This window comes from Lactuca sativa, chromosome 5 (assembly GCF_002870075.4).
Source record: "Lactuca sativa cultivar Salinas chromosome 5, Lsat_Salinas_v11, whole genome shotgun sequence".
Taxonomy (NCBI): domain Eukaryota; kingdom Viridiplantae; phylum Streptophyta; class Magnoliopsida; order Asterales; family Asteraceae; genus Lactuca; species Lactuca sativa.
The window spans coordinates 327,080,198-327,152,286 of NC_056627.2; the positions used below are offsets into that span (position 1 = coordinate 327,080,198).

The following is a 72,089-nucleotide window of genomic DNA, read 5'->3' on the forward strand; positions in this document are numbered from 1 at the left end:
CAACCAAGCATTTCTATAGCTGAGAGATGTGGAACGTGCTATGAATTTGACTTAGCTTGTTGGGTAACTATAAACGGTACACAACCTCGTCCACCCGGGCAACAACCCTAAAACGAACTAATATATATGGGGCCCAGCTTGCCCCGATTCCGAAATCGGATGACACTTTTCCAAGGTGACACCTTCAGAAGTACTATAACACCAACCTGAAACTCAAGATCGAAACGTCACCGATTTGCATAGCTCTTCTGTAGACTCTGTGCAATATGCAATCTCCAACGCACCTGTTGTTTCAACTTGGTAGTATGGAGCAGCACTTATGTACTACCTATGACTCACTAACTGACCTCTCCCCAACAAATCAAGGCTCGACACTTCCTCCCATAGAGCATCTAGAAAGGATTCCGATCAATACTGGTCTGGTAGTTGTTGTTGTACGAGAACTCTTCCAATGGGAGGTACGAATTCAAACTACCACCAAAGTCCAAAAAACATGCCCGAAGCAAATCCTCTAGGGTCTGAATAGTTTGCTCGCTCCGACCATCTATTTGCGGGTGGAAAGTCATGCTGAATTGTAATCGAGTACCTAACTCCTCGTGAAACCTCTTCCAAAATCTGGAAGTAAAACGCACATCCCGGTCCGGAACCACTAATACCAGGACTCCATGTCGTGTAACTACCTCACGGATCTAAATGTATGCTAACTTATCTTTTGAGATGCTCTTTTGAATAGGGATAAAATGTGCACTCTTGGTCAATCAATCCACGATGACCCAAATCGAGTCCACCCCTCGTGCTATCCGCGGTAACTTTGTAATGAAATCCATCGTGATCTCTTCCCATTTCCAAACATGAATACCCAATGACTCCATTTTGTCATAAGGTTGTTAATGTTTGGCCTTGAATTTCCTGCAAGTCAAGCACTTCTCCACGTACTAGGCCACATCTCGTTTCATATAGGGACACTAATAATTGGGTCGAAAGTCTCTATACATTTTTTTCGCACCCGAATGAATATAGAATATCTACTTGTATGCCTCCTCCATCATAATATGATGAGTACCTCCTAAATACAGAACCCAAACTCTCCAATGTAAGGTCAAAAATCCCTTACTATCATAATCAAAAGAAGACACCTGACCCACTATGCACTCACTCTTTCGATTCTCCTATTTCATAGTCTCAACCTGAGCCCCACGAATCTACTCCAAGAGTAGGGTAATCACTATATCCTCAAACACAAATATCAGATACGAGTACTAGCCGTTTTGCGGCTAAGAGGATTGACCATTACATTGGCCTTTCCTGGGTGATAAAGGATCTCACAATCATAATCCTTCACCACGTTGAGCCACCGATGCTTCCTCATGTTTAGATTCAACTGATCCATCAGATATCTCAACTCTTGTGTTCTGTGTAAATGATACAATGAACCCCATACAAATAGTGACGCAAAATCTTGAGGGAAAAAACTATAACCTCCAGCTCCAAATCACGAGTATGATAATTTGCCGCATGAGGCTTCAACTGCCTCGAAGCATAAGCAATCACATAGCCCCTCTACATAAGTACTGCACCCAACCCTATGATCGAATCATCATGATAAACTATGAAATCCTCCATACCATTGGGTAGGGCTAGAAACAGAGCCTTACACAACTTCTATCTCAAAGTATCAAATGTCGCCTGCTGCTCAGGCCCCCAATAGAAACTGTTAGTTTTCTTCGTCAATTTGGTCAATGGAACCACGATTCTGGAAAAGTTCTCAATGAACCTCCGATAATACCCTGATAACCCAAGGAAACTCTGAATCTCATATGGAAACCTCAAAACCTCCCACGGCATCACGACCGCAATTTTGGTTGAGTCGACTAATATCCCCCTCTGATTGACAAGATGCCCCTGAAAACCACCTCCCACAACCATAACTCTCACTTGGAGAATTTAACATAATGCTTCTCTTTCCTCAGAGTTTCTAGAACCTCTCACAGATGATCCTCATTCTGCTCCTTGGTCATAGAAAATACCAGAATGTCGTTAATAAATACAATGACAGACCAATCCAATATCGGTCTACACACGCGGTTCATGAGATCCATTAACACGGCCGGAGCATTGGTGAGCCCGAAAGGAATCACCACAAACTTGTAATGACCATAATGAGTTCTAAAAGCAGTATTCTACATGTCTTCCTCTCTGACCCTCATCTGGTAATATCCCGACCATAGATCTATCTTGGAGAACCAATATGCGCCCTGTAACTAATCAAACAAATCATCGATCCTCGGGAGTGGGTAATGATTCTTCACCGTTAACTTGTTTAACTCCGGTAATTGACGCACATCTTATAGGAACCATCCTTCTTCATCATAAATAGTATCGGTGCTCCCTAAGGTGAACTACTCAGTCTGATAAACCCCCTGTCTAACAGCTCCTGTAGATGTATAGACAATTCCTACATCTCCGGAGGTGATAATTGGTAACGTCCCTTGGCTATTGGATCTGCAGCTGGAACCATATCTATACGAAACTCGACTTGCCTCTCCTTAGGCACTCCGGATAAATCCTCTAGGAACACATCAGGATATTCCTGAATGATAAACATATCATCAACCGTGTTCTTTCCCTCCTCTTAGGTATCCAATACGTAGGCCACAAAACCAGAACAACCTTGCTGAAGAAATTTAATAGCTCTCGCAGTTGAACATGGATCTTATCTATGCTGAGCATTCTCACCATGAATAACTAGCTCTCCCTCACTTAGGGTTTGAACCCGAACTAACTGGTGCTCGCAATAGATCATAGCCCCATTAGGGCTCAACCAATCCATCCCCATGATAACCTTGCTCTCACGTAAATGAATAGAAACCAAGTCAATCAAATATCTCTCTCAAAATAACTCCAGAGTACAACCTCGATGAACCCTCGATGCTCTCATTGAAATATTGTCAACGGTCTCTGCCTAAAACAGATAATAAAGCTCCCCAGGAGTGTCACAAAATCTCTTGATGAGCACAAGAGATATGAACTATCGGGTGGTGCCCAAATCGAAATGAACCAAGGCCAAAACTTCGATCACTAAGAACGTCCCTATACAACAACATACACATTAAGGAAAATACATAAAAATAAAATAAGATAGAGGGAGTTTTGGATTAGGTGTCTAAGTCCATAACTATAATTGGTATGTACTTGACCCGATAACATGATCCATTTCGGGTTGCCTTCACCAGAACAATTTGATAGATGGATATTTGAGAAAGATGTTATTTGTGATTTATTAATATATTATAAGTATAATATATTAATTGAGAAATCATATTATATAATTAGTATTGATCAATAATTAATTTGAGATTAATTTAGTGATCAAAAGAGACTAATTAAATAAACAGGGACTGATTATGTCAATCAGTGAAACATATGATTTGGGCTAATGATCCATGATTGGTTTATGTTGGACTAAGCTTATGTGAAAGTCCACTAAGTGATAATCCAAATCATTTTGTTGGATCATAAGCTTAAGTGTAAGAATTAGGGTTAACACATGACTCTTGGAATTCTACACTATAAATATGTACCTAAGCCCTAAAATCGGTTACCCCTAAAATTGGTGTTTATGACTTGTTTGAGGAATCACACTTGAGGTGCTAAGCTCTCTAAAGGTCAAGATTCTACATGCTACTACACAAGCTAATCTTCTAACTAGTTTTTATGATTCACATATCACCTTTTCATGCTAGTTACACTTTCTGCTTTGGAAAATGAATATTGCATGTATAATTAGAGAAAACTTAGATCCAAAGCATTAGGGTTGTATGTGAACCATAGGAATGTTATAGTACATAACACCCAATAGGGAGAAGATACATACCAGTAACCGCATCTAGTGCAACATAAGCCTCCTCGACTGTAAGCTGGAAAGCTCGAATCCTCACGAGTGGTGCCTCCGCCTTGCCGTGGTGGCCGCCAGTGATCCTTAATGATGATGGAATGGGTGCTGCAACCTATCCAACTACCAAAATCAAACAATAGGCCTTCTTGTGTCCCCTCTGATTGCAATGAAAGTAAATCAGACTCGATACCTGGATGGTGGTAGTACAATAACTGCTGAAGTGACCAGTCTTGTCACACCTATAGCAACCCAAACCACCCACCCTGTAAATCCCATGATGCTACTTGATGCACTTGCCATATCGGCTCCGACTCTTTTGCCCCCTCGATCTAGAATAAAAAATATTTGGCTTCTTCGCTGAACCCTATGCTATCTACACCTGTGCTGCCTTCCTCTTTCTGCAACATCCATAAAATTCATTAAAAATTTTAAACATTTAAAATTTTTACACATACCATCATTGTTTAAAAACTAGTTTTCAAAACATATTTATTATCTGAGTTTTCCCATAATCATAAAACAAAACAAGCGGAAGTGTACGATCACACATTTTCCTTCCCGCAATTATCTGAGGTACCTAAAAGATAATCCAAAATTGTAAGCCCAAAGCTTAGTGAGTCTCCCCCAAATTACCAAAACACAACAAATAACACATATACAATAACAACATACTATGAGTCCAATCAACCATCGGGTAGGAATACCCCATGACCCTCAACCATCGGGTTAGAATGCCTACATATTATGGGTCCAACCAACCATGGGGTTGAAATACCCCACACTACTAGAAAAATAGCCTTTTACGACGCTCATTGTGTAACACCCGGGTTTCGGGGCTAAGCATTTTTAGACAATGTAATAGTCTAGGTCAACTATTGTAACTCTTTTTGAAATAATAAAAATGAAATATTTGAGTATTATGTGAATTATGTGTATTTATGTGCTTATTACTCATTTATAAATGTATAATAAATAAAGGATAAAAATAAGCGTCAAAATTAAAATGTTATATAAACCCGATATCTTTACATAAAGTTGTAGTGGTCGAAACAAGGATTTCGGAGATATAAAGAACGCCGAAATCCGAGTTGTAACGAAGAAGTTATGACCCGTCGAAGTTTCGCTAGGGAACCAACACGATACCAGGAAGCGTAAATAGTGAATTTACGATAGAGCGAGTTTTCGCCTTAACGATCTAAACAAAAGTTGTAGAATACGTTAAACCAAGAGCGTCCATAAAAAGAACACCCAAATCTGACTTCGTATGAGGAAGTTATGATTTTTCGAAGTTTCGGCTTAGCAATGTACAACCCGAAACTCGAATTTTAGATCGAGCGGTTTTTGGCCTACGCGACCTAAATGAGAATTGATCTCATTAATAGGAACTCAACAGTAAAAAGATAGACGAAAACAGAGTCCGTATGTAGAAGTTATGAATTTTACGCGAACATTTAACAGTATAATCACCTCGTACTGTTAAATTTAAGATCGGTCGAGAATTAGCCAACGGAGTCAAAATGAAAGTTGTAGATCTTATTTTTACCTACGCGTGGATATAAATAACATTAGAAACGGAGCTTGTATATGAAAGTTACGGATTTTAGAAGTCGGAAGTGTACTGTACGAAAATGGGTGACGTGGCACAATCTTGGCCATTACTTTCTCCCCAATGCTTGCCACCAGATGGTGACATGTGGCACAAAGTTCAGCCACATTTCACCCTATAAATACCACCTCTCGCACCCTCATTTTCTTCACCTTTCCCATTCTTTCTTCTCTTTACTCTTTCTCTAGAACCTCTCTCTAGCCCCGACATCTCCCGAAAAGCCTAGGGAACCTCCCTAGCACGAGGTGGAAGCCCCGGAGTGCTCGACGGCTCCGAGAAGAAGAGCTTTTTGGCTCAGGAACGCTGCTCCAATCAAAGCCTGGTTTTCTATAAAACCCGCTGTAAGTGAGCTATGCCTACACTATTTTTAATATAGCTTTTATTTAATTATAGTAACGTTATTAGGAACTTATAATAAATACTTGGGCTATTATTATGGGTTATATATGTATTTTTTTTAACACTTATATAATAGTAATAATAGCTAGACTATTAATTAGTCTCGGCGAATAATAGACTAAACTCTAGTGGTAATAATACTAGGTTTCGTCGAAGGAAATTATTTTTAAGAAGCGAAGCGCTGTCTGAGTTCGGAATCACCACCTTTTCAAGTGAGTGCATGGTCCCTTTCATCTTACACATATATATGAATTATTTTATATAAACTACATGCTATGTGTGTATATTATTTTTATACTTGCTATCTATGCTGGATGAACAATTTTATACAAGTTTTATATTATTTAAATTGTATATGTATTTTATATCTACAAAAATGTTGGGGTAAAAGAAGGGTAGATGTAATAGGTGATGTGTGATAAAATGATGAGAGGCCTCGATGTTGTTGTTGTTGATCCAGTCATCTAGCGGAGTATAGATGACGACCACAGACTCTTCTAGACAGTCCAGTGGAACGCTGGTAGGCTCGCAACCTGTAGGTGTTGTGAACGATGTGTTCATCGGTGTACTCCATCCCCCTCATGGTTGCCTTTAGGACATTTATTGCTGAGGAACCCCCTTAGCAGTAGTGTCCATCCCGATGATGATCCTTAGGATAAGTACCTTATGATAAGTGTTTAGGGACGTAATGTGAGGATAACGGGAACCGGTAATCAGGTTATTGTTGGTCGATGAAATTAATAAACTTATTTATTGTGGGTCGAAAACCATATGTGCTCACCAGGTTCCCAAGCCTGATCCACTCAGTTTTATGTATTACAGGTAGTGGCGCTCGAGCATAGTTGTGATGTGTTGGGATGAGGGATTACGGATATAGGCCTGTAGATATGAAATAATGTAGTAAGGCTTATATTGTATTGTTTATACTTATGTATTGTATCGAACATGACATCCCGAGTCTTTTAATGAAATACATTTCTAAGGAAATGCTTTTGATAACTCTTTATCATATTATTGTTTTGGGACAAATTCCGCAAATCTTTTATTAAAAGGTTACTCTGATTTTGAAATAAAGTATAAACAAAAACTGGTCTTTTCTGGTCGTGATTTCGGGGATGTCACACATTGCGCGTCGTAAAACGCTCAGACGACGCGCAAATGCGCGTCAAGGAAGGCCCTGTCATAACGAGAGACGACGCGTTTTTGCGCGTCGTCTAGAGACAAAGCGCATTTATGACACACAATACGTATCATTAAAGTCGTTGTCAAGAAAGGTCATGCCATAAATGAAGATGACACACATTTTTGCGTATCGTAATTTAAAATTAAAAAAAAATGATTTATAGATTTACTAGTTTTCAAATTAAATTTACATTTCATGTCTCATAATAGAAAATAAAATATCATATACAAAAAATACAATCCATTGCACAAAAGTTAATGTCATACAAATAATCATTCCAATAATAGATAAAAATGTAATATATCAAATGTGAAAGAGATGAAAATCATCAACAAATAATAGTTGAACTAGTTCATTATTGGCCATATAGGTTAACTGCAATCTCCAATCCTTCTAGCAGACCCTAGAGATCATTATTGGTCATGTAGCAGGATCAACCTACAAAATAATACACCAAATTAATAAGAAGCTGAGATGCTACCTATAGGACAATCCAAAAACACATTATAAGCATAACAATCACTCCATGGACTTACTATGGATCAATAATTGCTTCAATTTGCATATGTTAAGAAGATACAACTAAAGGTAGAATAATAATAAAAATAATATCTTGCTCATTAAAATAACACACAAACATCTATCTGTATATTTCTCTTTTCCTCATTTAGATTCCGAAACTGTAGGGACTATCTATAATCACTTGTTGCTATTATAGTTCACAGAACACGGTAATATATGAGAAAGTACATTTTAAATATCATAACCACTGGAAAAATAAAAACACCTGCCTCAGCTGTCACAAAAATAACCAAAAGTACAGCAAAGGTGATGCTTCCTCCATCATACCACCGTTCTTTAGTACCCTACACACGGAAACCTCAAGCCTTTTAAGAAAACTGAAACAAATAGGAGTCATAATATGATCACAAACTCCTGAATGGCTAAATATATGAGAAAGTATGATTTAAAACTTGCCTCTGTCTTTATTCCTAGCACCAGTGATGCTGCAGCAGCTATGATCAATATAATAAGTGTCAAATCTTGCTAAGCTTCCCAAAGGAACATATGTGGTCAGCATAATTAAAATACCCATGGTCAGCTGCAGTTGTAAATAAAAGCGAAGAAGAAATAGTTGCTGTAGAGATATAACATACAAAGAAGATTCTTCCTTTTTTCACAGGATAAGTGTTAGATCCAAAGGCATTTCTCTTGTTTCTTAATTCATCTTCATGTCTTTGTACTCCTCTATCCAGATTGGTTTTCAACATCTCAAATAACCCTTGCACCTAAATATATATATATATATATATATATATATATATATATATATATAGGTATAGATGTATATAAAAAGAGGTTTTGAGTTTTGATAGTGAAGGAAAAATATGTTTGATAAGCTAAGTAATTGATGAAGAGAAGTTAGATTATGGTCCCTGGTCATGGAAACTAGTTGATCGAGTGAAATACCATAACCAAAACTAGGAGATGCAGGAATCGCAGTGGGCCCAAGCACTATATATATGAAGGATAAATAGAAGGGAATTAATTATATGTAGAATGTAGGTAGCTCAACATAAGAAAATATTATATTTATATCATAAGGGAACTTGGAGAACCAAATACCAACTGCATGTTCTCCAGCCAATTTGAATAGCAATGCAGCCTAATAGAAGGCGATCAGATGTTAACTAATATATAACCAAACTTGGGATTGGGAAGCTATATATACAAATTTATGGACAAAATTACCCTTATGAGTTGAGCATGTGACCTGATCATCCTTCTCCTTTTTTCCTGCTCTTCATTCTTTCTCAAGTCCAATGTGTATTGGAAGCGACGTGAAGCATTAAGCACAAGGGCAGCTTGCTATATATATATATATATATATATATATATATATATATATATATATATATATATATATATATATATATATATATATATATATATAGGACAATAAATTACAATGAGTTCAATTACTAAAGCTACATCCAGTAGTAGTAATCTCAGTATTTCAACATATCACTTTCAGATCCAAAAAGGATTAACGATAACTAGATTAGACGTGTTATTCATTTACTATGAGTAATAATTTTTTTTGACCTTTCAAGTTGTAAATAAACTCAAATCGCAACACAGTAGTAGGAGTGATTAAGATATGTATACGTTAGGTAAACAATTTGTCAGTTTGTCCAGATCCTATAGGATTCCGAGTATCTACTACTTTCCAGAAAATTATCTTATCTAGCACGACAAATTTACAATCACCTATCTCATCATGTTTAGAAACTAGTTTTACTCATGTATCAGGTAGGTAGGTATGTATTATCTAAGAGCTAGCCAAACTGTTAATATACCTAACCAACCCTTATGTAGTTATGTGTATTTAATGATTTAATCCTTTGAGATATGGAAAACTGAAATGCTGAAAGATGCTTACATTTTTCAAGAACTGACAGCACTAAACGTTGGCATCATTGCAGTCAGTCCCAATAAGATTGTTTAGTATATATGTTATTATTTATAAAACGAAGGGCAAAAAAGGAAAAGAGTATAATCTTTTTACCTTCATCTCTTCTATTTATGAATAACAAGATATCATCAACACACACACACACACGCTCATGATCCTCTTCAACTTTAACATTTTCAAGCATACCTTAAATGCAGGAACCGGATAACTGATTACATCAAATGTCTCAGATTATAAAATATATAAAAAAAATAAATGGAAAATTTTACCAATCATTGAATATTTTTGTAACAGGCTCCTCATATGCTGAATGATAATAAAGGTGAAATGAAAAGAAATATATAAATATATAATGTTAGTTTTATATAAAAGGATTAAAAAGTTATAAGTGGTTTAATAATTCAGCATGTTGGTTATCTATCAACTGTGTGCATAAACAGGGGTAAAAAGGTCATTTGATCATGAAAAGAGAATGGGAATGACTTACATCTTTAGGTCTTGATTTTCTTGAAGGTGGGCTGTGAGTGTGAGGAGCACGTGACACCCTACCTTTGCATTCCTCCTATCAAAATGATCAAACTCATGTCTTGCAACATCTAAAGACTTTAACAGCCTCATGCAACTTTTTTTTATCAGCCTGGAATGGAATAAATTAATATTGGAAGTTAGAAGGAAAGAAAGAAATGTAAAGTCTAATTCAAAGATCAAAGTGACACCCTACCTTTGCATTCCTCCTATCAAAATGATCCAAAGCATCATACAATTAAGTTCTTGGTTCTGTGCTCCCAATCTTGAAGATAGATTCAGTAGAAGCTGGGACCCGTTGAAGAAACTCCATGTTTAAGTTAGACAATATACTAGCTCCACTTTCGGATAAGGATAATGGGTTCATTATAAAGATAGCGAACCAGATCTCCATAAGGGCCCACCATTAGAAGCATATCATCCCAATACATCAATACACTGTCCATTCCACACCAAACAAGTTGCTCTGGAGCTAGGGTAGAATGTAGAAGAAACAAAAACAAGAAATCGTTATATAAGGAGAAGATAATGAAACCTGATTGAAGCCTTGAAGTTGCAGGGACGTCAAACTGAAGACAGAAAGAAGAAACAATTTTTTGTGAGAGAAGACACATGAAGAATGTACCTTTTGGGAGTGAACCAAGGAGTGGGATCAGATGGGTCTCCTTGACGGCCAGCGCGTAGGTCAGCGACGGTGGTGGAGAGGAGATATGGGTTGGAGGAGAAGGCAGAAGTGTGTGCTTAGGTTGATGGCGAGCTTCGACTTTGATTTTGTTCTAGACCCAGTCACATTCGTTTTCTCAGCCATTGACGGCGGTTTGTGGAGATGATTATGGCATCGTGGACTATGACATGACGTTCTGATCTTGAACCGGTATCTTAAGATGGCGGAAGTGTGTGCTTAGGTTTCTTGATGCACTCCAAACTCTTAAAGCTTATCGGGTTCGATGTTGGTGGTGGCAACTTTGGGCTTGCACAGAGAGAGAGAGAGAGAGAGAGAGAGAGAGAGAGAGAGCAGAGGTAAATGAAGACAAGCCAATTCAAAAGGATGTGTTGACTCAAAAGGATTATTAGGGTTCTATTGGAGGATTCTAGTGTGTATTGAGTTTTTAAGGTTCAATGGCGGTGGCAGTGGCGATGGCTTAGGGTTTACAGAGAGAAGGAAGGAGTGAATGAAAAGGGAGATACTGACGAGAGAGCGTAGAAGTGGGGTTCTTCAAAATTTTAGAATTTTAGACGATTTTGTTTTCCCCCTTTAAAAACGCACGTTTAAGCAAAAAAAATATAAAGCGACACATTTAGAGGACGCACATTTTATGAAAGGCACCATCCGCATTTCTTTTTTTCTTTTCTGACACTAATTTTAGGGCACGCACAAATGCGTGTCCACTATCCTTCAAATTTTGCAAAAGTGACATTATTTTTAGGGCACACACCAATCCGCGTCCTCTATCAACGAGTGTCATTGTATACGCGTCATTAAAGGGCTGTTTTCTAGTAGTGCCAGGCCCTCAACTCTCGTGTTGGAATGAGAACATACTATGGGTCTAATCATCCTTAGGATGGAATACCCTAGGCCCTCAACCATAGGGTTGGAGTGCCCTGGCATGTTGGCTTATGCACAAAGCAATGAAGCCTCAGCCTCTGACCAAACATATGCACATATAAAAAATAAGCATACAATAACCAAATAGTAAACAAACTGATAGATCTTACATATCACTAAGCATAATATCATCCTATCTACCATGATGCGGATCTAATAGATCACTATAGTACACAATCATACAATAAACGAGGATAACAATCCAAAGGGACGGCCTTGGTGCCTTTGACCCGTAAGTAAAATGATGAAAAGTCACCTCGCAACCGGATAGAGCTGATGAGGTCCAACTTTGAATCTCAACTTACAACATAATACAATTCCATCAAAATCCCAAAATGCCCTCATAGTCCAACTTGGTCAAAGTCAACAGTCAAGGTCAACAATCCATGTTGACCCAACACGTCGTGTTCCCTCTAGCCACGCCGTGTTCAATGAGCATGTGAACAGACGGGAAAACTTCAGCCAACATGCTGTGTTGACTTGCAAACACACCGTGTTCTCCAGAGTTCCAACATCTTAGTACATCCAGCTGCCCTTTTCAACCCTAAGAGCTCCAAAGCTTAGATCTAGATAAAAATGTGATTAGGAAGGATAAAGTTTCCAGCTTTATCCATTGGGACTACCAAAAGGTCCAAGAAGCCAAATCACAAGCTTGACAATGTAAAGGCTTAACCACAATCCCCTTAATCCTTAAGATCTGAAGTCTATCCCTTCTAGAAGTGGTTCAAACACCTAAACCATCCCAAAGGTTGGTGTTTTTTAGACATGCATGTCCAATGCATGTCTTGAAACCATATTAGATCAAAAGGAGGATTTATGACCTAATCTCTATGCATGGAATCAAAACTTGGTTATAGACCAGATCCAACCCACTACTAGGTTACCTTGCCTTGGAGATTCATAAAGTTGCAAACAGATTGGATCTTCTCGAGGAGCTCAACCAGATTCATAAAATTGCAAACATCTAAGAACTTTATGAAAAGGGGGAACTTTTCTTCGATACTTTCTCAAAATCATGCATCTCTCCAGAAACAACTGAGGCTTCGATATACTCGCAAGTATAATGTTTTGAATGATCACCTTTGTTTAGACTAGGAGGATCATTAGCTCTGTGTCGAAGGATACTTTGAATTTGTATCTGATTCTCCATCTCTTTTTTCAAGTGTTGCTTTCTTCTCTTCAGCAGTGGGCTCAGTAAAAATTCCGTTCCCCTTATTTTGCATTTGCTTTGTGGAAGGAGGTGGTTTCGAAGAAGTGGATCCTCAACCAGTAGAACCAATTACAATCCTTTTGGTTATTGGTTTTGTTGTTGTTGTTGTTGTTGTAGAAGATGATACTGTAGACACCTTTGAAAAAGAAGTTGGAATTTGAGTAGACAAAACCTTCACAACAACCGTCACATCATCATTTGTTTTATTCGATGCACTTCCCGCAATACCAACTCTCGATCCAATGCCAACACCTCCTTTTTCTCCCCCTTGCACCCCTGTGGAAATAGGTGGGGGCATCAGTTGGCATCATGTTAATGATCTTCTCAAGCGGTGCAAGCTCCTTTTGAATTGTAGACTCCAACAATTTAAACTTCTCAGAAAGAAGCTCTGGAGTAATCAACGAAGATGAGACAAAACTGGATTTCAAAACCAAGCCCTTCAATTCAAGCAACAAGTTATCAATATTACCAAAACTCTTGACATCTTCTTCAACCTTTTTAGCAACCTTCGGAAGTAGATTCTCATACAAAGTAACATACTTGGTTACAACATCAGCAATAATATCCACTTTCTTGTAAAGACAGGAATAATTGTGTTCTAATGTTGTAATTTCCTTTGTCATATCTTCACGAAACTTCTTAACATCTTGAACAAACAATACATGTCTTTCCCTTGCAAAAACCTTTAATTCTTTCAAGTCAGAATTACATGAAGTAGACTATGCTTTAACCCTCTTCTGATTATTTTGATCAAGCAAATCAGTTGCCTTATGAAGTCAATGCTCTTGACCCTTTAACATCACATCCACTTCGATTCCGGACACATAATATTTTCCCCTGCATCGGCTTAAAGTTGTAACAATGAATTTAGCTTTCTGTTGAGGATTTTGAATTGTTTCCAAGACATCAACATATTATCAGGAATATTCTCTTCTTCTAGATCAAATTCAATTTCAACAAAAGTGCCCTCAAACTCATTATCTTTAGTTTGATCATCTTCATGAACAGTTTTGTAATCAGTTGATTGAGACGAAAATGGAGAAGTAATGGGTTGATTGATGATATTTTCGAAAGTGGGTGAGTGAGTAGAAGTAGAGATGATTGAGTGAAATGGTGGTAGAGAAGTTGAAGTATCAACTGTAGAAGTTTCGAAAGAGGATGAGAGAATAGGATTTGGATTACCTTGATCTTGATTAAGTTGGGCTTCATTATTCGACACTCCATCACCCATGTTGACATTTGTGTCTATATTAGAGATGTTCACAAGGATGCCTAAAGTTCGAACTTCCTCATTAACTGATTTGGTATGCAAAACTTTGGGTGGTATGACGGTAGTCTGCTTAGGAGTGGATACCTTCGAAGGATCACCGTGATTAGTGGTTGTGTCCACATTAGATGTTTTCATAGAGCCACCAAAATTTCCAATCTGCTTGAAATCCGAAATAATTGGAGAATCCCTCATTGGTGATGAAATACCCATATCAGTATCGCGAAGTGGAAATTCCGAAACAACATCTTCCAACGAACCGTCAACCACCATCCTTCTCCTATTTTTAGAAATCTTCTTTGCCAAACCGTTTACTATTCGATTTTTCAAAATAGGAGACACGGGAATTGGTATATCGTGAAGAACAATTACTTGTCGAGTTACGTAATGTTTGCGAGTGAACTTTGGTGAAAAACTACTAGACTTTTCTGCTGAATGAGGCGGTCTATGAGTCATTCTCTTCTGTCTTTTCAAAACCCTGGTTTTTGAAGGTAAAACGTCTGTGTTAGGTTGAGAAGATTTGACATGAACTAGCTTAGGAACAAATTTCGGAGGTGGATCAGTTGGCACCACTATCTTTTGAGTAGACTTTATAGGTTTTTCAACTTTCTTAAGAGGCGGTTTCGATGGAATTCCCTTTGGCTCCTTCTTTGACTCCTTCTTCTTCTTAGATAGACCAGTGCTTTTAGGTAATAAAACACCAGTTACATTAGCAGGATTGATAGATTGCAAATAACTCACCAACACTGGATTAAAAGGAACAACCTTGCGAAGCATGGTATCCAGAATTCGAGCAACTGTGGGAAACACCTCCTCATCACTTTCAACAGTCTTCAAAAATTGATATAAGGAAAATTCAGCTATCTGTTCATCAGGAGGAACTAGAATACCTTCCTTGACATATGCAAACTGAAGGATCAAACTCCAGTAGCGAGCACATGAAATTCCATTGACGACATTTGTATTACTTATGAATTTCACAAAATCTACCCATAACTGAGTTGTGTAATCAGCAGGAATATCATAATAAATTCCTGCAACTAAAGCATAGATCTCCAACTTGGCTTTACCTAACCCCACACTTCGACCCATCAAACATCGAAGGTAAATTCCAAACAAGAAATTCCATAAACAGGGTAGACTTGATTTCTTGAGCTCACTAATTTTTGTAAGAACTGGTTGATATACCATCTCATTTAACATATGAATGACTTGTTCATTGGTTATTTGATAGTATGAACCAGATGTAGGAAGCTTCAAGATTTGACCAAACAATTTCTTTGTGATCGTAAACTTCTTATAGTTGGTAATTTGGAAAGTAATCACATACATTGCTTCGCTATACACACAGTAGACCCAACAAGAGATAACCAGGACATCGGCACAACAAAAGAAGAAAACATTGCCATTAATTGAATTGAGTATATATTAAGAAATCAGAGTAGGAACAGATTTAGAACACAAGATCTAAATAATATCTGGTTGGCTCAATATATTGCTTTTCAGAGAGTACATGAGGTAAGCAAAGAGTACAATGAGAGTAAAGTTCTTAGCCTATAAACATGTATCCATCCCATATATATATATATATATATATATATATATATATATATATATATATATATTGGGATTCTAAAAGCACACAAAAAATATAAGGGACTTTCGACATTACAGCTTCAAAACAAAAATGCCCTTATAATAATATTACGAACTGACATTCGGCACTCAAAATAGCCTAGACATATTCGACATCTCACAAAAATCTTCGAACCCAACAAGCATCACAGAATACCACAAAATCCTCAACTCCCTCTGGGAGGGTCAGTACCGGGGCCTTACACAACCTTTGTCGAAGGGTCTGAAATACCGACTACTGCTCAGGGCCCCACCGGAAATCCACCCCTTCCTCGTCAGATGAGTGGGGGGGGGGGTACTGTAATTTTGGATAAATCCTTAATGAATCTTCGATAGTACCTGCCAAACACAAGAAACTCCTGATATCCGAGGGGGATTTTGGAACCACTGCATCACAACCTCGATCTTGGTCGGATTGACCAATATCTCATCCTAGTTAACGAGATTTCCGAGGAACTAAACCTATCGTAACCAAGACTCGCACTTCGAGAACTTATCATAAAGTCATTCTCGCCTTAAAACCCCTACAAGCTCGCAAAGATGCTCCTAATGTTGCTCTCTGGTCTTAGAATACACCAAGATATCATCAATGAACATAATAACAGAACGATCAAGCATCAACCTACATACCTGATTCATCAAATCCATCAATACTACATGCGCATTGGTGAGCCAAAATGGCATCACCACGAACTCGTAATGCCAATAACGAGTCTGGAACGCGGTCTTCTCCACGTCCTCCTCCCTCACTCTAACATGATAATACCCAGACCTCAGATCTATCTTGGAGAACCAAGCTGCACCTTGCAACTGATCAAAGAGGTCATTAATCCATGGGAGGGGATAACGGTTCTTCATCGTTAGCTTGTTCAACTCCCGGTAATCAATACACATTTGGTGTGAACCATCCTTCTTCTTGATGAACAAAATCAGGGCTCCCCTCAGAAAACTGCTCGGTCTGATGAATTGCTTGCCTAGCAGCTCGTGCAGTTGAGATGATAACTCTTGCATCTCAGGCAGTGCCAAGCGGTACGATGCCTTGGCAATAAGGGCCGCACCTGGCACAAGGTCGTTCCTGAACTTGAGCTGCCTCTCGAGAGGCATACCGGGTAACTCCTCCGGAAATAGATCGGCGTACTCCATCACAACCGTGACCTCTGAAACTGAATTCTAATCCCTAACACGTGTATCCACCACATAAGCCGAGTAGCCTGCACACCCATGCTGAATATACTGCCGAGCCCCGACTGCAGAACAAAACCCCGAACCCATCATGGTGCCCTCTCTTTAGATAACTAGTTCTCCCCCACTTAGTGTTAGAACTACCACACGATGGCTCTCACAATCAATCATAGCATCGAATCGGTTCGGCCAATCCATACCCACAATCATGCAAATGTCCCCCATGAAGATAGGGATCAAATCGATCGGATAAGGCACCCAGAAGATCTTTATAACACAATCATGATACACTGATGATGCAGAAACCCCATGTTCGTTAGCGATAGAAACTTGAAACAGACACTCCAACTCCTTAATGGGAATATCAAACTCCTTACTAAACGATAGAGATACAAAGGACCGACTCGCACCCGAGTCAAACAACACTAAAGCAGGCAAAAAGTTCACTAGGAATGTACCTGACATAGGAACATAAATAAGCATAACATAAAACATTATAAATAGAGAAATAGATAGAAACATACCATTCACAACATCTGAAGCTGCTCTGGCATCCTCAACGGTGACTTAGAAAGCGTGACCTCGACCCCTTGGGGGCTCCACCCTTCCATGACTCCCATTAGTGATCCTCAAAGTAGCCGGTGTTGGAGCCTGTGCGGGCCTGGCAACAAGCGAGGGACATTGGGCCTTTATATGGCCCACCTGATCATAATGATAACAAAGTCTGATACCCAGAGCTGGAGTCTGCTGTGGGCAGTCCCTTGAGATATGACCATGCTTTCCACATTTGTGGCACCCCAAAGAAGATCGACAAGATCCATCATGCACCTTACCACACTTTCCACAAGTGCGGCCCCTCTGACTCCCCGAACTAGAATTAGTGGCCCTAATTTGCTTCGACGTAGGCTGTGACTGCACTGGGGCCAGTCTCTACTCCTTCGTCTGTAGCTCAATCTCAATTTCATGCCGCCTAGCGGTCTACTGCAACTCCAACAAAGAACCATAGAGCCGGGTGGATACAAATTGACAAATCTCTCTCTTGAGCATGCTCATGTAATTGGTCATCTGATCCTACTCAGATGCAATAAACTCAGGACAAAACATGACCCTCTCGGTAAACATCTTGGTGATCTCTGTCACCAACTCCGTCCCCTGTCTCAAATCCAGATACTACTAGGCCAACCTATCACGCTCCAACAGTGGAACATATCTAGAGTGGAACATCTCAAAGAACTGCTCTAAAGACACAACAGCTCTTTGCTCAGTAGAAAATGAACTAGTAGCAAGTCTCTACCAATCCTTCGTTCCAGACCTCAGAAGGTTCAGGGTGTACCTGACCTTCTGGTCAGCTGGGCATGAGCAGGTGAAACTGCATCCCTCAACATCAAACAACCACCTCATTGCTATAACCGGGTCCTGCACTCCATCAAAATTTGAGGGATCATATTGTCAAACTCCTGATACTGAAAAACCTGACCGGAACCAACATCTGCAGCTACAATGACTGTGGAGGCTGTAGCAGCAGCCGTCTTAGCAATGCCTACATATCTGTCATCAAAGAACTCCATTATCGCGGCCTTATTAGACCCAAACAACTCCAGTATCTGATCCCGGACAATAGCCACAACCTCCTCATGGAGAATCTCTCTAATCTTATCATCCAACATAGCTGACCAACCCTGACTGCTAGCTCCCGATCCCGATCCAAACCTAGTCTCAACTCGCCTCGTCATCGCCATACTGAAAATAAACCAGGGGAATATCAGATAACACACAAACGATATCATGGAAACCAACTCCCAACAAATCCCTAGGGGTTGTGACTTCCCTATTACGTGTACGGGTCCTATGCTTTCAGTAGTACGGGCCCATACTACTTCCACACCTACCCATATTTGTCTCAAAGGATAATCAAAACAACCTTAACAATACACACTATCATAATCATACCTTCAACCCTCATACCCTAGAGGAAATACTAATCATAGCCGAACTGGCCGGTTGACCCCACACAACTCATCCATGAAACTTCCACCAACCCTGCAGCACTCATGTATGCTAATCATACATAACGTTGGAACCTATAGACATTCGAATATCTGACCCTACCCTAATACCTTCATCAAATAAGACATGAAATAAGGCCAAACCAAACATTCTCGGGCTATAAAATCCTAATTATGTACAACTATGATGCATACATTAAGTAACTACAGTAATGATGTCAATCCCGTATAAGAAGAGCCCTAGGCTATCAGACATTATATAATCAGACAATTCTATCATGCAAATTCCAGAACCAATCCTATCACTAGCATGTTTTTTTAACATATCCCAATATCAAATAATAGTTTAGTACTTTGGGGTCTACTTACTGGCTCCGGCTGATCGTACACATCACATCCTCCTTGATTAATTTGAAAACATTTTAAAAATTGTTTTTAAAATCTTCTTCCTTAGTTTGAGACTTGATTCATACGAGTGTTCCTCCAATCCACTCAAACCAAGGCTCTGATACCAACTTGTAACATCCATAAAATTCATGAAAATTTTTAAACTTTTCAAACATTTCAATAAACCATCAATGTTTACAAACTAGTTTTCAAATCATGTTTATTATCTGAGATTCCCATAATCATAAAACAAAACATGAGGAAGTGTACGATCACACCTTTGCCTTCCCGTGATCGTCTGAGGTACCTGAAACATAACTCAAAACTATAAGCCCAAAGCTTAGCGAGTCTCCCCAATTACCAATACACAACAAATATCACATATACAATAACAACTTACTATGGGCCCAATCAACCATCTGGTTGGAATACCCTAGCCCCTCAACCATCGGGTTGGAATGCCAACATACTATAGGTCCAATCAACCATCTGGTTGGAATACCCTAAGCCCTCCACCCTCGAGTTGGAAGGCCAATATACTATGGGTCCAATCATGCTCGGGATGGAATACCCTAGGCCATTTAACCATCGGGATGGAATGCCTCGGCCTGCTGGCTTACGCACAAAGCAGTGAAGCCTCAGCCTCTAACCAAACATGTGCACATATAACAGATAAGAATACAATAACCAACCAGTTAACAAACAGACAAATCTTGTAGATCACTAAGCATATCATCATCCTATATACCAGGATGTAGATCTAACAGATCACTATAGTACATAATCCTATGATAAATCAGGATAACAATGCAAAGTTTCAGCGTTGGTGCCTTCGACCCATAAGTACAGTGAGGAAAACTCACCTCGCAACTGGATAGAATTTATGAGGCCCGACTCCGAATCTCAGCTTACAACACAATACATAAATCCACCAAGTGAACAATTCCATCAAAATCCCAAAATACCCTAAATTCCCTCAAAGTCCAACTTGGTCAAAGTCAATGGTCAAGGTCAATAGTCCATGTTGACCCAACATGTCATGTTCCCTTTGGCCGTGCCGTGTTCCACGAGCATGCAAACACGCAGGAAAACTTAAGCTAACACGCCATGTTGACTTGCAATCACGCCGTGTTCGCCAAAGTTCCAACAACTTAATACATCCAATTGCCCTTTTCATCCCAAAGAGCTCCAAAGCTCAGATTTAGACAAAAAATGTGATTAAGAAGGATTAAGTTTCCAACTTTATCCATCGGGACTACCAAAAGGTCCAGGAACCTAAATCACAAGTTTGACAATGTATGGGCTTAACCACAATCCCCTTAATACTTAATATCCGAAGTCCATCCCTTCCAGAAGTGGTTCAAATACCTAAACCATCCCAAAGGTTGGTGCTTTTTAAACATGCATGTCCAATTCATGCCTTGAACCCATATTAGGTCAAAAGGTGGATTTATGACCCAGTCTTTATGCATGGCATCAAAAATTTGTTATAAACCAGATCCAACCCACTACTAGGTCACCTTGACTTGGAGTGTCATAAAGTTGCAAACTTTATGAGATCCATCAAATGCAACATCCAAGAACAAGGACAAAAAGGGACAAAACTCAAGATATGAAAACTTTAAAGGATAAAAATCGGGTTTTGCACACATATAAAGGTCTAAGAGAGTGCCAAATTGAAGAATGACGCTTGCTTGCTGGATCTTTTCTTCCTTCTTACACCTTCTTCCTTCCGAACACCAACTAGGTTCACAAATGGGAGAGGAAATGATTAGGGTTTCTTTTAGAGTTTGAGGGCTGATGGAGGCTGAGGATGAAGAAAACCTAGCCTTCACATTCCTTTAAATAGGGAGAAAAACCCATAATATTAGGGTTTCATTCTCAACGGTCAACACGACATGCTACAAGAAGAAAGAAACCGTGTTGCCCAAATAAAACTCGTACCTTTTAATATTCAGACACGCCGTGTTGGTACCTCTAACATGCCATGTCCAAATCTCAATTATGCCTAAGAATTCCACCACTTGACCAATTGACATGAAATGGAAATGTAGGGGTGAATTTAGAAGTACCTGAACATCGGGTTATTATACTTTCTGAGGTGCTCCAAATCGATCTCCCGTTCCCGGGCTCTGGCTATCATATCCTCCAATGTATGACAAGTCGAAAAGCTAACAAAATCCCTAATATATATGGTCTTAGCATGTTGTGGTACCATGTATTCTTAATCTCCTCGTCTGTGGAATACTGAGGTACCGATAAAGCTCTCTTGGAACTTGGCGACGAACTCTTCCACAATCTCATTCGTCTGGCGTAGGTCCTGGAATTCCGTTGCCCGCTATTTCACCTCGACAGCTGGTGCAAACTCCACTCGAAATCAGAAAAAAAGTCTCTCTAGGTCATGGCCTAAATATTTGGTGATCCTGGAGCATATCCAACCACTTCCTACCAATTTCGGGCTCGCTCCCTTAGACACCCCTCAATGAACCTCTCCTTCAACCCCTTGGGTTAGAAGCTCATAATCTGGGCACACTCCATGTCTGCTATCTATCTCATGGTTGCAGTTGGGTCTTTCACTCCAAAAAATATGGTGCCCCACATCCCCGAAAATCCTTGAATGTGAGGGTACGAGCTCCATACTACCCTGCAGACATCGTTGCTTGAAAGGCCCAAAAGCGCTCCTACATCATCTCTATGATCCCTTCCTTGACCGTCCTGAACATCACCGGGCTTGCATCAAGGATACCTTGCGTAATGTCAGATGCGATGAACTCGTATAGCCCCTCGTCAATCGGTTTAGTGCCATTTCTTGAACCGGACCCATATCTTGAACCTCCTGCTCCACCGCATGTCATCACCATACCGAAACACAATACGAAAATAATCAGTTTACCTACGAATAGGTTAACACTCCAGAAGTTCCTCAAAATCATCTTGACTTTCCTTGACTTGGGTACAAATCTTGTGCTTTCAGTAGTATGGTCCCAATACTACCTTTGACACCTATCCATACCTTCCTCAAGCATAGCCTCAAATCCTCCGAGTCACCTTTCTACTATCAATTACTTCACTTGCACTATAGAGCGCCCTATGCACTAATACATTCTCTAGGCTTCCTAAGGTTCCCTTCCCACTACTCTCCTCCATCAGTTACAGAAAAGAGTCACTCCAATATCTTCTACCTACCTCACAAATACAATTACATGACATCGATACTAGATAATTCTTCAATTGCTAGGCCCCAATGTACAATGATTGGACTCAAACAAGAGCTACATAAATGGGGTGAACCAAACCTTCTAAAATTATTTAGTTCCCATAAAAATGTAACTTAACGTATTTGATTAATAGCTATATGACATCATTGGGGTCTTTAAAAGCACAATGCAAGACACATTCGAGCACCGAGTAGTCCAAAACAGTGCATCACCTAAACATGCCATTCTATCTAATGCCCAATACCTATGCTAGCATGCAGTTCTACAGGCTTAATCAACATGCATATAATGGCATCTCTCATAGCATCCTATCATGCAATCCTAAGCAGATCATTAACCCTAATCTAGCATGCAATTCTAATATAATCATATCATAACACATGTGTGGGTATTTTGGCAAATACTTACTTGACCTCAACCGATTTCATGCATCACACACCTTTTCTTTTTAGAAATATTTATAGAAAAGTTGTTTTATTTCTAAATATTTATTAATTCCTCAGTTTGAGTTCAGAAACACCCGAGAGCATACCCGAATCCCTCAAACCAAGATTATGTTACCAACTTCTAACGTCCCAAAAACTATAAGTGAAAATTTCTCTTTCAATTAGTCAAACAACCATTAATTCATTAATAAAATCCCATCATAATATAAAACATGTTTTACCTTTTGAACCAAAAGTAGCTGAAGATAAACATAAAACTATAAGCACAAATCTTAGTGAGTTTCCCTAATATACCCCATACTAAACATACATAACAGCTCAAAGCTAAACTAATTCTATTTCACCCCCCGAGTCTATATCGACTCCTTCAGTATCCTTCAACCAGTACGAGACTATTTCACCCCTGAGTCTATTTTAACTCCTTCTGTATGTTTCAACCGGTATGGGTCTATTTCACCTCGAGTCTATTTCAACTGGTACAATATGTCACCCCAACATCTAAGCATAAAATCATACCAGAAAGAGTCAAAAAGACAAAAAGCACATACAATCATATCAACAAGTGTCATAAAGAAAACAATCATCCTAAAAACATAATATAAAGGATCAACATTGGTGCTTTCGGATCACGCTTACAGTCAAGAGACCCACCTCTCAATCGACACTCAGCTTCTACAACTCTTGCTACCAAAAACACCGATGCTACACACCTCTTATATAATTATACCAAGAAAGCCCTTAGCTCTTCTTTTAAAACTAGGAGTTTGTCTAAAAGGTAACTCGAGGAAAACGTTAACGGTCAAAGGTCAAGGTCAACAGTCAAACTTCTCCATTTAGCGAATCGCCACGGCGCAACACCGAGTGAAGACAATAATCGAGCCATCCCTAGTCGCCATGACATGGCGCCCTAATGCCATGTCGTAGGAACTGGGTTCAAAATAGCTTAATGGATTAAGTTGTTTCCTCCAACCTCAAGAGCTTCAAAGCTCATATTTGGTCTGAAACATGGTCTAGAAAGATAAAGTTTCCAACTTTATTCATTAAGACCACCCAAAAGGGTCAAAATCTCAAACCCTAGGTTCCAAAAAGGCTAAGAAAGACATCAATTCATCAAATAAGCATTTATTCGAAAAAGTCCTTAGCTCATCGACTTCAAAAGGGTTTTTAGCACGAAAATGAGCATAAAAGTTGGTGCTTTATAGACATGTATGTCCAATGCATGTCTTGAAGCCATAATGAGTCAAAATAAGGGTTTTTGATAAAAGTCTCATGCATGACACAAAAACTCAACTATACTTCAGATCCAAACCAACAATCACACCCAATGTCCCAGAATTTCATATAGTTTCAAGCTTTATGATATTTCACCACTCCAACCAATAAGAACAAGAAGTTTATGGGATAAATTTCAAGATCTAGCAACCCAACATGATAAAGATCGAATCTTGGACATTTACATGGTTCCAGAAGAGTGCTAGGGTGAAGAAAGGAGGGTTGATTGCTGAATCTAATCTCACTTCCTCTTCCTTTTTCCTTCTAGAATTTCCAAGAACACCAAAAAGAGCTCCAACAATGGAGGAAAGAGGTTAGGGTTTCTTCAGAGATTTAGGAGGCTGATGATGAGCAAACCCAGAAAAATATGGTTTTCCATTGGACAGCTCCCATGTCGTGGCCATATATTGCCATGTCATTGTGGCTTAAATGAAACACACAATCCAGGCTTGCCTTGCCACGTCGTGGTGGTGCCTCCACAACATCGTGGCAACATTAAAATGTCAGAAAATTAAAACATAAAGTACCTCAAGATCTGGGTGTTACATTATATGTCCAGCCATTCAAGTACAATATCATCTTTATAAACAAGCTCACATCGTAATTACAAAGTTTTGTTTTGTTTTGTTTACTGATGGGAGATGTCTCATGCAGGACCCATCGTTGAAGAATAGTATTATACTTGGTATTCTTGGAAGAGAATAAATTCTTTGTACATGATGATCTCAAACAAAGTCTTTTATACCATTTTTAAGTATTTTCTCCTTTATCATTTTCTCATGTATTCAATTCTACTTCAAATATTATGTTGTGGCATGAACTTTTTAGCTATGCTTCTTTATATATATATATATATATATATATATATATATATATATATATATATATATATATATATATATATATATATATGTATATATATATATATATATGTATATATATATATATATATATATATATATATATATATATATATATATATATATATATATATATATATATATATACTCTAAAAAATCTATTGAATCTTTCTTCTAGTTTCGATAATCATGAAATTGATACATGCTTAACTTATGCTAAAGCTAAACAATCAAGTTTGTCTTTTCCTCATAGCACTTCTAATTCCAAATCTCCATTTGATCTTGTTCATATTAACGTTTGGGCCCTTATAAACATCCTATCTATGATGGTTACAAATATTTTATAACCATCATTGATGATTTCACAAGACACACCACGATCCATCTTTTGAACCATTAAAGTTATGTTTTTCCCTAATTCAAGCCTTTGTATCTCTCATCAAAACTCAATTTCAAGTTACCAACAAATGCATTCGCACCGATAATACTAAAGTGCTTGGTTCTTGGCATTTCCTTTTTTCAAAAGAATGACATCATTCATCAAAAGTCGACCTCTACGCCTCAACAAAATGGCTTAGTTGAACGTAAGCACATACACATTTTGGAGGTTGCTAGAGCTTTGTTTTTTCAACATGGTATTAGTGCAACTTATTGGGGTGAATGCACTAAAACTGTTGTACATATAATCAAGATAACTTCCTCAAAATTTCTCACAAGTCTTTCACCTTTTGACATTATATACAATACAACTCCTGACCTCACATCCCTCAAAGCATTTATTTGTCTTTGTTTTGTTTCTTCTTTACGATTGGCATGTGATGAATTTATGGAAAGAGCCCATCCTTACATTTTGTTGGATATCCATATGGTTAAAAAAGCCAACAAAGTGTGGTATCTTATCACACATAAAATCTTCAATTCACATGAAGTTAGAATTTTTTAAGACATTTCTCACTTCATGCCATAACACATCATGTTAGCTCATCTTCTATACCTTCTTATATCCTAAATGTATCTTCTGATGTGGTCAATATTCATGATATCACATGCAGACAACCTTCTATTTCTCCAACTTTGAATAGGATTCCTAATTCTCCTACCAACTTTACATCCTTTCCATATGAAGAGTTATGAAGAACCAAATGAAATGGTGTTTGACCAGTTCATCTACAAGATTATATATATATATATATATATATATATATATATATATATATATATATATATATATATATATATATATATATATATATATATATATATATATATATCGTAATTTTCAAATATGATTGTTCTAGCAGCTCAATTTCAGAATAAACTAATAGAAAAATAAAACGAACTAGCCTTGATTTGATGCGATGAAATCAGGATCAGATCGTCATATATTTGTATGTCTTTGATTTTATTGGATGGTGCTTGAAGGAGATGCCAATGATGGGTTGAAGAGAGTTTCGATGGTTGCTTGAAATGCGTTAAACAAACGAGTTTTAATTTTTCTTTGACTATTGCGTTGCAGGATATATTATCATAAAATATAGTAGCAAAATTATACGAATATAGAAGAAACAAAAGTTATCTCTCTAAATAGTGATTAACGTAAATGAGTTTAAAAATGGTATCTATATTTAAATTTGCTTATTTTATGGAATTACATATAAATCAAATGAAAGATGTAACCTTCTGTCCATTTACAAGTTACATATTAATACTAAAAGTTTTAGGAATCACATAAATGGTCATTTTTATATCAACCATCAATCTGAAAATTTAAACGTTTGTGATATGCTCTCATGTTCTTTTTTAGTGTTCTGGATTTAAGTTCTCTCTCTCTCTCTCTCTCTCTCTCTATATATATATATATATATATATATATATATATATATATATATATATATATATATATATATATATATATATATATATATATATATATATATATATATATATATATATAAACGTTTGTGATATGCTCTCATGTTCTTTTTTAGTGTTCTGGATTTAAGTTCTCTCTCTCTCTCTCTCTCTCTCTCTCTCTCTCTCTCTCTATATATATATATATATATATATATATATATATATATATATATATATATATATATATATATATATATATAGGGTTTAATTGAGAAAAAAAAAGGTTGAGAATGGGGGCCATTCTCAGCCAATCATTTATTTTTGCCGCAAAAGCTTCCATCGTACCGGCGGGAATGGGAAAGGAATGCACATGTGTTTTCCAACAAAACATGTTTCCTTAAACTATGCTAAACATTACCTTAATATATACAAAAACATAGTTTTTTCGTTTTTTTTTTTTTGAATTTTTAAGAAGCTATTTTTATCGAAAAATGATTTTAAATATACCAAAATTTATGATTTTTTTTCTCTACAAATAGACATCCATATTGATATAGTTTTAAGATAATTTTTTTATATATATTTTCAGCTATCGTTATTCATAATTGAATAAAAATGAATCTGGTTTTTACTACAGTACGTTCGTTATTCACTTATGAATAAAAACTATGATTATTTTTTATTTACAATTTAAGTATCATTCATATATGAATATAACATGTACTAAACATAGTATATTCATATTTAAATATTAGACGATGCATTTACTTGTGAATATTACATAGTATATTCACTTGTGAGTGTTACATGGTATATTCACTTATGAATATTAGATGATATTTTCATATGTGAATATTATATACTATTACATAGTATATCACATTAGAATAACACATAATATATTCATTTGTGAATATTAAATCATATATTCACTTATGAATAATAGTTGGTATATTCATATGTGAATATTACACAGTATATTCATATATGAATATTACAATCTGTTTTCAGATATATATATAATTTTTATATGTTATTCACATATAAATAACATACAGACTTGCATATTTGTTTCGTGTTTTAAAAATCACATATTAATTCAGGTGAGAAAACATATTTATATGTAAATATAACGTGGTAATTTAGTTTATCCATTTCATCAAACAGTTGGAGTGCATACAAGTTAACTTTTTTCAAAATGTGATAAATATGATACTTTGACTATTTAAATCTTACAAAATAGTAGATTAGTAGAGAAATATATGAAAATTTCAAACAAAAAATGATTTGATCTTTTTCTAACCTTAATTTCGATATTTTATTTGATAAACGATGTTAAATGAATGATACGAATTGAATATTTTGTTGATTATCGATGATGTTGTTCTAATAATGCTGGGAGTATAATTAATCGTAGATGTTGAAGATATGTTTATATTCAAGCAGAATTGAAGGTTGGATTGAAAGAGCAAAAAAAAAACGAATGAATTTCAACTGTTATCTAATTCTCTACACTTGCGTATTTGTGATTGAAGGCTATTATATCATATTTACAAGTTTGCAACCGTGTCCTTTATGTTTATAGGCTAATTAAACGAGTGACTGACAATGATTCCCCCATTCTCAATCTTTTTTATTCTCTCAATTATATATATATATATATATATATATATATATATATATATATATATATATATATATATATATATATATATATATATGCCATAATAGTATATCAATATTAATTTATCAGTAAGAAACTATATATACTTATATATGTTTGTTATGCCATCAATAAGTACTTAAAATAACGTGAAACTTATTATAATACCTTTAACCTTTCTTTTCCAGAAAGTTAAAGATGTAATATAAGTAATTGAAATTATATTATCATTAACCTCTCTTTTCCAGAAAGTTAAAGATGCAATATAAGTAATTTGATTTTGTCTGTGTGGATTCCATTTGTGATAGCCTGATAGGAAGCACATGCATGCTTATAACTTATAGGAAAACAAGTAAATTAATAACATATCATTAATTCGTAATAGTTACCTTTTTTTTAACAGCAAGAAAGATTTCAATCCAAGTTATAACAAAACAGTAAACTGATAACATAACATTTGTAAATACTAAATAATTACTTTGCTTTGATCTCCTAATTAACCAACCCATGTATATTTGTAGAAATGCAAGAAACGATGAAAGATATTGAGAGGGGTGTCCGCGACAAGCTCACTGGGGAACGAAAGGAAATATACATGTAGGGTGCTATCGATGTGGTAATTGCATGTCGTAAAATGTCTGTCAAATTATTTTTAAAAAGTTAAAAATAATGATATACAAAACCGTCGTAAATTATGACAGTCAAATGTAAACCTGACAAAACATGACACGACACGAAAACCCGACACGAAATTAGCGGGTTGGGATCAGAGATTTCGATACGTTTATATAAACGGGTTGACACGATACGATACGATACGATAATTAAACGGGTAGGGTTAGGGTCAAGACTTTCAACTCGAAGATGACTCAAATATGACCCGTTTAATTATATATTATTTATTATAAATTTCATACTTTTATAAATATATTATATGTTAAAGACTTTTAGTAGGTCAAACTCAATAATTAGAAGTAATATTCAAATTTTCAAAGTTACTAATTTTAGTCATCATCACGACCTATCCTTTTTGCTCATCAATTTTAACTTTTTCCATTTTTTATTCTAAAATTACTATAAATTTTGTCATTCCATCTCATAACTCCAGTGTTTCACTTTTTCATTTTTGCATCTGCAACTCCTACTTTTTAACCTTTACAATATTTCAACTCGACATGACACAACATATGTACAAGGTTTAAACCTTAACTCGAAACCTGACACAAAATCAACACGAAAATAAACGGGTTGATACGGCATGACACGATAATTAAACGGGTCGTGTTAGGGTCAAACCCTTTCAACCCATTTTAATGTCTTGACAAGACACGAACCCGACACGGTTGCCAGAACTCAAATGTATATCGTTCCTCTATGATAGGGTTTTCAATGATATACATTAGTCAGTAAACTATATCTTTTTTACGACAAACGTTGCATGTGATTAAATAATTTATAGTCTTTCCCTTTAAATAATGAATACGAAAGAGATGTACATATATGGAAAATTTTAACTAAATTAAAACAAGATATAACATATTCAGCTAAATATATAAACAAAAATAATTATTAGGTTGAGTTTGGTGACATGCACTACAAGAAGATTGGGCAATAGCGGCGACGTCTATCGTCGCTCAAGGGTCAAGAAGTCGCCGCTAATACCTTTAGCAGTGACACGACGCTGCAAATGTGTCGTCGGTATTGCTTCGTCATTAATACACCGGTAGTCGCCGCTAAAGGTTGAGAGTCGCCGTTAATGATATGTCGCCGCTAATACTGCTCGTCGCCGCTAATCGCATGCTGTCGCTGATACGTGCACGTCGCCACAAAAGATGTCGCCGCTAAAACAGTTTTGCTTATTTATTTATTTATTTAACATTAAATTTATAAAAAAAAAACAATATAGTATTTATAAAATTTGATAACTTTTTATAGAAATATTAATCCATACACAACAAATCCAAAATATTAATCCATACAACCAATCCAAAATATAATCGATACAACCAATCCAAAATATTAATTCATACCACATTCTAAAGTATTCTTCCAAATTACAAAACCTTTCATAAAATCTTAAAATAACTACTCTTCCTCATCATTTCCTTCATTATTTGGTGGCGCAAATGAACGAAACCACTATTTCAATGCTGCAGAACAGGTCGGGTCCTTTAATATTGTTTGCAACATTTCCAACTACAAAGAAAACAAAATATATTACCAACATATGATAATAGCATTATAATTATACCATTCTATAAAATATCAACATATCAAACCATAACTAACATATCATTATACCATTCTACTTTCTATTATAGTATTGTAGTTTCCAAAAATTACCAAACTACAAAATATCAATATTATCAAACCATAACCAACATATCATTATATCATTCTATTTTCCATTATAACATTGTACATTCCAAAAATTACCAAGCTACAAAATATCAACATATCAAACCATAATCAACATATCATTATAGCATTCTACTTTCCATTATAGCATTTATTTTCCAAAAATGATCAAACTACAAAATATCAACATATCAAATCATAATTAACATATCTTTATAGCATTCTACTTTCCATTATAGCATTTACTTTCCAAAAATTAACAAACTACAAAATATCAACATATCAAATCATAATCAACATATCATTATAGCATTCTACTTTCCATTATAGCATTGTATTTTCTATTATATCATTATACTGGTTGTTCCTGATCGTACATAGACACAACGGTTGTTCTTGTGTCACTGGTTGTTCCTGATCGTATAATGACATAAGAATGAGCTTTACTTTTTTGGCCTCTGTAAACTTTTGCAGGAGTCGAATCAATGCTCCGCAACAATTGAGCACGCTCATGATCCATGTTAACCTTATCCAAATCAAATTTATTCTACAAAATACAAAAAATTTAGTTAATTAAATAACAATCACAACTAAACTTAAAATTGTATCCAAGTTACCTTCAGATGCACAACTATTGCGTTACTTAAGACGGGGGAAACATTGTCCCAACTAGATACGTTCAAAGGGACGTTCCACAAATACCTCCCAATTTCATGTGTGAACCAATTACCACGCTTCCCGACAGGGGAATATGTGATCTCCCTGTCCGACATGCTTTATACCCTTGTCCGCTCCAGCCCGATAAACTACAACGAGTTGGAAAGTTGTTTATTGTCCATAACAACATAGCTTTCATCGTGAAGAATGTGTTTGTCGTTGCATCTTTAATACATATGCCTGATTGCCACAAAAACTTAAGCTCTTCCACTAACGGCCTAAGGAAAACATCTATGTCCTTTCCAGGCGCTTTAGGGCCGGGAATCAACAAGGCCAACATGAATGATGACTCTTTCATACAAAGTCATGGTGGCAAATTGTATGTGGTGAGTACAACCGGCCATGTACTATGCATATTACACATGTTACCAAATGGATTAAAGCCATCAGCTGCCAACACTAGACGTACAGTGCGAGGTTCACTCGAGAAGTCAGGGTAATCTACATCAAAATTTTTCCAAGATTCTCCATCAACGGGATGACGCATCACACCATCTTTTGAACTCCCACTACTATGCCATATCATATTTTTAGAAGTGTACTGTGAACAATACATATAGCGTAGTCTAGGGGTCACTGGAAAGTACCGTAACACCTTATGAGCCACTTTCTTACCCTTGCTGTTTTTATCAATCCACCAACTCTCTTTACAAACGGGGAAAACTTGCAATGACTTGTGTTCCTTCCAGTAGAGAAAACAATCGTTTTTGCACACATGTATTGACTTGTACCCCAAACCTAACTTCTTCAGTTTCTTTTTTGCTAAATAATATGAACGGGGAACCTTGTTGTCTGGTGGAAATGCCAAATGCAACAACTCAAGGAGTTGATCAAATGAACTATCAGTCCATTTGTTGTTGACCTTCATATGCATCAGCTTTGCTAAAAAATCAAGGAAAGAAAACGTATAACCAGGATATAACTTGGTTTCGACTGCCTCTAACAACTCTTCAAAATCATCATCGACACCGCTACCTCCTGTATTTGAGGTTCCTTCATCGAGCTTTGTATCATTTTCTCTCGACTCCCACATAACATCGTCAATAACATCAACAATCTCATTGCGTGGCGATACGACATCTACAACTGGAGGGATTAAAGGTTCACTGTGATATATCCACGTGTTGTATGATTGACTAAAATCATATATACGAACATGACGTCTCATTGCTTTCAGATCTATGAAATAACGATTATCACATTTCTCACACGGATATCTGGTTTCACCTTTACAATCTAGGTGTAACATAAATCTCTCGACAAAAGAGTCGAGTCCAAGCTGGAACTCGAGAGATTGACGATGTAGATTAGCAGTCCAACTTTTATCAATAGACATGATGCAACTGAAACATAATTCAGTGTTTAAGGTTTACTCTATGAGAAACAAAAATCAAGTAGAGTATTCATAAAGTTGATGATTCAAAAAGTATCCCAACATGGGAACACATGAACAAATAATCAGAAATGGATAAAGTATTAATTTAGTTTAATTTTTTAAACTAATTTTATTTTAATATTAACATTAACTTGATTTTAAAATTACTTTAATTTGATTTTACAAATAATTTATTATTTTTTTTTGATTTTTTTAAAATTAATTTAATTTTATTCTATAATTAAATTAAAATTACTAGAAGTACGTTGCTATTAATAACCTAATTAAGCTAAAGTTGTAATGACCAACATTAAGTCACTAAAAGTATGTTACTATTAAGTTGATTTTATAATTGATTTAATTTGATTTTATAAAGATAATTTAATTTGATTCTAAAGGTAAATTAATTTGATCTTCTAATTAAACAAAAACAAACAAATGTATATATACATCCAATTTCAATTTCATGCCAAATTTTATTTTTAAGCCAATATGGTATAAATAAAAATTTCAAAAACATACTCAAAATGCATAAAAACTTCCCACAAATCTGAAAAAGGATATAATATTCCAACAAAATACATATAATCCAACAAAATGCACAAACATTGTTTATCTCAAAATACAAACATAACCACTCAACAAAACTGAAAATTACTAACAAATTAATTTAATCAGAAATTTAATTAAGTAAAAATATAATTAATAACTTCTAAAAAATTAATTAATCTATGGTTTACTTAATCTAAAATAAATCAATATTATAAAAATATAAATAAATTTATGAAATTTTACATTAAAACTTTTAATTTAATTAAAATGATTTTTCCATTAATTATTTTTTAGAGCAAGGGACCAAAACCGTACAAATCAGAAGTTGAGAGGCTGAAAATATATATTTTGTAATGGAGTTTGGTTAAATCAGGAGGTTTGATACCTCCTGATTCCTTCATCCCTTCATCGACAATTAGCGAGAAAAAAAAATATATCTTTGATCTAAAAACAATTCAAGAGGCAATTTCCAACATATATATAGCACCAATTTATCAACCAAAACAGAAAAATAATAAGAAATAGGAGCAATCTGACCTTGAATGTGGGGAATTTCCGAAGTGAGCTAGCACTGACAGTATTGTGGCGGTAGGAGGTCTAGCATCGGCTTAAATCTTTGTCCTCCACTCAATCTACTTGTGAACTGATGAAGGAAAGAAGCTGCAACCAAGAAACGACCGAGAGAAGGAAAGAAACAACAGGAGGAAAAGTAGCGGAAAAAAGAACTGGAAAGAGGTTATCTGCACGCGTATTAGCGGCGACACGCAATAGCGGCGACGAAAGCGTATTAGCGGCGACAAAAGGGTAATAGCGGCGACTCCTTGGAGGGAAAAGTCAGCGCCTTTTCTACAACAACTGGATTGAAAACAAATCGGACGGATGAGGGTAATTTGATGCGGACCGCCGTTTGCGAGCATTACCGGCGACATCTTTAGCGGCGACATGGACAATAGCGGCGACATGTAACGCGTCAAATAAATGTCGACGCTATTGCTCCGTGTCGCCGCTAAAGGTATCGCCAGTAATGCCAAGATTTCTTGCAGTGATGATTGGCTAATAATTATATTAATCATTAGGTGTGAGACTTGAGTATTATATGAGTTGATTTAAAAAAAAGATTAAACATTAAAGTGTAAATAGAAAATATTTTTTAATCTATAACTTTAAAATAAAAAAAGAAGAAATGTATTTATTGCAATTTAATATATATATATATATATATATATATATATATATATATATATATATATATATATATATATATATATATATATATGGTTATGTTATTTTGTTTTCATTATCTATTGTGTGCATGTATGACTGATTCTGGACCAATCATTTTAGTTATTTTTAAAAAGTAATTAATGCATATTACATGTTGAAGATATAATATATATTAATTATATCTTCAGCATTTAATATGCATTAATTACTTTCTTAAAATAACTAAAATGATTGGTCCAGAATCAATCATACAGGCACATAATAGATAGTAAAAACATTTGAACCTAACTCTCTCTCCCTCTCTCTCTCTCTCTCTCTCTATATATATATATATATATATATATATATATATATACCCTGGCTGGTAGTGATGCACTGGGTTTACATCCATGTGGGCTGCAGGTCGTGGGTTCGATTCCTTCTAGGATCGTTGCAATAGCGTAATTCTACCCATGCCTCACACGGGCACACGTGGGGAATTTTCCCTGGAAATCCCTTTGGGGGCTGGGTTTTCCCGTTTTGCGGAGCTCGAACTCGGGTTGCTCGTTGAAATATTGCGAGTAGGCTTCTGTTGAATCATTTGCCGTTTCCAATATATATATATATATATATATATATATATATATATATATATATATATATATATATATATATATATATATATATATATATATATATATCAAACAAAAAATTCACAAGCGGATTTATTTCAAAAATAAAGTCTCAAACCTCGTGGGAGAGTTATTGGTGTTGAATACAAGTGGGGAAACACACAATACATACGCAATCACTCTTTCAAAAACACACCAAAACAGATACACACAGGAAATGTAGTAAGAAGAACCATCAATTATATATTATTGGATCTCATAAGTGATGATTCAGCTTCAAAAACTTGCAAAGATCGTCACATTCGCCAGGGGGACCCCAGACAGTGAAGTAAGTTTGAACACCGCTAAGAAATAGAGCCAACACAGCTCCTACAAGCGCTAGAAATGACCACGGGCTCTTGATGTACTCGTGCTTGAGTTGGGAAAACCTTGTGTTCCTCAAGCTGTCGTAATGTTTTTGGATTTCGTACTTGGCCTTCGAATATGCTAAATTGTTTGGCACCAAATCCGTCCCTATTTCATTGAACATCGTCGCAACTTCTTTGTCACTCCCAAGGGAGTTATCAAGGACCCCAGCTTTCCGAAGAGCCTTAACGTCCTCAGGATGATCAATGAGAGAATCAAGGAGGCATATGTAGGAGGTAACCCATGCATCATGTGCGTCTTCTGCGCACATTTCATAGGCTATTAAGTTTAATAACATGGGCTTGGTGGAATCGTCCACGGTTATCGGAGGTAGTCTTACATTTGCTGAAAACCACCACCACCGTCCAACAAATTCCACATGAGCCAAAGACATAAAGCTACTCGGCTTAAATTGGATCCCAACATCTGCAAGCTCATTAACATTACGAAAAGTACATCTGTTGCTTATTTCATCCTTTTGAGCATCGTCTTCCCTTGTTCGTGTAAGGCTAGAATGCAGACGATGGAGCAGATGGTGATGATCTGCTACCAATTTCGAACCGAAATTTTGATCATTTTGGGTTGAACCGCTTCGGAAACCGAACCACCCTCTTTTCTGCCTCCCTGGTACCAAAATGTTGTTAGTGAAGAACGATCTCATCTTGTCACGCCTTTCAGTCAGGTTTATCAAATCCGTCAGCTCGTTTATAACTTTGAAGGGAATTTGGTTTTCCAGCAAGAACAAGTCTTGTTGGATAAACACAATCTGATGGCTTCTCAACTCTTTACAACTTCCAGGTTTCTCTCCGTAGATAAATAGAATATAATACAAAATAAAACATCCATCGAGCAACATCATCATAGTAAATTCCTTACTGGAGAGATGGTCTGTTGATTTCTCTTCATAGAAACTCCGTAACTCTTGCACCATGCTCGCTGTCCCAAGCTTTTTGTACAACGTACTAAGGCCCACCGTGTACTTGGAGAGGAGCTCCTTCGTGAAAACAGGCTTGAGTTTCTCGGCTAACTCGAGCTTCTGGTTCTTGTGATGGTATGGACCAATGGAAACCACCTTCGGAACATAGTATTTCTCATAGATATCGCTCGTCTCGCACACCAATATCTTCGGAACTCTAGGGATTCGTGCAGATGACAAAGGTGGTGGGGGGGCTTCTTCAATCGAGTTGATAACCCATGCCTCATCTTCATTCTCGATGCTGCTTGCATTAATATCGTCGTGCGTGGCCATTTTTTGGATGTGGTAGTTTAGTATTAGTCGTTAATTATGGGATTGTAAGAAAGTGTCGATGGTCTTGTCTTGGTATATACATGCATATAACAACTTTAACTTTGTTTACCTTAAGAAGATAGGAATCATGACAGACATCTTTTAAGGTGAAGTACTATTAAATAAATACTTTGATGGCAAAGACGAGGAACGCATGTTGCTTTTTCCTTTAATTAAGGAATAATAATAAAACGAAACTGGGGTGCATACAGATCTAGGCCTATTTGAAAATTAAAAACTAAAAATTAAAAATCGGATGACTTAATTGCATAAATTCATGAAATTATACTGTTTATTATATCTTTACAAATTACAAATTAAGATTGGGATTTTTACTTTTTACTTCTAATTTGTGCGTTCCATATGATAATTGTATCAATGGAAAAATATCCACTTTTATAATCACATTGACACATTTATTGATAATTCCATTTCAGAGTAACAAATAAATAGAAAAAATGTGGCACATATTTATGGAACACGGCAAACTCGTAATTGAAACAGTATTTTGCTAAATATGCTTATGAAAAACGGATGCGATAAACTTATAAACTTATAAACGTGTCCCTAATTACCTAATATATTAAGATTAATGCTCTAAGTTTTTAAATTCTCTATTAAGCACAATCGCAAAGGTTGGTTTTCAAACCTCAGAACAATCAGCGTTTTAATTTCATTGCACTTGATTGGTCCATGCCACATGGCTTAATCTGTTTACATATGTAAAATATTTTTTAGAGTGCTTATTTCGAACGTCAATTGAGTATTCTAGTAAATATGTTAATTAAATTATCAAGTAAAATTAGTTATTAATTATAATGAAACATATTCTTAACTTGATGTATGAATAAAGTTACTCATGTAGTGTTTCATGTTGTTGTGACAAAGTACTATAATATATGAAAATATTATAGTGAAGTACACTTTCAACTCAAGTTAGAGATATTTTGTCGTGCAAAAGCATAAACCTCGTGAATATATATACTATGAAGGTTTTTGGACCCTCCTAAGCACCATCCAAAGATATAACTAAAAAACTCAGGATATTAATATATATATATATATATATATATATATATATATATATATATATATATATATATATATATATATATATATATATATATATATATATATAATCTTAGTAGGTTAAAAAGTCGAATGTTACATGAGTTGGTAATTTAAAATAACAAAAATAATCCATAGTAAATAAGTTGATGTACAATAATAAACAACAAAATTCAAATCTATGTATATAAATAAAAACAAAGAAAAAAAATGTAAACTAACATTTTAGTGAGAGATCCAACCAACTATCAATCATTACATTTTGATAGACTCAAGATAAGAATCAAAATAATACATGGTAGTACCCTAATGTTCTAATGTATGAATTTGAAAGATGAACTAAAGCGATTGAGAGAATAGAAGCTTTTCTCATTACAGACATGGAGTCGTTACATATTTATACAAGAGAAAGAAATCAATAAGTTATTCTAACAACGTAACTAACTACTCAACAAAATATAAGCTAAATAACACACAAATGCCCTTCTATACATAATGACGAAATTGTCCTTGAACTGATTAAGTTAATAGGCCCCCTCAAGTTGGAGGAGATGAAAACAAACCTAACTTGGATGTAGCATGTTGATTATGTGGTCCATTGAGAGGCTTTGTCGTTACATCAGCTAACTGATGTTGAGTTGAAACATGTGATAAGAAAATGAGTCCCGTTTAAAGTTTTTCTCTAACCAAGTGGCAGTCTAACTCGATATGCTTTGTGCGTTCGTGATAAACAAGGTTAGTAGTAATGTACATCATTGCTTTGTTATGACATTTCCAAGGAATGAGTGTTATTCTTGGTACTTCAAACTCAACAAACAATCGATTAATCCATGCAAGTTCTGTACAAACACGTCGCATGGATTTGTACTCCGCCTCAACAGATGACAAAGAAACGATAACCTCTTTCTTAAACTTCCATGAAATATGATTGCCACCAAACATGATGAAGAAACCACTAATAGAGCGTCGTGTAAGAGGAAAAGTGGCCCAATTAGAGTCATAGTAAGCTTTAATGTTGTTAAAAGAATTAGCCTTGAAGTGAAGCCCTTGACCCATAAAACTTTTTAGGCATCTTAACATATGAAGAGCAACATCATAGTGAGATTGACATGGAGTTTTGTTAAACTGACTAAGATATTGTACATATAATCATAGTGAGATTGACATGGAGTTTAATTCGATCAAAACACTAATTATCTTTTAGCCAAACATTCATTATCCTTTTTCTAGTTATTCAAAAGTATTTTGTGAGAAAACAGTTATCAGAGTACAATCCTAAAAACATCATAATGCGGAAACCTGGGTGGATACGCTGCGATCAAACCGGACCCTTCCCTTTTGAACCGGAAGTACCTGAGACCATAACCTTAAAAGCCATAAGCACAAAGCTTACTGAGTTCCCCAAAATACCAAATACCATACAGACATACAACCAAGGATATATGGGTGCTTGCAATCCCCTTCGGTCTATTTCAACCGGATACCGGGTCTATTTCATCCCTACCACTACTATACATATCAAACACATAGTGGTCCCCGCCCGACATCGATCCCTGCTCGATATACAGATTTGTCAGTCATCTGGTCTCGCCTGGCATCATACCCCGCCCGATATACATATAAACATATAAACATAAAATCATACAAACTGTGACAACCCGAAATTTATCCCGTCATTTTAACCTCTTTTTCCGTTAATAAAACTCGCTTTATTAAATCGTCCGTTAACCTTTTTGGATTAGGTTAATTAAATTGGGACTTTTATTATGACTTCGTAAGGGTTGGAACAAATTAGAAACACCCTCAATATTCCCTTGAAAAAGTTTTAGTTACAACCAAGTCAAATTACGACTATTTAATCGGGTGCGACCAAAAGCCCCGTTTAACGTCAGTATCGGGTAGATTTCCTCCGAGCTACTAACTCAAACCCTATATAAGGGTGAGTGGACTCCATTTGAAACTTTCCACCCTCTCTCTACTCTCTCTCTCTCTCTCTCTACAAGTTGCCTTCGATCCAAAAACGCCTCTTTCAAGCCCCAAACTAGTAAGTGATCTACCCTAACTTATTTTTTAGCTCATTTAACATGAAAATTCGTGTTTAAGACATCCAAAAGTGGCAAAATCATGTGTTTATGGCCCAAGAACACTCTCGGACCGCAAACACCCATAAGTGGGGTTTTGAAGCCCCAAAACCCTTCTAAATCACTCCTAGGGCTTAGATATGACTTGTGGACTTGCACATATGAGCTTAGAACACCAAAACCTTATCATATGGAGAGTAAACATGAGTTTACCGCCCAAGAACACACTTGGACCGTAAAACCCTCTTCATGAGCCGTGAACACCTTTTAAGGTGTTAAATTTGCCCTTAAACACCTCCTAAGGCTTGGGTAAATGTCTAGAATCAACCACAAATGAAGTAGGGCCTTTAAACATCAAAGAAGCTAAGGACCTAGGATTTTACGGCCGTAAAACCCCCAAGGATTGGTCCATGGGCCGTAAACTCCCATAATGAGGCCAAATGATGCCCTAACTTCTCCATTTGACTTGGAAAAATGCATAGAACTTTATACTCTTTCATTTAAGACCTTAATTCATGAAGGGATTGACCAAGTGAGAGTTTACGGCCGTAAACTATAGGTTTACAGGTGTGAACTCCCTTAAATGGTCCATTTGGAGCCTTAACCCTTTCCTATGCCCTAGATTTGAACCTAGCCTAATTCTACAAGTGATATAAGACCTTTTAGCATCCAATAACACACCACCCATGAGTTTACGGCCGTAAACTCATGGGGATATGGTCTTAGGGCCGAAATCTCCGTAAAGAGTTTACTCTTGAAGAGTAAACTCCCTAACTAGGCCATACACTCCCTTATTGCAACCCAATAGCCTCCTAGCACTTGACCAAAGTGTTTTCCGCACATTAGGATGCTTATACGTGTTTAATTAGTATTATAATCACTAATTGTATGTAAACATATGTCACCATATGTTAATAAGTCACTAAGTGTGTTCAAGTCTTCACTTGACACCGAGCACCCAACCGACACCTCCGTCCGATCCACCCACAGCAGGTGAGTTCATACCCCTGAATTAACATTTTAAATGATTTTAACTGCTTTTATAGGGGGGAATACAAGTTGATCTATACAGTTATTATATAAATCACATGTGATTAATAACTGTATAGCCAAATATATTTTTGCATGATAACTGTTTTATCCAGCTTAAGATGTTCCAATCTCGCTTTCAACTCTTGTTAAAGGTTTTCCAAAGGTTTTCTTCACTTAATCTGTCTTATAAAAATCATTTTCAAAGTTCTTATGAAAGGTTTTTCAAAGGATTCCAAAGATTTTCAAAACTTGTTTTACAAACTGACATCAAGTCGTAAATTTCTAATGTGTAAAGGTTTTCCAAAGTTTTCATAAGAGTTTTCTTCTATGCTTTTATTTCGTAAATGCATGCATGTATTTGTATAATTATATAAATAATTTTTAAAAGACTTAGGAAGGCTAGTTCTCCCTATTTCCTTTTCCTCGTTGGGATGTGGTCTGGTGGGTATCGGTTATCAGTCCGAAGGTCGTTTAAACATTAGTTATATATCATGTATACATATTGTCACCACCCCGGCCGAGGCGGCGGAACATGCCGGGCTGTGCGACTAAGTTCATGGATCACAGATAAATTGAATATACAGCACAAGTACAACAATAAACAAAACGGCATTTCATTACATATTTACGTTTTCATACAGAGTTCTTACAGATAGTAATAAAATAATAATACGAGTTTGCCTTAACAGTTAGGCATAATAGTTCAAAAGTAGCAAATTAAAGTACTTGCGAGCCATGTTTTCCATCGTCTGAGAGTGTCTGAAATTTCACTGATTTCCTGAGAATACATGTATTTTAAAAGTCAACACGAGGTTGGTGAGAGTCACAGGTTTTCTGCTAGCCGCAGTAATAATACTTTCAAAAGTCATAAAGTATTTTTCTTGTATAACAATAGTTGAAGCAATGCTTGTCATGAGCCTTTAAAAGCCAAAAAGTATTTTTATAAATAAATTCATGCTTTTAAAGAAAACGTGTTTGTAATAACTTCATGAAAATTTAAATATATCTATTGTATAAGTAACCACTATACTTATAAATAGTTCTAACAGCAACCAAACCTATGGTTGTAATGAAAAAGTGAGAGAGATTCGTGTTAATGTTTTTAGTGATTTCTATAATCGAGCTATAGATGAAAAGTACCCCTCCCTACGACGCTTCATTGGACGTCGTAGAAACGATCGTAGACACATATCACTTGCTTCGATTGATCAGTCGATGGTTGTAGCTAGCAACCACAGGTGGGGTTGTCGACCCCATATAGATCTATATATATGTACCTCGCTCCGAAGATTAACGATTATAGCAGTGTGGGGCAGGCTAAGTGATTAAACTCAGCTAATGAATAGTAGCGTCTCACTCAAAAACCATTAACGAAAAGTTTGTGAATAACTCTCAGCCCTAACTTAATTATAGATAAGTACCGGGCATAATGAATTTCATAGTATAGTATTTGTAAAGTCGAGTATGGTTGACATATTTAGAAAAGTATAAATTACTCGCTCTTATAGAGATATGTATTTTAACATAACGATCTTGTATAAGTGTGAAAAGCCTTATGCATGATAGTATTTAGATATGGAAGTCTTTATAACTTTAAACTTGTAGCATGCATATCATATAAGACTTATGTATTTGCATAATAAATACTATTTAGCACATGTATTCTTCCCAAAAAATAAATAAAATATTGAAAAGGGGCCGTAACTCTCACCTTATCGAGTGGTTAACGAGTAGTTCTGAAAGTCGAGCTGTGTTGCCGAGAGGTCGTGATTTCCGGGATAAATCCAATTTCCTAGAAATATTGGGTATAAATCAATATTTGGTAGAGATTGGGTATTTGAACTAGTATAATGATTTATAATTTTTCTAAATGTTTATTATCTCAAAATTTATTTAAATAATCCATTTAAATAAATTTTTCTAAAAATTTAGTTTATTATTTTCCCAAAATATTTAAATAAATCCCAAAAATTTATTTAAATCAAAATAAAATTTTATAATTTAAGATTTAACAACAATCAAATATAAAAATGTATATATATGTAAAAAAAAATGAATTTATGAAATTTCTATTTTAACATTTTGAGCTTCTATTGAAAGGATTTTTCGAAATTTGGGTAGATTGTGAATATTTCAAATGTATGTTTAGGACTTAGGACATAGTTTAAAAAAACAGTTTTTGGGAGTAAGGGGTTGAATCTGGACAATATCATACTTGGGGGACTGTATGTGGCAAAACCGCATGCATGTTTGTGTATCTGATTCATAAATAGGAGGGAAACCTCCTGTTCGTCTTCTTCGTTTTCATGATACACCGAAGGCACAACCATAATATATACAGTGGTCCTTGATTTGTTTAACTCGATGAGAACAAAAGAAAAATGAAAGGGAGGGTGGCGATGACTCATAGAGGTGGAGCAACAGCAGAAACCGGCGGTGCTGGAGGTGGCTGTGAGCTGCGACGAGGGTTTGACGGAGGTGGTAGTTCGGTGCTGCTGCCTTCGTTCTTCTTTCTTTCAACAATATTTCGATGCAGGAATTGTGGAGAAGCTTTTGGGGATCGAAATTAATAGCAATGACAGCTTAGGGATGAAGTTCTTGGGTGATGGTAGTGGAGGTTTCAATGGAGTTTGGTGGTGGTCGACAGCCTCCTGCAGCCGGTTTCTTCTTGTTTTTCTGGCCAAATTGAAGGTTGAGGAGGGTGGTGGTGGTTAAGGGGGTTATAAGGAAGGTGTTTTGGATGGTTAAGTGGTGGTTTAGGGTGGTGGCTTCTTGTTTGTTTAGAGGGTACCCGAGAGATAGATATTGAGTGAGAGAGTGAAAAAAAGAGATGGCTGATGAGTTGTGTGATTTTGGAGGCTGCTTATGCATGTATTTATACTAAAAATGCATACTCACATATAGAGAATCCATACTCCTACACCTATCTCTTGTACTATGTTGGTGAAACTTGTACACAAAGAAGGAGAGGTGGAAGGAGAGCACGTGGGTTTATACCAGCTGGAAGAGATCAGATTTTTGGAGTCCATCACCCCCATGTGGGCCCCACATGGGGTTATACCTCCATTTCATGTCCAAAACATGCAAAACCCGGGTGCCTCGGGATTCGTGCATCGAATATTTTTTCAAAGGCACTTTTAGATAGGGTATAATTCAAGTATTCCAGAACCTCAAACGGATTAATTTTTGGAGTTACGGATCTCCGGGAATTTGTGTTTGAAGTTTTGCGTCTTAACGGTAGGCGGTGTCCGTTTTCACGACTTTCATAAATATTTTCATAAAAATTATTTCGAGTGTGAAATTAAATAATATACTATATCCTGATTCCAAAAACGCTCTCAAAAATCCCGTCGGCAAAGCGTAAGCGCCTCAACGGATCGTTTTGGTTTACGCGATTAAAGAAAACATTGTTTACTGTCTGTTTTTCTTATAACGGTTGTATCTTTTGCATACGAACTCCATTTTGGATGTTCTTTATATTTTCAGAAATAGGGGAACATGTACTATCATATTTTAATGATTGTTTTGCTCAAAAATGATTAATGCTAAATTTCAGTTTTCAGACGCATTAGCCAGCGCTGCAATTGAGCGATTTGATTTGGTTACTAGTTTACACGTTTGGGCATAAAAATATCAAATAGATATTACATAATAATGGAAATTAACTCATTTATATTTCATTAGATGCTAGTTAAAGCTGAATGAGTTAATTACAAATAGATTTGTCGTAATTTACTTGTTTGAAATTTATGCCCTAAATTCCGGGATGTCACATTACCTCCCCGTTAAGGGAATTTCGTCCCGAAATTATTACATTCTTGTCTACTTTACACTTGGATTTAGTTCTTTCACTAGTGGTGGGGGCATCGTTGAATAAATGTGGATACTTTTGTTTCATTTGATCCTCGCGTTCCCAATTAAACTCCGGTCCTCTACGAGAGTTCCACCGGACTTTTACTATAGGTATGCGGTTTTGTTTGAGACTTTTAATTTCCCGATCCATAATCTCCACTGGTTCCTCCATGAAGTGAAGCTTTGTGTTGACCTGAATTTCATCGAGTGGTATGACCAGGTTTTCATCGGCTAGGCACTTTTTGAGATTACACACGTGGAAGGTATCGTGAACCTTGGTGAGCTCTTAAGGTAGCTTGAGCTTATAAGCTACCGGACCAACTCTTGCTAGGATCTCAAAGGGTCCGATGTAACGTGGGTTTAGCTTTCCTCTTTTTCCAAATCTAATGACACCCTTCCATGGGGCAACTTTTAGTAGGACTCGGTCTCCTACTTTGAATTCCAATGGTTTGCGTCTGTTGTCAGCATAACTCTTCTGCCGACTACGTGCGGCTTTTAGCCGTTCTTTTATCTGAACAATCTTTTCTGTTGTCTCCTGAATGATTTCAGGTCCAGTGAATAGTGTATCTCCAATATGTTTTCCTGCTAGTTGGGTATCTCCAATCTCTGCCCAACATAATGGTGAACAACATTTGCGCCCATACAAGGCCTGGAATGGAGCGGCCTTTATACTAGTGTGATAGTTGTTGTTGTAAGAGAACTCAAATAATGGCAAGTGAGTATCCCATGCGTTACCAAAGTCTATCACACAAGTGCAGAGCATATCTTCCAGAGTTTGTATTGTCCTTTCGCTCTGGCCATCCGTTTGAGGATGATATGGTGTACTCATGTCGAGTTTTGTGCCTAGGGACCTTTGCAATGATTGCCAAAATCTGGAAGTGAATCTACTATCTCGGTTTGAGATGATAGATATTGGCACACCGTGTAGTCTGACTATCTCCTTGAGATAATTTCTGGTGAGTTTTTCCATCTTATCAGTTTCCTTGATGGCTAAGAAGTGAGCGGACTTGGTCAAACGGCCAACCACTACCCATATGGTATCATAACTGCTTGATGTCTTGGGAAACTTTGTTATAAAGTCCATTGTTATTTGTTCCCACTTCCATTCTGGAATTGATGGTTGTTGTAGCAGGCCAGACGGCTTTTGGTAATCCGCCATGACCTTGGAGCAGGTCAAACACTTACCGATATAGGTGGCAATTTCTGCCTTCATATTGGGCCCCCAATAATGTTTCTTGAGATCGAGATACATCTTGTCTGATCTGGGATGTATTGAGTATCTTGACTTGTGAGCTTCATTTAAAACCAAATCTCTGACTTCTCCAAACCTTGGAGTCCAAATTCGGTTCATGAAGTATCGCGTTCCATCATCTCTGAGATCGAACTATTTGTCCATGCCTCGTAGGTTTTCTTCCATGATGTTCTCAGGTTTAAGTGCTTCTAACTGAGCATCACGAATTTGAATAGTGAGGTTCGAGTGAATGGTTAGGGTTAGAGCCTTTACACGAAGAGGTTTTACTCGTTCCTTTCTGCTTAAAGCATCTGCCATAATGTTTGCTTTACCGGGATGATAACAAATTTCGCATTCATAATCATTTAGTAATTCGACCCATCTTCGTTGTCTCATATTGAGCTCTTTTTGATCAAAAATGTGTTGAAGGATCTTGTGGTTTGTGAATACAATGCACTTTGTCCCGTATAGATAGTGTCTCGAAATTTTCAAGGCAAATACTACGGCTCCCAACTCTAAGTCATGGGTAGTGTAGTTCGTCTCATTTGGCTTCAGTTGTCGGGATGCATATACAATAACCTTATTCCTCTGCATCAGTACACACCCTAACCCTTACCGTGAGGCATCACAATATACTACAAAGTCTTCTCTTCCCTCGGGAAGAGACAAAATCGGTGCACTGCATAACAATTGCTTCAATTTTTCGGAAGCCAGACTCTTGACTGTCTCCCCAGTCGAACTTTTTGTCTTTCTGGGTTAGTGCGGTGAGAGGCTTGGCAATTTTGGAGAAGTTCTCGATAAATCTCCGATAATATCCTGCAAACCCTAAGAACTGGCGTACTTCTGTTGGTATTGTTGGTGCTTTCCAATTCTTGACAACTTCAATCTTTGCAGGATCGACATGAATCCCTTTACTGCTGACCACATGACCGAGGAAATGAACTTCGTTAATCCAGAACTCACACTTAGAAAACTTTGCATAAAGTTTTTCTTTTCTTAGTAGTTCTAGGATTAAACGCAAGTGCTGGCCATGTTCTTCCTTGGTTCGTGAGTATATTAATATGTCATCGACGAAGACAATCACGAATTTGTCCAAGTAGGGTTTACACACCCAATTCATAAGGTCCATGAATACGGCAGGTGCGTTGGTCAGTCCAAATGACATCATTAGAAACTCATAGTGACCGTATCTAGTTCGGAATGCCGTCTTTGGAATATCTTCTTCTTGAACTCTAAGTTGATGATAGCCGGATCGTAGGTGGATCTTTGAGTAGTAGCAGGATCCTTGTAATTGGTCGAACAGGTCATCGATCCTCGGGAGTGGATACCGGTTCTTGATAGTGAGCTTGTTCAACTCCCTATAGTCGATACACATCCTGAATGATCCATCCTTCTTTTTGACAAATAATATCGGGGCTCCCCAAGGGGAGAAGCTTGGTTGGATAAAGCCTTTGTCGAGAAGTTCCTGAAGTTGACTAGATAGTTCTTGCATTTCCGATGGAGCCAGACGATAAGAAGATCGTGCCACTGGTGTTGCACCCGGGATAAGGTCGATTCGAAACTCAACCTGTCTGACGGGAGGTACTCCAGGTAGGTCTTTTGGAAATACATCTGGGTAGTCGCACACTTGTGGTATGTCTTTGATTTCCTTACCCTTGTCTTGCGTATCCACCACGTGGGCTAAGAAAGCATAGCATCTCTTTTGCAAATACTTCCTTGCCTTCATGCAAGTAATGACTCTTAGGTTTTTCCCTGACTTATCTCCGTAAATTACAAGGGTTTCATTGTTTGGTAAGGGTAATCATACAACTTTTTCGTAATATAGAATCTCCGCTCGATGGGCTGATAACCGATCCATTCTGATGATTACATCGAAACTTCCAATGGTTATGGGCATTAAGTCGATAGGGAACACGTGATTATTCAGGGTGAGAAGGCAGTTGGTGAGTATTTCTAAGGTGCTTTCTATTTGATCGTTGGCTACTTCTACCGTGTAAGCATTATTGAGTTTGCATGATTCATGATTAATCATTTTCTAAATTTATGGGAAATAAAACTCTTATCGGAACCGGTGTCAAATAATACAAAGGCATAAATATTGTCGATAGGAAACGTACCAGTAACCACAGTTGGTTCCTGGCGTACGTCTCCCGCACCTATCACAAACGCCCTTCCTTGACCACCCTGTCTCTTCAGATTAGGACAATCTTTCCTGAAATGTCCCGGTTGGTTGCACTCGAAGCAGGTTCGACTTTCTCTTGCGGTAGTAGTTGAGGCTGTGTTGCTTGGGTTCTTTTTGCAAAATTTGGCGGTATGACCGCTTAATTTGCAGTTGCTACAGATCATGCAGTCTCCAACATGATGATAATTGCACTTAGGGCAGCGAGGTAGAGTTCCAGCGTAGGGCTTTACTGGAGTGGGAGTGGTTGTGACTACAGCATACACCGTTACAGGCTCTGGGTTTCGCTTACGGTGTTTGAAGTTCCCTTTTGGCTTTCCCTAGAACTTTCTCTTAGAATTCCAGTTTGGTTCTTTTCTTTTGCAGGGGCCATGGTGCCTCGTCGGATACATTGTTCAGTCAACTCATAAGCCAGTTGCTTGGCACTGTCAAAAGTTGAGGGTCTGGATGCAGTAACCAGATCTTGGACTGGCGATGCTAATCCCCAAATGTATCTCTCCGTCTTCTTGTCTTCTGAAGGCACCATTCCGGGACAAAGAGTTGCAAGGTCTTCGAATCGGGAGGTATAAGCAGCTACCTCTGATCCTTGCATGGTTAGGTTCCAGAGTTCTTGTTCTAATGCCTGAATCTCCTGCCGTGGGCAATAAACTTTAGTCATCATTAGTTTCAGTTGTTCCCATCCCATGGCATAGGCTTCTGCAATTCCCACGGTCTTGGCATGGTTGTTCCACCAATTTAAGGCAACATCCATCAGTGTGCAGGTAGCGTACTTAACCCTGCAGTCATCCGGGAAAGAGCTGATGTGGAAGACAACTTCAATCTTTTCTATCCATCGGGATAGGCCAACAGCTCCTTCAGTTCCGTAGAAGGATCGGGGTTTACAACCCATGAATTCTTTGTATGAGCAGTGTTTGGGATTTCTTTGGGCAGCTACAGGAGTACCACTTCCGCTATTTCCAGTATTCCCGTTTCGAGCAGCCTCATAAGTCGCCAAGGCCGTAGCAATCCCTTGTGTAAGCATGTTCTGCATCATGGTGGGATCCATCTAGAAATTGTAGCACTTGGGGCTTCTTCCGGGTCTGGAGTTTCATTTGTTGTTTGAGTTATCTCTGGAGCACTTCTCCTGTTAGTTCGGGGAGTCGGTGGCGGACGAACTTGTGGTTCTTTTCGTCGAGGCATTGTCCTAAACGTTTAGAAAAGACACACTTAAGTTGTTTATGTAAGGATTTTATTGCATTTATTCCTATAATCCCACAAATTTCCAAGTCATAGAGTATGACTGAATCCTGAAATCCTATCAATTTTCATATGATAAGGGAAAGATGATTGGATCAGAAATCCTCTAGATTTCCAAATGATAGAAAGGGATCTTAATTGCTAATGATTTTGAAATATATTAGTGTTTTAAAATGTATATATGGATTCTAAGGTACTAGGTTGCAACAGCGAATCTGGAGAACATTCTTCAATCTCTAAAACTCTCAACCGTTGTAGTCTGTCAAACTCCTTGCTCAAGGTTGGTTGTGCACCGGCGCGACCATAAATAACATAGGCGCGCGTTCCAGGTTTATTTGTGGTATGGCTTATGTACGGTACTAACCTTTAATTGAGGCGTTTGACCTAAAAGGTTGAGTTGCTAGTTTTAGTTGAAGGGATGCTTAGAATTTTTTGTATTAAGTGTTCTCTTCGCGGGTCAGAGTATATATATATATAAACTCTTATATATTAAGGTTTGTGGGGTTTATAGTATGATAAATCTTTGTTTTGTACTTCTCAACTACCGTACCGTAAGTAGTCGAGAAGTAGTTTTATTATTAATAATACTTTTATTAGAAGTTAGTTGCTATAGTTGTATTCCTCTTTCGAGGATACGAGTTCTCTATAGCCAATTTAGCTCTGATACCAATCTGTCACCACCCCGGCAGAGGCGGCGGAACATGTCGGGTTGTGCGACTAAGTTCATGGATCACAGATAAATTGAATATACAACACAAGTACAACAATAAACAAAACGGCATTTCATTACATATTTATGTTTTCATACAAAGTTCTTACAGATAGTAATAAAATAATAATACGAGTTTGCCTTAACAGTTAGGCATAACAGTTCAAAAGTAGCAAATTAAAGTACTTGCGAGCCATGTTTTCCATCGTCTGAGAGTGCCTGAAATTTCACTGATTTCCTGAGAATACATGTATTTTAAAAGTCAACACGAGGTTGGTGAGAGTCACAGGTTTTCTGCTAGCCGCAGTAATAATACTTTCAAAAGTCATAAAGTATTTTTCTTGTATAACAATAGTTGAAGCAATGCTTGTCATGAGCCTTTAAAAGCCAAAAAGTATTTTTATAGATAAATTCATGCTTTTAAAGAAAACGTGTTTGTAATAACTTCATGAAAATTTAAATATATCTATTGTATAAGTAACCACTATACTTATAAATAGTTCTAACAGCAACCAAACCTATGGTTGTAATGAAAAGGTGAGAGAGATTCGTGTTAATGTTTTTAGTGAGTTCTATAATCGAGCTATAGATGAAAAGTACCCCTCCCTACGATGCTTCATTGGACGTCGTAGTAACGATCGTAGACACATATCACTTGCTTCGATTGATCAGTCGATGGTTGTAACTATCAACCGCAGGTGGGGTTGTCGACCCCATATAGATCTATATATATGTACCTCGCTCCGAAGATTAACGATTGTAGCAGTGTGGGGCAGGCTAAGTGATTAAACTTAGCTAATGAATAGTAGCGTCTCACTCAAAAACCATTAACGAAAAGTTTGTGAATAACTCTCAGCCCTAACTTAATTATAGATAAGTACCGGGCATAATGAATTTCGTAGTATAGTATTTGTAAAGTCGAGTATGGTTGACGTATTTAGAAAAGTATAAATTACTCGCTCTTATAGAGATATGTAATTTAACATAACGATCTTGTATAAGTGTGAAAAGCCTTATGCATGATAGTATTCAGATATGGAAGTCTTTATAACTTTAATTTTGTAGCATGCATATCATATAAGACTTATGTATTTGCATAATAAATACTATTTAGCACATGTATTCTCCCCCAAAAATAAATAAAATATTGAAAAGGGGCCGTAACTCTCACCTTATCGAGTGGTTAACGAGTAGTTCTGAAAGTCGAGCTGTGTTGCCGAGAGGTCGTGATTTCCGGGATAAATCCAATTTCCTAGAAATATTGGTTATAAATCAATATTTGGTAGAGATTGGGTATTTGAACTAGTATAATGATTTATAATTTTTCTAAATGTTTATTATCTCAAAATTTATTTAAATAATCCATTTAAATAAATTTTTCTAAAAATTTAGTTTATTATTTTCCCAAAATATTTAAATAAATCCCAAAAATTTATTTAAATCAAAATAAAATTTTATAATTTAAGATTTAACAATAATCAAATATAAAAATGTATATATATGTAAAAAAATGAATTTATGATATTTCTATATTAACATTTTGAGCTTCTATTGAAAGGATTTTTCGAAATTTGGGTAGATTGTGAATATTTCAAATGTATGTTTAGGACTTAGGACCTAGTTTAAAAAAATAGTTTTTGGGAGTAAGGGGTTGAATCTGGACAATATCATACTTGGGGGACTGTATGTGGCAAAACCGCATGCATGTTTGTGTATCTGATTCATAAACAGGAGGGAAACCTCCTGTTCGTCTTCTTCGTTTTCATGATACACCGAAGGCACAACCATAATATATATAGTGGTCCTTGATTTGTTTAACTCATGAGAACAAAAGAAAAATGAAAAGGAGGGTGGCGATGACTCATAGAAGTGGAGCAGCAGCAGAAACCGGCGGTGCTGGTGGTGGCTGTGAGCTGCGACGAGGGTTTGACGGAGGTGGTAGTTCGGTGCTGCTGCCTTCGTTCTTCTTTCTTTCAACAATATTTCGATGCAGGAATTGTGGAGAAGCTTTTGGGGATCGAAATTAATAGCAATGACAGCTTAGGGATGAAGTTCTTAGGTGATGGCAGTGGAGGTTTCAGTGGAGTTTGGTGGTGGCCGGCAGCTTCCTGCTGCCGGTTTCTTCTTGTTTTTCTGGCCAAATTGAAGGTTGAGGAGGGTGGTGGTGGTTAAGGGGGTTATAAGGAAGGTGTTTTGGATGGTTAAGTGGTGGTTTAGGGTGGTGGCTTCTTGGTTGTTTAGAGGGTACCCGAGAGATAGATATTGAGTGAGAGAGTGAAAAAAAGAGATGGCTGATGAGTTGTGTGATTTTGGAGGCTGCTTATGCATGTATTTATACTAAAAATGCATACTCACATATAGAGAATCCATACTCCTACACCTATCTCTTGTACTATGTTGGTGAAACTTGTACACAAAGAAGGAGAGGTGGAAGGAGAGCACGTGGGTTTATACCAGCTGGAAGAGATCAGATTTTTGGAGTCCATCGCCCCATGTGGGCCCCACATGGGGTTATACCTCCATTTCTTGTCCAAAACATGCAAAACCCGGGTGCCTCGGGATTCGTGCATCGAATATTTTTTTCAAAGGCACTTTTAGATAGAGTATAATTCAAGTATTCCAGAACCTCAAACAGATTAATTTTTGGAGTTACGGATCTCCGGGAATTTGTGTTTGAAGTTTTGCGTCTTAACGATAGGCGGTGTCCGTTTTCACGACTTTCATAAATATTTTCGTAAAAATTATTTCGAGTGTGAAATTAAATAATATACTATATCCTGATTCCAAAAACGCTCTCGAAAATCCCGTCGGCAAAGCGTAATCGCCTCAACGGATCGTTTTGGTTTACGCGATTAAATAAAACATTGTTTTACTGTCCGTTTTTCTTATAACGGTTGTATCTTTTGCATACGAACTCCATTTTGGATGTTCTTTATATTTTCGGAAATAGGGGAACATGTACTATCATATTTTAATGATTGTTTTGCTCAAAACTGATTAATGCTAAATTTCAGTTTTCAGACGCATTAGCCAGCGCTGCAATTGAGCGATTTGATTTGGTTACTAGATTACACGTTTGGGCATAAAAATATCAAATAGATATTACATAATAATTGAAATTAACTCATTTATATTTCATTAGATGCTAGTTAAAGCTGAATGAGTTAATTATAAATAGATTTGTCCTAATTTACTTGTTTGAAATTTATGTCATCCATCATGAAGCGATGACACTCAGAGTCAGGATCAGAAGTAAGGCGGAGTAGAGATTCGGTATGTCTACACGAGTAGAGAACCCTAGGTATCTATCCGAAGAAAACCAACGTCGGTCCCAGTCTAGGATAGAGGTAGACAGAGGAAGCCAGTACATGGAACCTGAGAAGTGTCTTTTCCTCGTTATTGTCGTGCTAATACACCCATAAAATAATACAATTTAGTGAGTTAGTGATTACACTACTGACATGATGTGTTAGGTAAACCACCTTTTCCTGTCGCAAGTAATACGTTTAGATCGGATTTCAAAACCTCGATTGAAAATGTTTAGCCATAAGTCTTCATGAGCCTTTCTTTCCGCAGTCTTCTTTCCGAACTGTCCTCAGATCTTTCCAAAGCCGGAGAGTGAACCTCTCCAGTATAAAGATAACTTAGTAGGAACGACTCCCATCTTATGGTTGTTCGATACTCTTACTCCTACCTTGAACACCGGACTACATCATAGGGATGTAGGTCGACACTCAGATAACCAATATCCGCGGCACGGAAAAAAAAATTATGCCTATTATAGTAATGATAGATACGTCTAGAGTTAAACATCGTCTCTCATCATCTTGTGTTCCTTTCCGTGTAGGAAAACCATGCCTCCGAAGAAGCGTAACCAATCCGTTGGCAAGAAACCTACTCTCCTATTCGATGAAGCTACGTTCGAAGCTGCAGTCTCGGCAGCCGTAGCAGTTGTCCTGGCTCATCTAAATGCTAACAACGCCAATGTTAGCAAGAGCCTTATCGGGATTCCCGATCCTATAAATGGACGGAAACAACCAACTTCTACGTACCCAGCCACCCAAGAACCTCAACCAAATCCACTGAAGAGAAAGTTCAAGAACGAGGAGGGAAGTACCTCGGCTCAAGGACCTTCCGAAGGGCAACGATCTGAGACAGTCAATACCCCTGCCAACCCTTCCATCCCGACACCTAGAAGACCATACCTAGGAAACCTTTCCCACTGCAGCAAGTGTAGCTACCATCATCATGGAATATGTTGAGAATTCTTTTGCGCTAAGTGCAACAAGAAGGGGCATACCGCTCATACCTGCAGAACCCCGGTTGAGTTCATCACATCAACCACCAATGTGGCGACCAGTCCAATATGCCATCTATGTGGTGAGATTGGTCACTTCAAGAAGGACTGCCCAACTGAAGGAAACGACAAAGGCGCAGGAGGAGTCTAACTCTAAATACCTAGGGAGAGTCATCAAGGAAGCCGGTAGAACTTTTGGTACGTCTCTCAATCCTAGATAACTAACCGAAAACATTAAAAGGTTAATTCTAAATGTAATTACTCTCCCGACAAGGCGAAAGTCGCAGCACTGTTGTATGAATTCAAAATTTCATTAGGTAAAGCTATAATGGCTCGATATATACATTAAAGCCATGTATAATTAAGATGGATAGACCTAGAGTGAGTGATGCTGCCTCATTTCCTGTTCCTCGTTGGGTTGTGGATTTAGGGCGGAGTCGCTCAGTCAACAGTCCTTCCCACCTTAATTATACATAACCAGTGTATACTAGGTGATTATAGAGAGGCCTCGTGAGAATCCATACAGGAAAAGTACATTATTCCGAAACCTCAAGACCCTATATAGTTCCGCGTCGACTCTATCGGTCCAAGTATCCGTAACAGTGATACACGGGACGAAACCCGAGACGCCAAGAACTTGTGTGCCCGTTCAGCACATGGTCCTATCGAACCTCATTCTATGTTATGTCGAGGTACACTAACTTCGACGCCCCTATCAATCATGGTTCGACTTAGTGCAACCATGTGTAAATTCCTAGTGTTGTGTAAAAAGAACCTTCACCATAGCCATTTCGGAAAATAAAGGTTCTTCCGAACCTAATAATAAAACCTAATGCGATCAGCCAGTCGTCTCTCTTATCTAAAACCTCCCAAAAATACCCAGGAGAAGGGTACCACACGCTGTTAACCAACCCCCTTCTTAGACAGATAGGAACCAAAGCGAAAGACACTGCAGGCATCCCAAAAGACGATAGCCACCCGAAACCTACTCTGTAGATCCCCCAGAAAGACCCTTCACACCTCATAATCAGGTTCGTGAATTTAGAGGATAGAACTCATGGGGCTGACTACTATAACTGAGTATATGCATAAGGGTAGTATATAATTGAGATCAAGAAGATTTAAGATGTGTGCTTCCTCCCTACTCCCTGTTCCTCGTTGGGTTGTGGGTCTGGGGTGGAGTCGCACAACTGAACATCCCGTCGATCTTAATTATATACGGCTTGCGTACACAAAGTATTAGTGGTTAAGCCAAGTATGAGCTCTACCACGAACATCATAGTAAAACCCTTCATCCTATCCCATGGAATAGAAACTAGAGTCAAGAGAACCATTGCGGGTTGAGCTACTATAATGACCACAAATCCGAAATTTGTTGTCATCCCGGTTAAGCCAACATAGTAGCTAACAGCCTCAGTAGGTAAAGAAATCTGAGTCGTAAGAGTCAAGGACATTGACTACGACCATCCATTCACGCTTAATCCCCCGAATTAAGCATCTCAGCGGATATCCCAGAAATCCGGAAGCTGCGATAAGTTAAACTTTTGAGAAGAGTGGAAGAGGAGATTAGAAGTTCCGAGTGACGGAACCCTATACTCCTAGACTTAACCTAAATCAAGAAAACTCAGAACCACCGGAAGAGTAGTTGCAGAAGATGCTCGCATTACTCAGGCACTTCGTCCACCCCGTTACCGACGAGTAGTGCCTAGGACACTCCGCCTCCTCACGTAGAGGAAGGCATCGTCGCCCTGTAGACAATAGACTGCATTCTCTGAAAGTGAATACTAAAATGCCAAGAACCACAGGATAACCTCCGCATCCGAGAATACTTGAATAAAGTACAAAAGTAGGTTGTGTAAAGCCTTATAACCCAGATCCCGAAGAGATTATAGACTTGACACCAGTCTAGGTGTTAGCCGATAGGTTATACAAGAGCACGCGCTTTCTGCAACTGAAATAAACTGACACCTTAGAGATTAGGGCATGTCTTAGAGACTCAGGGGACTACTAGGTGTTCCAAGAATATTATCTCACACAGAAATAGTAGAACCACCTCCCGAGATAGTCCAACACTTCAGAAAATCTCTGAAGACTGAGGTAGCCCTGAGCAGAGATTACCATTCATGAAACAACAAGGCAAGTAAGAGCATGGTTCTTTCCTGTTAGGAATCATATCGTGAAAGCGCCAACTAGACGATGATGAGAAGTCTCAAAACTTCCTAAAAACAATCGTCTGGTCGAAACCCTATCTCACCAACCCTGAGAGTTTCCATTAGAAACATCTCAAGAATCAGAAGTGCATGTTCATTTTGCAGCAAATAGATACTCGTAGACATCCAATTCCTCCGATGATCTAGAAAACCTTTGAAAGCCAATCGACAGGAAACACGAATCCAAGGATAACCCGAGCTTTCTAAGAACCAACCTGAAGGACTACACTCCCTGTATGAGAGAACGTTTGGAACTTCAGAATGGCGATCACGCCAGTGATGATCTCACCATAGAAGTACAATATGTTCTGAGAGCGGAAAAGCTCTACCTTTCCGAGAGCTTAGGACCATCCGAGATTCTTTACAAAATTGGTCCAACCCTCGTCAGACCATGACTACTTACGAAAATTCCATAAGTTTTGCCCCAAAATCAATCCACTCCTTAGACTTGAAAAGTGTTGCCCGACGTCACTCTTTGTATCCTACTCATCTTGATAGAAATCATTGGGAACCCTAACTTCGTAGACGCACCTGTAGGAATCGCTAACTGAACGAAACGAAATCCGCATCCTGTAAGTGAAGGTTTGTTAGAACGCCAAACAAAGGCCATAGTTCACCAAGGAGTGCGAGGACCAACCGAATAGGAAGTACCCTCATACCCCTACCCGATTGTTCATGCCTACTTCCTTGCCTAAACCCTAATTTCTGGACGAAATTCCCTCTAACGGCGGGATGATGTGACAACCCGATATTTATCCTGTCATTTTAACCTCTTTTTCCGTTAATAAAAATTGCTTTATTAAATCGTCTGTTAACCTTTTTGGATTAGGTTAATTAAATTGGGACTTTTATTATGACTTTGTAAGGGTTGGAACAAATTAGAAACACCCTCAATATTCCCATGAAAAAGTTTTAGTTACAACCAAGTCAAATTACGACCATTTAATCGGGTGCGACCAAAAGCCCCGTTTAACGTCAGTATCGGGTAGATTTCCTCCGAGCCACTAACTCAAACCCTATATAAGGGTGAGTGGACTCCATTTGAAACTTTCCACCCTCTCTCTACTCTCTCTCTCTCTCTCTACAAGTTGCCTTCGATCTAAAAACGCCTCTTTCAAGCCCCAAACTAGTAAGTGATCTACCCTAACTTATTTTTTAGCTCATTTAACATGAAAATTCGTGTTTAAGACATCCAAAAGTGGAAAAATCATGTGTTTACGGCCCAAGAACACTCTTGGACCGCAAACACCCATAAGTGGGGTTTTGATGCCCCAAAACCGTTCTAAATCACTCCTAGGGCTTAAATATGACGTGTGGACTTGCAAATATGAGCTTAGAACACCAAAACCTTATCATATGGAGAGTAAACATGAGTTTACGGCCCAAGAACACTCTTGGACCGTAAACCCCTCTTCATGAACCGTGAACACCTTTTAAGGTGTTAAATTTGCCCTTAAACACCTCCTAAGGCTTGGGTAAATGTCTAGAATCAACCACAAATGAAGTAGGGCCTTTAAACATCAAAGAAACTAAGGACCTAGGACTTTACGGCCGTAAACCCCCCCATGGATTGGTCCATGGGCCATAAACTCCTATAACGAGGCCAAATGATGCCCTAACTTCTCCATTTGACTTGGAAAAATGCATAGAACTTTATACTCTTTCATTTAAGACCTTAATTGTAACGCTCGCGTTTCCAGGCTAGGCATTTTCGTTGATGTAATAGTCTAGGTTAACCCTTGTAACTCTTTTTGATGTATTAATGATTAAATATTTGAGTATTATGTGAATTATGTGTATTTGTGTGCTTATTACTTAATTATAAAGATATAATTAATAAAGGATAAAAATAAGCGTCAAAATTAAAGTGTGAGATAAGCCCGATATATTTACATAAAGTTGTAGTGGTTGAAACAAGTATTCCAGAGATATAAGGAATGCTGAAATCCGAGTTATAACGAAGAAGTTATGACATGTCGAAGTTTCGCGACATAACCGGCACGACGCCGAATGACGTAAAATATGAATTTAAGATAGAGCAATATCTAGCCTTAGTGATCTAAACGAAGGTCATAGGGTTCGTTAAACCGAGAGCGTGCATGAACAGAACGCCCAAATCTAACTTCGTATGAGGAAGTTATGATTTTCCGAAGTTTCGACTTAGCGGTATGCAACCCGAATACTCAAATATGAGATCGAGTGATTCTTAACCGAAACAATCTAAACGAGAGTCGAAGATCTCGTAAATAGTAGTCCAACGATAAAAAGACAGACGAAAACGGAGTTCAGATGAAGGAGTTATGAATTTCGAACGGAGTTTTCCTGTCCCGGCCTACTAAAAATAATATATAAGTAATATATTTGTAATATATTAAAAATAAAGTCAAAATTAGCCAATGGAGTCTAAACAAGAGTTGTAGAGAATGATCTCACCTTCGCGTCGATATAAAGAACGTCGAAAACGGAGTTCGGATGCGAAAGTTATGAATTTCTGAAGTTCGGGGCATGAAACCCGGTACTGTGTCTGAGTTCACGACGTGAACACTGTGTTCACGACGTGAATTTTGAGATTTGACCTTCCGGAGCTGTCGTACCCAAGTGGACGAGTGACGCATGCAGTGACGATCAATCCCCACGACGTGAGCCTTAAAAGTCACGACGTGAACCCTAAAATCTCACCCTATAAATAGAAATCAAGGGTCAGCCAATTTTGGTTGCTCCTCCCTTGCTATCTCACTCCCGATACCTTCTCTAAGCCCTATTTTAACCCCCCGAAGCCCCGGTATCATCCCGAAACCCGAAGCAAGTCCCGAAGCTCGAAGATCCAGCGAAGAAAAAGAGTTCCCGCTCCGAAACTCTGCCCGTGAGAAGCCCGGTGTGTGAAGATCTTCTAGTTTCACCGAAGAATACTACTCTTAGAGCCGTAGTGCTGTCCGATCATCTTCTGATCAAGTGAGTGTGTAGTTACTTTCTTCTAATACATAAATACGAAGTATTTACTATGAAACACATGTTATGTGTTTATATATATTGGTGTTGATTTGAAGGGGGTACATAATCTCTTTCAAATGCACGATTTTATACAAGTATCGATTTAGCATACTAAGTATATGTGTTATGTGAGTGTATCGATGTTATCTTCTAATCTCATAGATATGATTTATTCTCTATGAAATACGTGTTATGTTTATGTGCCTCATCTTTTATCTAGAATGTGTTTTGAATGAACATACTATACATGTTTTAAACTATGTATAAAAATGTATATTTTATCTACTAAAATGTTGGGTAGAACCTGGGTAGATAGTTGTCTTGTGATAAAAAGATGAGAGGCCTCGATGTTGTTTTTGATTTAGTCATCTAGCGGAGTTTAGATGACGATCACGAACTTTTCTAGACAGTCCTGTGGAACGCTAGCAGGCTCGCCACCTGTAGGTGTTAATGAACTTGGGTGTTCATTCGCTGTACTCCATCCCCCTCATGGTTGCCTTATTTGACTTATATTGTTGAGGAACCCCCGAAGCATGTGTTGTCGCCCCGATGAAATATTCTTAGACTAGGTCCCTTATGTTAGTTGTCTTAGGGACATAAAGTGAGAATAATGGGAATGGGTAATTGGTTATTGTTGGTTGGTGGAAATTAAATATAATTATTTATTGTGGGTTGAAAACCCTATATGCTCACCAGACTCCCAAGCCTGACCCACTCAGTTTTATTTGTATTACAGGAAGTTGCGGAAGGGCATAAGATGGATGAATCATCAATTTGTTTTGTTTACAAGTCTGTATATGTATATATTTGTTGAACGACTTGTAATGTTATCGTTTATGCTTTATGGTCTGTATCGGAACATGACATCCCGAGTTTTGATTATATAATGAAAATACGTTTCTTTATGAAATGCTTTAGTAAATATTATTTTATCATACTTTGTTTTTGGGAACAAATTCCGCAACTCTTTCAAATCGAAAGGATTTACTCTGAAATTATTTTAAAAGCATAAATGAAAATCGGTCTTTTATGACCGAGATTTTGGGGATGTCACAGTTGGTATCAGAGCATTAGTTTAAGCGAACTAGGAATTTGTAGGATTTCTAGACTTAAACAAAAAATACTAAGTGAAATCTTGAGATGTGTGTCTATGATGTTTTAGACACAAGCACTAGTTTATTTTGGGAAAGTTGCCTAAAATGCTTTTATGTGCTAAATGTTATATGTTTCCATATATGATGTTATTTGTTCGGATCTATGGTCTGTTGCCGACCGGATCTGGAAACCTTATGTGTGTAGGATTCTAAGCGTACGTCTACAAATTTAGAACTAGCATGTAAACGTTTCGGAGCGATAAGGATGATTTAAATATCTATCGTGAATGAGGATCTAACTTCACGTTATTCAGTGTGTAGATCGAAATGGTGAGAACAAGAAGTGGAGTTGGAAATGCTGATGAAAACAGGAATCAACCACCAGTGATTGAGCAAATACCTGTCGTAGCAGCAGCACCTGAGCCGATAACAATGGCTGGTGTACAAATGATGATTCAAACGATGTTGGATCGTCAAATGGAGGAGACTAGGCGGTTGCTTCAACAGAATCGTGAAGAATTGTCAATTCAAGTGGAAGAGCCCGATTAAAATGAAGGGCACTCGGAAGGAGGAAACTTCAGTGGATTTGTTGGTCAAGCCAACCCACCGATAGTTAGTCAAAACAACCATGACGGAAGGAATGATGGAATGGGATGCAAGTACAAGGACTTTCTAACTTGCAAACCATCAACCTTCACTGGAAAGGAGGACCCGATCGGAGTGATGGATTGGATCTCCGAAATGGAGTTAGCCTTCATGACTTGTGGCTGCAGAGGCAAGTTGCAGACTACCTATGCAGTGTGTCAGTTCCGAGGTGGAGCCATTCGTTGGTGGAACACTCTAGGGAAGACTTTAAGCCCTAATGAGCCACTGCAGTTGACCTGGGCAGAGTTCTTGGTACAGTTCAAGTGCAAGTTCTGCTCAGCTCAAAATTTGTTGGAGTTGGAGAACAAGTTTCTGACGTTGACAAAAGGCAGCACGTCAGTCGACGATTACACAAACACCTTCACCAATAAGATGGAGTTTGCCTTGCGTATCGTCCCAGACGAGCTGAAAAAGGTGGACCGGTATGCGAAGGGACTCCCATGGGAGTATGAGGTGTCAGTACGTCAGGCACATACTCTAGAGGCAGCTATCTGGGCTGCCAAGTCTGTTGATAACATGATTAAAGGGAGAACCACCAACAAGGTTGAGGTTGGTGAGAAGAGAAAGTTTGAGGGAACATCTGGTTCTGGTAAGAAAAGCAAATTTTCGAAATCTGATTCGAAAAAGTTTGGTGGAGGAAAAGGAGGAGAAGCGAAGTGGTGTGATAAGTGCAAGAAGAAGCACTTTGGAAAATGTAGTGAGGATGTAACCTGCTACAAGTGCGGAAAAATTGGGCATTTTGCCAATGAGTGTCCGAACAACAAAAGGATGTGTTTTGGTTGTAATGAAGAGGGGCACATTTTGAAAGACTGTCTGAAGAAGAAGGAGACAGCTATGCCCAACATTCCACCAAAGCCGAAGGCGAGAGCCTTCCAGATGACACTTGAGGCTGCGAAAGATGAAGTTGATGTCACTTCAGGTACCTTTCTCGTAAACGAATTACCTGCTCAAAGTTTTTTTGATTCTGGAGCCAACTACTCCTTTATTTCGCATGAGTTTGGTAGGAAACTAGCTTTTCCTGTTGATAGACTAGATAATGCTTTATTAGTCGAAGTTGCTAGTGGCAAGTTTGTACCTGTTAGCCATCGTATGAAAAACATCTTAATCGAACTTAATGGGAATAAGTTTCACGATGAATTATTACCTATCGAACTTAATGGTTTCGACATCGTGTTGGGAATGGATTTGCTTAGCGCCAATGATGCGGAAATATTGTGCAGAAAGAAGAGAGTAAAAGTAAACCCGCCAGGGAAAGAGTCATTTATGGTGTACTGGGACAAACGTTGAGTAAATTCTGGAATCATTTCCCTAATGAAAGCCAGAAAGTGTTTGACCAAGGAATGTACATCATATTTAGCATTCATGATCGATGCTAAGAAGGAAAAGAAGGTGATGCAGAGTATACCAGTGGTATGTGATTATCCGGAAGTATTTCCCGAAGATCTTCCTGGATTACCACCTGATAGACAAGTGGAGTTTAGAATAGACTTGTTACCAGGAACCATGCCAATAGCAAAAGCACCGTATCGATTAGCAACGACAGAGATGAAGGATCTGATGATGCAACTTCAGGAGTTATTGGACAAAGGTTTCATTAGACCTAGTTCATCGCCCTGGGGAGCTCCGGTGTTATTCGTAAAGAAGAAAGACGGGAGCATGAAAATGTGCATTGATTACAGAGAGCTGAATAAGGCAACAATAAAGAATAGATACCCGTTGCCAAGGATTGATGACCTGTTTGATCAATTGCAAGGTTCGAGCTATTTCTCGAAGATCGATCTTAGGTCAGGATATCATCAGCTGAAAGTAAGAGAGCAAGATATAGAGAAGACTGCATTTAGAACACGATATGGACACTACGAGTTTTTGGTTATGTCATTTGGACTAACCAATGCTCCGGCAGCATTCATGGATTTAATGAATAGGGTTTGTAATCCGTTCCTTGATAAATCTGTGATAGTGTTCATAGACGACATTCTGATTTATTCGAAAAGCCAAGAGGAGCATGGCAAACACTTGCGAGAAGTGTTAGAAGTCTTGAAGAAGGAGAAGATGTATGCAAAGTTCTCCAAATGTGATTTTTGGATTCGAGACGTCCAATTCTTGGGTCACGTGGTCAACCAGGAAGGGATAATGGTCGATCCAGCAAAGATTGAGGCTGTAATGAAGTGGGAACAACCAAAAAGTCCCACGGAGATCCGAAGCTTTTTAGGATTAGCCGGATATTACCGAAGGTTTATCCAAGGCTTTTCTTCGATCGCTAGTCCATTAACAGCTTTGACCCACAAAGGAGCTACTTATGCTTGGAGTGATAAGCATAAAGAAGCATTCGAGAAGCTAAAGAAGAAGCTATACGAGGCACCGATTTTATCTCTACGATGGAGTTGAAGACTTCGCTGTTTATAGCGATGCGTCTGGAGTTGGATTAGGTTGTGTTTTGACCCAAAGAGATAAGGTGATCGCGTATTCATCTCGACAGTTGAAGGAGCATGAAAAGAATTACCCGACTCATGATTTAGAGCTGGCAGCGATAGTTTTCGCTCTGAAAATATGGAGGCATTACCTCTATGGCACGAAGTGTAAAATTTTCACTAATCATAAGAGTCTCCAATATCTCTTTAATCAGAAAGAGTTAAATATGAGGCAACGACGATGGCTGGAGTTACTCAAGGACTACGACTGTGAGATACTTTACCACCCCGATAAAGCTAATGTTGTTGCTGATGCTCTCAGTCGGAAAGTCAGTGTTGAGAAAAAGGCCAAGAGCGTTGAGAATAGAAGTTGTCTCGACAATTGTGGAGAATATAAAGAAAGCTCAAGAAGAAGCTTCTAAAAAGAATGTCCGGAAGGAGGAACGTTTGGGCAAAATGTTGGTGTTTGGTACAAACGGTCATGCACTGAAGGTATTCCAAGATCGTATTTGGGTACCTAGGTCAGGAGGAATAAGAGATCTTCTGATGGAAGAAGCTCACAAAACCATGTACTCAATTCATCCTGGTAGCACTAAAATGTATAGGGACCTGAAAACTACTACTGGTGGTAGACGATGAAGCTTGATGTTGCAAAGTATGTGGCCAAGTGTGTGACTTGTGCGAGACTTAAAACACAACATCAGAAACCATATGGGAGTTTTGAACCTTTACCTGTGCCTATGGGTAAATGGGAAGACATTGCGATGGATTTTGTCACTAAACTACCTAGGACAAAAAGTGGTCACGACATGATTTGGGTGGTCGTTGATCGATTCACTAAGAGTGCACATTTCATAGCAGCCAATGAGAAATGGTCTATGGAAAAGCTTGCGAGTTCTTATGTGAAGGAAATTATGAGGCTTCACGGCGTTCTGTTAACGATTGTATCGGATCGTGACAGCCGTTTCTCCTCACGATTTTGGAAAAGTCTACAAGAGAAAATGGGTACCAAGTTATGTTTAAGTACAGCTTACCATCCACAGACTGATGGTCAGAGCGAAAGAACGATACAAACACTTGAAGATATGCTGAGAGCATGTACCCTAGAATTCCTAGGTAACTAGGATGAACATTTACTTTAGGTAGAATTTTCCTACAATAATAGTTTCCACTCGAGCATAAAGATGGCACCTTATCAAGCTTTGTACGGACAGAAGTGTCGTACGCCGTCTTGTTGGCTTGAGGCTGGGGAAAAGCAGTTTATGGGACCCGAGATGGTCCATCAGACTACTGAGAAGTTGAAAGTGATCAGGGAAAGAATGTTAGCAGCTCAAGATCGTCAAAAGAGCTATGCTGACAAGAAGCGAAGACCGATGACTTTTGAAGTTGGAGATTCGGTTTTGCTTAAAGTCTCGCCGTGGAAGGGACTTATAAGATTTGGTAAAATGGGAAGGTTGAGTCCAAGGTTTATTGGACCGTTTAAAGTTCTTCAAAGGGTTGGGAACCAAGCTTACAAGCTCGAATTACCCGAAGAAATGAATGGAAGTCACGACACTTTTCATGTGTGTTATTTAAGGAAGTTCACGGGAGAAGTTCCCGACATAATTCCAATTTCTGAATTGAGAATGGATGAAAACAAGAGGTTAATTGAAGAACCAGAGGCAATTGTTGACCGAAAGACTAAGAAGCTTCGACGCAAGATGGTCGAATTAGTGCTTGTCCGTTGGAAACATTCGAATGGGCCAAATCTCACTTAGGAAACGGAGAGTGACATGTTGAGTCGCTATTCGCATTTGTTTGTTGATGTGTGATTCTGGGGACGGAATCATCCTAAGGGGGAGAGAATTGTAACGCCCGCGTTTCCAGGCTAGGCATTTTCGTTGATGTAATAGTCTAGGTTAACCCTTGTAACACTTTTTGAAGTATTAATGATGAAATATTTGAGTATTATGTGAATTATGTGTATTTTTGTGCTTATTACTTAATTATAAAGATATAATTAATAAAGGATAAAAATAAGCATCAAAATTAAAGTTTGAGATAAGCCCGATATCTTTACATAAAGTTGTAGTGGTCGAAACAAGGATTCTGGAGATATAAGGAATGCCGAAATCCGAGTTATAACGAATAAATTATGACCTGTCGAAGTTTCGCGACAGAACCGGCACGACGCCGAATGACGTAAAATACAAATTTAAGATAGAGCGATATCTAGCCTTAGTGATCTAAACGAAATTCGTAGGGTTCGTTAAACCGAGAGCATACATGAAAAGAACGCCCAAATCTGACTTTGTATGAGGAAGTTATGATTTTCCAAAGTTTCGACTTAGCGGTATGCAGCCCGAATACTCAAATATGAGATCGATTGATTCTTAACCGAAACAATCTAAATGAGAGTCGAAGATCTCGTCTATAGTATTCCAACGATAAAAAGACAGACGAAAACGGAGTTCAGATGAAGGAGTTATGAATTTCGAACGGAGTTTTCCTGTCCCGGCCTACGAAAAATAATATATAAGTAATATATTTATAATATATTAAAAATAAATTCAAAATTATCCAATGGAGTCTAAACAAGAGTTGTAGAGCATGATCTCACCTTCGAGTCGATATAAAGAACGTCGAAAACGGAGTTCGTATGCGAAAGTTATGAATTTCTGAAGTTCGGGGCATGAAACCCGGTACTGTGTCTGAGTTCACGACGTGAATTTTGAGATTTGACCTTCCGGAGCTGTCAGACCCAAGTGGACGAGTGACGCATGCAGTGACGATCAATCCCCACGACGTGAGCCTTAAAACTCACGACGTGAACCCTAAAATCTCACCCTATAAATATAAATCAAGGGTCAGCCGATTTTGGTTGCTCCTCCCTTGCTCTCTCACTCCCGATACCTTCTCTAAGCCCTATTTTAACCCCCCGAAGCCCCGGTATCATCCCGATACCCGAAGCAAGTCCCGAAGCTCGAAGATCCAGCGAAGAAAAAGAGTTCCCGCTCCGAAACTCTGCCCATGAGAAGCCCGGTGTGTGAAGATCTTCTAGTTTCACCGAAGAATACTACTCTTAGAGCCGTAGTGTTGTTCGATCATCTTCTGATCAAGTGAGTGTGTAGTTACTTTCTTCTAATACATAAATACGAAGTATTTACTATGAAATACGTGTTATGTGTTTATATATATTGGTGTTGATTTGAAGGGGGTACATAATCTCTTTCAAATGCACGATTTTATACAAGTATCGATTTAACGTACTAAGTATATGTGTTATGAGAGTGTATCGATGTTATCTTCTAATCTCATAGATATGATTTATTCTCTATGAAATACGTGTTATGTTTATGTGCCTCATCTTTTATCTGGAATGTGTTTTGAATGAACATACTATATAGGTTTTAAACTATGTATAAAAATGTATATTTTATCTACTAAAATGTTGGGTAGAACATGGGTAGATAGTTGTCTTGTGATAAAAAGATGAGAGGCCTCGATGTTGTTTTTGATTTAGTCATCTAGCGGAGTATAGATGACGACCATGGACTTTTCTAGACAGTCCTGTGGAACGCTAGCAGGCTTGCCACCTGTAGGTGTTAATGAACTTGGGTGTTCATTCGCTGTACTCCATCCCCCTTATGGTTGCCTTATTTGACTTATATTGCTGAGGAACCCCCGAAGCATGTGTTGTCGCGCCGATGAAATATTCTTAGACTAGGTCCCTTATGTTAGTTGTCTTAGGGACGTAAAGTGAGAATAACGGGAATGGGTAATTGGGTTATTGTTGGTTGGTGGAAATTAAATATAATTATTTATTGTGGGTTGAAAACCCTATATGCTCACCAGGCTCCCAAGCCTGACCCACTCAGTTTTATTTGTATTACAGGAAGTGGTGGAAGGGCATAAGATGGATGAATCATCAATTTGTTTTGTTTACAAGTCTGTATATGTATATATTTGTTGAACGACTTGTAATGTTATCGTCTATGTTTTATGGTCTGTATCGGAACATGACATCCCGAGTTTTGATTATATAATTAAAATACATTTCTTTATGAAATGCTTTGGTAAATATTATTTTATCATACTTCGTTTTTAGGAACAAATTCCGCAACTCTTTCAAATCGAAAGGATTTACTCTGAAATTATTTTAAAAGCGTAAATGAAAATCGGTTTTTTTTTACTGAGATTTTGGGGATGTCACATTAATTCATGAAGGGACTGACCAAGTGAGAGTTTACGGCCGTAAACTCTAGGTTTACAGCCATGAACTCCCTTAAATGGTCCATTTGGAGCCTTAACCGTTTCCTATGCCCTAGATTTGAACCTAGCCTAATTCTACAAGTGATATAAGACCTTTTAGCATCCAATAACACACCAACCATGAGTTTACGGCCGTAAACTCATGGGGATATGGTATTAGGGCCGAAATCTCCATAAAGAGTTTACTCTTGAAGAGTAAACTCCCTAACTAGGCCATACACACCCTTATTGCAACCCAATAGCCTCCTAGCACTTGACTAAAGTGTTTTCCGCACATTAGGATGCTTACACGTGTTGAATTAGTATTATAATCACTAATTGTATGTAAACATATGTCACCATATGTTAATAGGTCACTAAGTGTGTTTAAGTCTTCACTTGACACCGAGCACCCAACCGACACCTCCGTCCGATCCACCCGCAGCAGGTGAGTTCATACCCATGAATTAACCTTTTAAATGATTCTAACTGCTTTTATAGGGGGGGATACAAGTTGATCTATACAGTTTTTATATAAATCACATGTGATTAATAACTGTATAGCCAAATATATTTTTGCATGATAACTGTTTTATCTAGCTTAAGATGTTCCAATCTCGCTTTCAACTCTTGTTAAAGGTTTTCCAAAGGTTTTCTTCAATTATTCTGTCTTATAAAAATCATTTTCAAAGTTGTTATGAAAGGTTTTTCAAAGGTTTCCAAAGATTTTCAAAACTTGTTTTACAAACTGACATCAAGTCGTAAATTTCTTATGTGTAAAGGTTTTCCAAAGTTTTCATAAGAGTTTTCTTCTATGCTTTTATTTCATAAATGCATGCATGTATTTGTATAATTATATAAATAATGTTTAAAAGACTTAGGAAGGCTAGTTCGCCCTATTTCCTTTTCCTCGTTGGGATGTGGTCTGGTGGGTATCGGTTATCCGTCCGAAGGTCGTTTAAACATTAGTTATATATCATGTATACATATATAGACATAAAGGTTTCCATCGACCAGTTCATTTCCCTTGGGTAGCAAGGTCATCCTTCCAGTCAACGTTCATAGACCAGAGACACTAGTAACTATTATAGGAATAGTTAGGAGGTTCTATTTACTCTTTCTAGTACGAGAATTCCAAAGGAGTCAGTTCATTCGTGAGTCTATATCATTAGTCCAACACCTCTAATAGAATTCAGAATACGAGATGCATCTTCAGGACACGGATTTCTCCGTTGTCAAGTTGGTAACCAAAGTCTCCTGGAGTGAGAGCGGGCATTGTGTGTATAGATCTATACTGGACTGACACTCCCGCACCCTGACTGCTAGCTACAGTCTTCGGCCTACGAAGCCAAGGGGTGACAAATGTCACAATTATTCTGACGCTTGCAGGGCGTCAAGTACTCTAGTATCAATTAGTATGGTTACGAGTATCTCCATGTTTACCTTATAACTCATGGCCTTAAGGTAACGAGAATTAACATGGTATTTCGAGACAACCCACTTAGGATTACCGGATGTTTTAGACTTTACTAGCTGTTTGGTTCATTCAATACCGTCTGGAGTCTATATTTCTTTGTTTTAGACTTTGCTAGCTGTATCGTTCATTCTATACTGTCTGGAGTTTGTATTTCCTTGTTTTAGACTTTGCTAGCTATATCGTTCATTCGATACTGTCTGGAGTCTGTATTTCCTTGTTTTAGACTTTGCTAGTTGTATCGTTCATTCGATACTGTCTGGAGTCTGTATTTCCTTGTTTTAGACTTTGCTAGTTGTATCGTTCATTCGATATTGTCTGGAGTCTGTATTTCCTTGTTTTAGACTTTGCTAGCTGTATCGTTCATTCGATACTGTATGGAGTCTGTATTTCCTTGTTTTAGACTTTGCTAGCTGTGTCGTTCATTTGATATTGTCTGGAGTCTGTGCTTCCTTTCCTTAGACTGAGCCAGGCGTAACATTTATTCGATACTCTCCTGGAGTCTATGATTTCTTTTGCCTTAGTCAGCAGTATAACTGCTGAGGCATATGTTATTTTCCCCTAGTATTTTTACTAGTGATATTCTCTTACTTTCTTTAAATTCAAATACCGTATTTTGGTAATGATAGTATTTAAGGGAAAATTACTCTTTAAAACATAACTCTTTCGAGTCTTGGTAGAAGACTACTTTTATTTAGAAAATATAGGATTTTCTGGAAAGGACGCTAATACACCGTAGATTCTAAACTACTACTTTTCATAAAGTTATTTTGAATAAAAATGTGTATTTATACAAATGACACTAAATACTTATGGACTCACCAGCATTATAAAATGTTGATACTCGCTTTCAAAATAACTTGTATTCTCAGGTCAGCGATAGACAGGTACATCACAGGAGCTTTTGTGAAGACAGCCTAGTACCGAGCTACATCTATGTTATGTTCTATAACTACTTTTATATTACTATAACATGTAACCGATGTAAAATTATTACTATTAATGAAATGGTTGTTGTACTTTGATTACTATACTGCATATGTTGTGATACTTGACATGACGTCATCCACCCTAGAACATTTCCGCCGTTCCGGTTTTGGGGTGTGACACAAACATATGCGATAACCACAAAGATAATAACATACATTATAGTCATAGGGCCGCACCCGTCATCGAGCCTTGCCCAGTAAGCATATAAGCACATAACACATGCAAGAGACACACAAACATCTAGCATCCTAGCAAAATAAACCAGGGGTCGGCATTGGTGCCTTCGGCCCGCTAAACACAGCAAGGAAACTCACCTCACACTGTTGAATATCACCGATAATAGCTCAGACTACCAATCCAGAAAATCCTTGCACTAACATCGTCAAAATAATGCCAAATAAATAAATGGTTCTCAGCCCATAACTGGAAACTTAGTCCAATTTCCCAATACCTAGGAAAAAGTCCATTTTACCATTTCCTCACTTGACCCAAAAATCTGAAGTTTAAACCAATAACAACAAAAGCCCAATATGACCAAATCTTCCAAATTGGGCACCAAACCCATCATGGGCCTACGTCCAAAGGAGCACGATATACTAGTAAAAGCCCAAAATCAGAAGTCTAATGGCCCAACGAGGCCCAATCTTCAAAAGTCCAAGCATGGCCCAATACTAAGAATCGCTAAAAAGCCTATTTGCTAAGTACGTGGGGCATACTCAGCTCGTATGCTTAGCGTACTCCCTCAGGGGCCAGTACGTGCAGTGTACCGGCTAGGTACACCCAACATACTCCCCAAATCAACAAACCACTTCAGTAAGCATTTATCCGGTTAAGACCTTAAGCCAAACTCTCCAGTCTGATTCTAAAGGGTAACTTATCACGTAAAGTTGGAAACTTTAGACTCATGCATGGCTTAAAGAGACTTAAAAGCTCAAAAAGAGCTTAGTAAAGGTCTTAAGGCTTTCATGGACCAATATCTTCCATAAAGTTGACATTTTTATGAACATGGGGACCAAATGGCGCCAAGATCTAGCATCTATAGCTTCTGGAGTAGATCAAAAGCCCACCTTTAACTCAAAAGTATCCAAAACTGCACAAAATACAACATAAACTAGATCTAACACCAAAGACCATCAAGG

General features: G+C 37.7%; 2 protein-coding genes across 2 annotated transcripts; both read right to left on the minus strand.

Moving 5' to 3' along the window:
* Positions 1–35,593: 35,593 nt before the first annotated feature.
* On the minus strand, positions 35,594–37,418 carry LOC111904098 (UPF0481 protein At3g47200). Its single transcript, XM_023899873.3, has one exon. It carries the CDS (start codon positions 37,179–37,181, stop codon positions 35,784–35,786), a length of 1,398 nt encoding a protein of 465 aa, XP_023755641.1. The 5' UTR covers positions 37,182–37,418; the 3' UTR covers positions 35,594–35,783.
* A 9,219-nt stretch (positions 37,419–46,637) lies between these two features.
* On the minus strand, positions 46,638–49,708 carry LOC128126133 (uncharacterized). Its single transcript, XM_052763871.1, has 3 exons — positions 48,936–49,708; positions 48,602–48,819; positions 46,638–46,795 (listed from the first exon to the last, which is right to left on the minus strand). Exons 1-3 carry the CDS (start codon positions 49,706–49,708, stop codon positions 46,638–46,640), a joined length of 1,149 nt encoding a protein of 382 aa, XP_052619831.1.
* Between the last annotated feature and the right edge of the window lie 22,381 nt (positions 49,709–72,089).

Coding starts and splice junctions, on each gene's coding strand:
- LOC128126133 (XM_052763871.1), bottom strand. CDS start 49,708: ATGGATCCCACCATGATGCAGAACATGCTTACACAAGGGATTGCTACG. Junction 48,820..48,935: donor GTAAGCGAAACCCAGAGCCT/GTAACGGTGTAT, acceptor CATGATCTGTAG/CAACTGCAAATTAAGCGGTC. Junction 46,796..48,601: donor GGAACCAACTGTGGTTACTG/GTACGTTTCCTA, acceptor ACATTATGGCAG/ATGCTTTAAGCAGAAAGGAA.
- LOC111904098 (XM_023899873.3), bottom strand. CDS start 37,181: ATGGCCACGCACGACGATATTAATGCAAGCAGCATCGAGAATGAAGAT.